We start from the raw sequence: 72,089 nt of genomic DNA, 5'->3' as shown, positions 1-72,089 counted from the left end.
CAATCAGAAATAACGTGTCCTTTCTCTCTGCTATATGTACACGTAGGATGTGATGTGATTTGGACTTTTAACGTAGCTTTAATAATTTTTCAGTCATATCGCTACGATATCTGCAATATGGGAGTTTATAGTGATGTATAGCACTGGGGCATCATGCCGCATACATGTAGCATGATGCCCCACCCAGTCACATTATCCTGACACCGGGCCGACCAGTCCTAACACTAACCTCTTAATGCTGAGCACCAAGCGAGGCAGCTGTTAGTACCATTTTTGTAAGTCTTTGGTATGACTCGGCCGGGGATCGAACCCACGACCTCCCGCATCCGAGGCGGACGCCCTAACCACTAGGCCACCGGAGCGGTCGTGTACACGTAGGAAGTGATAAGGATTTTTCATCAAGAGTATCAGAGGATTGATTTCAAAACGTTGTGCCAGTTTGAAATTTGGAAGGGCTCGTGTTAGGCTTAAGTACTTTTCTACCAGACGACGGCTGAGTGGAAGACTTACTTACAAAGGAAACTGTATGAGCTAAAGAATACTCGTCAGCAGTACGAGTGGCATTGTCCATGGTTTCGACCGAATGTTCATCAAAATAAGTCTTAATGTCACTAAGGATACAGTTATGTAACTCTTCAAATAATAAAAGTTGTCTCAGATTTTCATAATCTTTATTAACCATTTTAGAGGAGTACCGTCTATAGAATTGTCGTGCTTGATCCCATGCAAATCCGACATAGGTCTGGTTAGTTGATTTTCTAGAATTCCTGAAACCCTGTCGATAATCCTCGGGTACCAACTCATAACCCTTTACGATATAGTCCTTATCCACAGCATAATCAGTACACTGCTGAAGTGAGAGTGAAATGTAAATATCACGAGCTTATCCAGTAACTACACACTGCAATAATAGAGTCCAGAACTCTCTTGGCCACTTTAAATTTTCGGCGATTTTCTCAAAATGAACAAAATATTGATCTACTTCTTTTTCTAAAAAAGGAGGTACTAATTTGATATTTCTTAAAACATCAAAAGTGGGGGAGCGTTTTTCCTTTGTCAGCTCTATTTCTTTAAACTTAATCTAAAATTCCATTTTTTCTTATCTCTTTTTATTTGCCAGTCTTTCTCTCTCCTCCTTTTGCAATTATAACTTTGTTTATCTTCTTTCTGTAACTGCATTTGTTATTTTTGTAACTGCATTGATTATTTCTGTAATTGCATTTGCATTTGTCTCTCTCTTCTCTTTCCCCAAGATGCAACTGCGTTTGTTTCTCTCTCTCTCTCTCTCTCTCGTCTTTCTCCTTTTACATCTTCATCATTTCTACCTGTAACTGAATCTGTCGTATCTTTAATTCCAAGGTTTTTAGCTGTATTTCCATTTTCAAAACTTCTGTCCTGAGTAAAAGTAAAACAAATTACTACTTTTGATGATATTGTAAAAAGCCTGTTCATTTCACTAAAGATTTCTAAAATTTGAAATAATACTTGGGATTTAATTTCGAAACAAGGGAAATTTAAATTTGAAAACAAAGTTTTCTTAAATATTTTAGCCAATGTTTATATATTCTAAGAACGATCTGTCCAATTTTCTGTTACGAGTCTATGCTCTTGAAATAAGTAGTAGAAAAGAATGAAGACAGCAAGCTTTGTAAAATTAAACAAATAATTTATTTCCCTAAAATATATAGTGAAAAATAAGAAAAGGTAATTATGGCATTACAAATTTAGTCCAAAATAGTCCAAGAATTGAGAAAACACAAGTCCCTTCAGTGAAACGTTCTAAGTGAATCAGAGTACCCATCATGATGAAATCCAAGTTGGAAGGCGATGTCGTCTGTAATAGGCAGCGTTGTACTGATGTGTCAACAGTCTCGTGTTGAATCTCAGAAAATATTATTCGTTTTTTGAATTCTGTATAATTTCCAAGGAATGCCTTTGTCCAAGAATGATCAGAACACTTAGGTATTTCAAGGGAAAATAATCTCTATAAATTGCAATAACTCGAAGAAAATAAACATAAAAAACTCATCCCAAACTGGACACAACAGAAAACAAATTGACGTCTCAAGTGTTAAGGCACAACTAATAGAAATATAATCATAACATCAGCTATTAAACTAACTAGAACGCAAAATAGATTCCAGGATGGAGGTGAAGAGTTCAACCTTCTGGATGAAATGGAAGCTTGCTACATTATAAATATCACGTGGATCAGCTGTGTGACCTTGATTCAACTTAACGTTTCTTACTCTGAGAAAGAAAACAAAACATAACAAGTTGTTTACCAAAACTGTCACTGATTGTGAAACAAGGACACCGAGAAGATATATTGTATTATTTATTAGTTCTTTACGTCAACATTAAAACAAATTAAAAAAATCAGTCAAAACTGTATTCTAATGTGGACAATATCAAATCCAGTAAACAAAAATATATAACAGTAGCATGTAATGGAAGAAAAAATGTAAATCTAACAGACCAATAATTAAATTACAATTACATAACATACGGAACTTCAAATTTCCCTTATTAGCATTACAGAACGTAACCAGAAAACCAACGATACGTACACAAAATTGTTATTACAGATTGCTGTCAGTAAAAGCACCTTTGCGTTTCAGTCATTAACTTCATAAATTATTTGGGTGACATTTTTCAGAATAAAATCTTGGTTTGTTGCGTGATGAATGTTACGAACATACATCACTGTTAATATTTCAAATTGTTAACTCTGAAGGAATGGTATTATCTGAGAACAAATACTTTCTGTCTCAAGGTGTTTAACATCCTTGAATGCCTTATGTTGGTAAATTGGACCATGATATCCAAGAGACGAGTTAAAACATCATAATTTTCTCGAAGTTAGAAATCGATACAAAAAGAATGGTGATTCGAAAATACATTAATATATTTAATAATATTGGCTTGAGAAGATAAGACGTTCTTAAATATTAAATCCAACAATCGTTTCTGGGTAACTGTTTGGTAGCTGGCGCTGCGTGCGGATCCACTAGATTTGATAACTTCTGAGCATGTCCGCCGAGCTGTAACTAGTTATGACGGTGTTAACATGCTACAGTTGACCTCAGAGAGAAGAATAGTTTGTATATGTGACGTCATCTGTTAAATATAATCTCTGGCAATTCATAGTTGTCTCAGAAGTGGCATCATCACCATGTTCTTTTTGCAAACGAGTCCCTTGAAACCACCAGTATGTTTAACGGTACGAATGCATATTTTGGCCAAGGAGTTTGGTGTAAAAATCTATATCTAGTTTTGCGCCAAAGGTGACATTGCAAACTGTACATTTTAGTGTTTGACGAACGGTCTTAGTTCTTGTTCGTATTGCCCAGAACTGTAACAACCCTAAAGATTGTAAAGATTCCCATGAACAGATAAAGTTACGTCTGTGTCATTTCCCACCAAAGTGAGAGGAAGGCCATGTTATTGCCCATAATATACGGGAACTTATTCCAGATCATGGCAATTCACATTCGTTTCTTGACTTTGTTATTACTAAACCAGCACATAGAAGGACTTATCAGACTAATTGACAGATAACAATCTTCTTCTTTTCCGAATGGTAACGAATGTGACCTGCAAATTCATTCTGTGTGCTATTTTCGTAGTCTCTTGGAGATACCAGACTAAGTATCCTTCCGCTGTAACCTTGATGCAGCCATTATTTCATAGCTGCACCAACGTTGTTAAAATATGTCTGTGCCACAAAGCATGGCTGAGGGATATTGCCCCAGATTTAGATAAAATAGTCGTCATTGAAATTCAACTTCTCACTATGACATCAGAGATTCGTTCAAATCATAATTTCTGCTTAAAGACGGCACTACTAAACAAGGATCAATAAATACGGAATTAATCCAGTAGACACGTTTTACTGGCACGAAAAGCTGCAGCAAGACACACTAAGTTTTAATTCCACGCAAACTCTTTGCCCTTAAAATAATCCTGTATCACTCATAGTACTGTTTTGTTACAGAACTCTGTCGATTGCTGTTTGTGTTTCTTGAGGTAATCCTTATTTTCTTATTATCCAAACATTATTCTTAGAAATTTTAGTTCTATAAATTTCTACTCTCTTTCTAGTAAATGGAATCAGTTCACCTATTCTGCATTAACTATCTTCCGAGTGCAAGTTTCAGCAACCTGGTCGTGGATCGAATATACTTCACACCATTCTCTAAAATGATCAGTTAATGCTATAACGTACCAGTTCATTTTGCGGGATCTAACCACAGCTTCTAATATGTCCAGTGACAGTCTGTCAAGCGGCGAGCCGACATTCATATTCCGCTAAGACACGAGGGCTTGTTTAATGCCGCGATTGTACAAATTTTCTGCATTAACATCCCATACATATTATCTATTTCATTTCTGCACGTAAATGGAACTTGCATTGATCAAAAGATGGAGGTGGGGCCGGGCTATGTCATATACGTCCTCAATTAAACAACGTAATGCCATATGTGAACATCGTAATAAGTATACTGCAATGTGTTCAAATGTCCTGCCAACGTAATATAAACATCACCTAATTTAACAATGGAGAATATGTGTTTTGAGTCAAACTTCATTTTAAGACAACAGAATGCTGAAAATAAACAGAACATTAAAGCCTACTAGATCAAGCTGGTTTTCAAGATCTGAAGCAAAATACTATACAAGGGAAATCGAATTTGTATTTTATTCATTCGCAGTGTTTTTTCAACTTCACTCGTAGTCCATTGAAAGAAGACATAGCAGTGAGGCACAACAAACTCTATCAACTGTGAATGTATCCTGAACAAGTATTGTTACCATGAATAATTTTATATCGTTCATAAACTCTGTGATCACAATGTATTGCTACGATGTTAATTAGAATCAATCGAAGAATTGTTACGGTATGAACAGCTAGAACATGGCACACAGTGTGCGTACATAAGCTATTTAGTATCTTGGTTTTATCACGTCGAGAAGTAATTGAAAATGAGCTTCTTATATAAATTGAAAAGTTAGATGTACCAAGTGTACCAAATTGATACAATTGCCACATAGGAAAAGTAGTGGAACAAATACCAAACTTCTCCTCGAAATCAAACCAAGCACGAAATACAATGCAGCATATATAGTGCCAAACATGGGAGATTAACATGGTACTACGGTATGGCGAATTAAACAATACGACTCTTATTTTACATGTTTAGGCTCGAATAAACAGTAACACAAGATAAAGTGAAGACAACAAGCTTTGAAAGATACAATGATTTATTTCCCTGGAAAATTCTGTAAAAATTCTGTAAAAATGAAAAACTATGAACTTCCGGTTTTATAGAATCAATCCAAAATTAATCCAAGAATAACATTTTTGAAGTCCTAATAACAAAATTCTCTAATGATTTCATGTTCGAGTCCCGACAAAGAATCCAAGATGTAGGACGATGTCGTATACTGTAATACGTAGTGTGGAAGTCTACAGTTCCTTGTAGAAACAAGAAATATCACTCAGGGTTTGGAAATCTGAAAACATTTTTTATAAGAGCTGTCATTGTTCAATAATCTCACATGAGCACTCGTATTTTAGAAGAAAAAGAAAGAATTAATCATTTTGAAACCAAGGAATGTGAAATAACTCCAAACAACACAACATACAACTTGCTGTGTAAGAGCCCAACTACTACTGAGAATATCTCCCCCAAAACAAAGGTTATATATATTTCTAAAACGCAAAAAGGGTATTACGTGATCATGTCCCAGAAACAGGTCGAAATTATGTACCTGTTAAAAATCACGTACACCCAGTTTGCCCTGACAGAAACCAATCGTTTTACTCTAACAAACAAAAGATTAAAACATGTTTACATCTTAAACACATAGTCCCATCATGACCTCGACAACAACCAATCAGTTTAAAATTAAAATAGAACTTATTTACGTCGTTGCAACTAATTTTGAATCAATGTCAGGATCTAGATCAACACTTGGTGTTTACAAAACGAAGAGTGAAGGTCTATATATTTTCTGAAAAAGTATCATCTCTAGTGAACAAATTTACATTACAATAGCATGTAATGAAAAATAAATAAAACGTAAAACTGACAATTAAATTGAAATAAATATATTTATTAAATCAGTTATAATTAAATCGAATATACGCAACAACAAGATCAAAATGAATAAAAAATTATACGTAAATGGGGATAAATAGTAAATAAACGATCAATGTATTGGCACAAAAGAAGCAAATTCAACAATAATTTCTTTATTTTAAATAATTTGCTCCAGATGGTGTTTTAAACATATTGAGTATAGTGATGTGATTTTGATTTTTAACGAAGCTTTAACGATTTTTCAGTCATATCGCAACGATGTCTGCATTGTGGCAGTTTATAGTGATTTCTAGCACTGGGGCATCATGCCGCAGACATGTAGCATGATGTCCGACCCAGTCACATTATGCTGACACCGGGCCGACCAGTCCTAACACTAACCTCTTAATGCTGAGCGCCAAGCGAGGCAGCTGTTAGTACCGTTTTTGTAAGTCTTTGGTATGACTCGGCCGGGGATCGAACCCACGACCTCCCGCATCCGAGGCGGACGCTCTAACCACTAGGCCACCGGAGCAGTCATATTTAGTATAGGACCCTACCTTTGTTCTGCAGCTCAGTTTATGTCTTATTGAAGCGCGATACATATCAAATATTTTACAATACAAATTTGCTAAAATGACATTCAACTTTCACACATACGTCACTTAACAGTTGAAAAAGAAATGATCTTATAGTGATAAATAGATATCAATGTGACGTGACATTTAGGCAGGGTTATCCAAGCTGGGGAGTGTGGATGGTAAAATATGGATGAAGTATTTCATATTATTATTATAACAAAGAAACATACATGAGCTATAGAAATAAGTATTCAAGTCTCATGTTTATTTCCAGATGCGATAGCATGCGCTATAGTGTGGAATACGTCTGCTTAGTTATGGCAATTTCAAACTGAGAAGATACAACCCAGCTTTTATTTATTTTAATCAGTTTAATCTGATCTCCAAGAATTTTAAAATTCCACTACCGCGTGTCCGAGATATCACAATGTTAAAAACAAACACGTGATCAATAAGAAATGGGCCACATTAAATACTATCTAGTTTAAATAAAGTCTAACATAGTTCGTTATCTGCTACTTGGATACACCGGTTTAATATAGAACATGTATTACTCATTCACAACTACAAATCATAGGAAGGCAAGGTTACGATGAAAATATAATTATTAAATTGTGCGCAACAGATTCAGCAATTTGATTCTGTTGGATGTGACAGTATATATACGCTACCAGGTATTATGGTAATAAAATGGCTATTGTTGTTGGATGCAAAACCAAATTTAGAAAACTAGGGTTAAACCATGCCATTATTACCGTGGTAACCTAGACAGTTAGTCCAGGGATTTTTCCAGGGGTTATTCTGAAGCTGCACTACAGCTGTGTTAGATGATCAGCTCCTACGCTTTCAGGGTTTTAACCCATTCCAACTGTTATTGTTTCATATGGAAAATTTGGAACAAAAATCGAAAGTTACTATTATTCCAAATACCAATCTCACAGTGTAGAGTAGCAACTACAATGCTGCATTGATACGATTCAACGGCAAAGGCATTATAGGAGTATCTACTGAATAAAATAAAGTTTCCAATTTTAGCCTTTTGAAATCAAAATTCTATACATTTTCCTACACCAAATTAATAGTGCAATAAATTATATTATCGACGATTAATAGAGTTTACTGCAGTCTTCAAAATTTAGCAAAATGCTTCACAAAGACTTCGTTTGACAATGCTCATGATACTAAGAATCAATTACAGAGGGGTACAATTAATATACTAATTATTAGCAGAGACGATGAAGATGGAATAGTTAAGATTTAAAAGGTACGATTGTAACGTGCATTCTCCCAGCAAAATAAATCGGGTAAGGTACAAAATAGTAGGAAAAATACAACTTCCAGGTCTCAATGAAACTTTACACATTGAGACAAAAACAAACGTAAATCTAACACACTTGGTCAAACAAATAACAGTGATGTAAAACTCAGTAATAACCCAATAGTCACTTTAAATGATCCTGAAAAATTAACGGATGCAGCAAATAATAGTTTTCTTTTGTGGAGAGTTGATAACAAGTATCAAGTTCATTTAGTAACGATTGATTAACTGACATAGATGGCAATGAAGCATGACAAAAAATTGAAGATCTGCAAGAAAAACACTGTCTCATGGGAAGAGTAAAGCGATTTAAGAGGCTCAAACCTTGTTTAAACAGTAATTCATAGCATTATCAACTGTCGAACAAAATCTACCACTAGTAAAGGTAAACGTAATTTACCCAACAATAGAAAACGTTTAAGAACCAACTGAACAGAAGATAAACATATAAGATGATGTTTTGGAGTGAGATCTAGAGAAGAAAAAGATATGTAATCTTGCAGCCTAAGTTGAAGTAGTTAAATGGTGACATCAGTACCAAAGCAGATAGGACCGTCCATGACCTAAGCAATATTTTTCAACTAGACCGCATACAATGAAACGTTGTTCAGAGTTACAGAAACAGGATGATTTAACAGATATAGCCAAAATAATTCATGACTCCAAAGACAAAATGAATGTTAATGAAAGCATGATCGAGCAAAAGAAAACCTTTGAATTACCCTGGCTTGATTTTAATATAATAAAAGCCAAACAATATGATACATCCACTGAGCTGTATATCAAATTGAGGTTGTACGTACTAAAGAGGTTGCAAAAGAGTACGCAGGTGGAGAATTGTTAAATAGCATAGGCAAAGACAATCCAGTAGTTAGAAAATTGATGCAGAAGGTCTAAGAAAACTGAGATAGCTGTCCAGCAATGTGCATGTCATTATATGAATGTACTAGGTGTGTTTCTGTCCAGTAACATCAGTTCTACATCACAGACCTGGCCCAAAGTTTGTGCATGATTTGGCAAAGGTCGCAGTCAATAAATTTACTTTATCAACATAAAAAAACTGATAAATCTTTAGTGGGTATATAATGTTCCATGCATATTACTGTTGTTCATGAGTTGTGACTCTTTCTGGTGATAACATGTGTATACTATTTGTCCTACTTGTTTTGTGTGCAACTAGCAATTGGTGAATTCTCCAGAAACGTGACAGTGATTATTGAAAGCAGTTGAATATTGCAAATGTTTATTTCATGGGGCCCCGAGTGGCCGAGTGGTTTAAAGCGCTCACCGTTCCGGATCACTGCCATCTCACCTCTGTCTGCGTTGGTTCGAGTCCAAGGCTTGGCTAGCGTGGGTTCGTGGGAAAGCCTGCCAGTAGCTTCTCGTGGGTCGGTGGTTCTTCCCTGGGTTTTCCGGGGTTCTTCCTCCACCAGTTATACTGGCCGCCATGTATAGCCTATCTTGTGCTGAAAAATGGCGTTAAACCCTAGAACAACAACAACAACATGTTTATTTCATTATGCGCTTATAAGTCTTTCCAGAGTTACGTCCCTTTCTCAGTCATTGTGTATGCTTTGGACAGTTTGTACATGCATGCTAGGTGTGCTTTATGGACGCTGATCAATTTTTTAAAAAATATTTTTGTCAACATATATGGTATATCTAAAATGTTGGTGAATTATGTTTTTGCAATTGCAAATCCCCTACACCCCCCACATGAGTGTGAAACATCTACCTAGAATGTTTGCTAATGAAAGCTTTCTTTATGGGTAGATGTTTAAAGGTATGCCTTGCAAACACTTTCAATGCAATGAATCATCTTTGTAGAGGTTTGTCTCTTTTGGACCCCAACAGGAGTTCCATCTTACAGACTCCTTGCCTACCTGTGTATATTCCCCTGCCAAAGAAAACCCCCACTTAAGCCACTGGAGCAGTCAGATCAAATAGATGCTGTGTGATAAAATACAAAACTTTGTTTTGGAGTTTGGCTATCATTTGATAAATAATGTATATGAACATTGCCCCGAATAATTTTCTCTAATCTTTCCTAAAGAAAGCTTTCTTTATGGGTAGATGTTTAAAAGTATCCCCTGGAAATACTCTCAACGCATGATCTTTGTGGATATTTGTCTCCTTGTGCCCCCAATAGTGGTTTCATCCTACAGACCCTTTAATACTTGCTTATACCCTCCCTACCAAACAATATTACTAGATCTGCCCCAGAATGGTATTTTAAAGCCAGAACAGCAGTTAAATGGAGGGTTAATATAAGATATGGAACTAAATATTTTGAGATGTACCCATTGTCTAGTAAATTAAGTAGATTTTTTTCTGTTATCCATTTTACGGACTTTAATCTATATGCTAGGGTTGAGAACAAACTATTTCATTTCCTGCTGACAAAATAGCATATGGACTCCTGGTGGGAAGCTATGTTATTAGGTACATACCAGGGAGTGTCCTGTTTTAGCCCTATCTGGCTTCCCATTATGGTGGGTGTCTAAAAATCAATTTATTCATTTGCATGGCAGTGGTCACAATTGCAGAGTCTGAGCTGCTAACAAATTAATTTAATCATAATGCTTTACAGCTTGTTCAGGTTAGAGGCAGATAACCATATAGCTGTCTTTGTTATTTATGTTACAGGTAGAGAGCCATATTGCACAATCTTTATCCATTGGTACAACAGTACCTTACTGTGATGCATTTTTTGTTCATTAACATTACAGACAGATAGCCATATTGCACAATCTCTATCCATTAGAACAACAGTGCCATGCTGTGACTCAGTCTTTGTTCATTAAGGTTACAGGCAGAGCCATCTAGCATTTCTTTGTCCATTAGTATAACAGTGTATTACTGTGAACTGTACCTGAAGATCACAGCAGAGGCAGACATCACATGGCTCAGTAAATCTTTTGTCAGGTGACTTTGGTGCAAATTTAAGTCACCTTAGAATGATTGAGAGATACAATGAATGGTATGTCACATGAAAGTTCTAGTACAGAACAGACTGAAAGAGTGATTGAAAGATAAATTGAATGGCAGGTCACATGAAAGGTCTAGTACAGAACAGACTGAAAGAGTGATTGAAAGATAAATTGAATGGCAGGTCACATGCGAGTTCAAGTACTGGATAATAAAAAGGATAATATGAATATCTACTTTAAAATGACACGGAACATTATAACTGGAAATAAAAAAGTATTTATCCTGGCTCAACATCTTTTGCATTTGAAAATCGCATGATCATTGTTAATGTGAAGTGTTATAGATAATAAATATTAATAAAGTGTTACAAGAGACACTTAGATGTTGACAAATATGATGCAAAGTGGCATACAGCATATATAGTAATGGCATTAAATAAATACATATAGAATGTTCTATACTCACCATAAAAACTTATAATTATCAAAGTTATAGACATATCAAAGCAGATCGTTAGAAATGCCTTCAAGTTGATATTGTTATTACTATATATGTATACAAGTTTGGTAAAAATGTACATAAGGACAATGAGGACGTGGTATCATTATTACTATATATGCATACAAGTCGCAATGTACATATAAACATTGAGAACTTGGTATCTATTATTACTATATATGTATACAAGGCTGGTGAAAATGTACCGAAGGACAATGAGGACGTGGTATCATTATTACTATATATACATACAAGTCGCAATGTACATATAAACATTGAGAACTTGGTATCTATTATTACTATATATGTATACAAGGCTGGTGAAAATGTACCGAAGGACAATGAGGACGTGGTATCATTATTGCTATATATACATACAAGTCGCAATGTACATATAAACATTGAGAACTTGGTATCTATTATTACTATATATGTATACAAGGCTGGTGAAAATGTACCGAAGGACAATGAGGACGTGGTATCATTATTACTATATATACATACAAGTCGCAATGTACATATAAACATTGAGAACTTGGTATCTATTATTACTATATATGTATACAAGGCTGGTGAAAATGTACCGAAGGACAATGAGGACGTGGTATCATTATTACTATATATACATACAAGTCGCAATGTACATATAAACATTGAGAACTTGGTATCTATTATTGCTATATATGTATACAAGGCTGGTGAAAATGTACCGAAGGACAATTAGAACTTGGTATCAGTATTACTATAAGTGTATATTTATACAAGTTAGGTTAGAACGTATATAAGGATAATTAATACTCTGATGTTTCCTCTAAAAAGAATTCAATGAATCTGACCAACATACAATATAAATTTAAAGCATAAACTGTCAAGAACACAGATGCAAGAATATCACATTTTCACTGGTGTACTGTATAACAAGAGTCCATAGAAGGAACTGAGACTCTACTGGTTGACAATAATTTTGAGAAATAAAAAATAAAATCATTTCTTTTTTAAAACAATGAATATTAAATTATCTCTAATTCTAAGGTCAGTGGTCTGTAGGTGTTAAATTTACTGGCAGGTGCACATGATTGGCATAGGTTCCAGCCATTATGCAGGCCATGTGGTATATCAGATTGGCATAATTGCCAGTCTAATTGACATAGGTTCCAGCCATTATGTAAGCCATATTATGTCAGATTGCAATAACTTAAAGCCATCATGCTGATGATACAGTACCTCAGACTGGCATAATTTCCAGCCATCATTTAGGACATATTGTATGTCAGACTGGCATAATTTCCATTTAATATCAAGAATACATAGGGTATGTAGCTATGACAATCAATTTAAATTAAGTAGCAACAACAAAGATTTGGTTCCCAAGTTCTGATCAACACAACTTTCATTTATAGCTAACTAGATATAACAAGCTTTTTTAAAAAGTGAAAAGTCAATATAACCATCAATTCAGGAATTGTAGCAATGACATGATTTTTAAGATGGATGCCATGGTTGCCATATTGGGTGTCAGATAAATGCCATTTGAATCTAGATCTAACTAGACATCACATGAATATTAATGAAAATCACATGTTGATATGAACATCCATTCAGAAAAGGTAGTGATACCAATATTTGTAAGTTGGCCACCTTAGAGTCAAGATTAGTTGTAAGACAGACATCATTTTGAAATATTGTCCAGAAAATCTAATGTTGACATAATCACCCATTAAATAGGAATACAGATAACATTTTCATTATGGCCAATATTGCCATACTAGATGTCAGATGTAGAACCAATGTTTGCTTTGACCTACTATGTTTATGTTGATCTTATCCATTTTGTATTGGACCTACCAGTTTTATTTTGGGCCTAGCAGTCGTTTGGATGTGCCCAAACATTTTTATTGCAATCCTCCCTGTTCTTTAAGTTGGATCAGTTTCGATAATCCTTAAGAACACAAAAGATATAATTTAGTGCTGAAGCAATTTAGGTATGTTGCAATGTGAATTCAGTGTGCTAAACAATGAGCCACCACAGCTCACATCACCATCACAATATTTAACTTCTACATGACTTGTAAATAATGAATATTCAAGTTTAAATCCTCTTAAGTTTTGTCCAATGCTGCTTTCAGTCTGTGATAATGTCTACATTGATGAACCATTGGGTTGAGCTGTTATCATGGCGTTTGGAGCCAGTAATAAGGACTACATTGATTTAGAATTCTGGAGATCAGTTGTCTAATTAGTCCAATAATATTTCTGGCCAGAAATAATTTCTACATTCATTATAAAGTATGGAGGGTTCTTGTCCTGAACAGATTTTACAATCAGAAATATAATCACTAGGTTGAACGAATATATGTTGTTGTTGTTGTTGTTGTGGGGTTTAACGCCATTTTTCAGCACACGATAGGCCATATATGGCGGCCAGTATTAATGGTGGAGGAAGAACCCGGGAAAACCCCGGAAAGAACCACCGACCCACGAGAAGCTACTGGCATGCTTTCTCACATATCTACATTGGCTGAATCTGAGACTCGAACCGGCGCAGACAGAGGTGAGATGGCAGTGATCCGTAACGGCGAACGCTTTAGACCACTCGGCCACTCAGGGCCCCACGAATATATGTAGAAACACTTAAAATTCATTTCACTAAAAAGTCCATTATTATGATTCAAATGTATACCATTGTATTTTAGATGGAAATTATTGGTTACAAGTTGATGGAACAGAAAATCGCTTTATACAGCCTTCATGATGTGTTTACAAGCATAGTAATTTATGTCTAATTGGAATCTCCCACACTGCCAATTTAACTTTTCCATTTGGAGGCTAGTTTTAAACTATCATCAACATGACTAAGATTAACTTCTATTCTTCTCACACCATGTTCTCTCTCTGCATCAACATGGTGATGTTTCCTCCACTGTAAAAAAAAAGTATGTTTTAATACTCTATTTGTCTACAAGCAATTCATCCAGTGTAAAACGTCGGTACAGACATCTGCATCGGTCCACAAGTAATTCAGTTCTAACAAGTCCTTTCAGAAATGTGTATTGGTCCACAAGTAATTTTCAGTTGTATTAAGTCTGTTCAGAAATCTGCACTGGAAAGCAAGTAATTCAACTGAAAAAATACTCTCTTTAGAAATTTGTTTGTCCGCATAATATTAAGCTGTTTAGTCTCTTCAGAATCTGTTAGTCCACAAGTAATTCAGTTTTAAGTGTGTTAGTCCAGAAGTAATTCAACTGTAAGAAATATGCTTAGAAATTTGTATTAGTCCACAAGCAATTCAACTGTGAGAAGTCTTTTCAAAAATCGGCATCAATCCACAAGTAATTCAATTGTAAGACGTCTTTTCAGAAATCAGCATCAATCCACAAGTAATTCAACTCTTGGAAATCTATTAAGAAATATGCATCAATCCACAAGTAATTCAACTGTAGGAAATCTATTCAGAAATCTACATCAATCCACAAGTAATTCAACTGCAGGATATCAATTCAGAAATATGTTGTTGTTGTTGTGGGCTTAATGCCATATTTAAGCACATAATATGCTATACATGGCAACCAGTTTTCTGGTGGATGAAAAATGCATACAAATCCGAGGACGAACCACTCAGCCACTGGAATCTACTGGCAGGCTTTCTCACATACCCTTGTTGGCCAAGCCGGAGACATAAAAGCTATGCAGACAGTTGTTAAAGGCCAGTGATCTGTATAAGCGAGCACCTTTGACCAGTCAGCTACCTCGGGTGTGGATCCAGAAATTGGTTTAGTTCATAACTAATTCAACTTAAGCTTTCAGTGAAGCTGGAACAAATCTTGACTTTTGCTCAAATGGTTTTATATGCCTAAAACATGTGGTATATAATTTTTACAAATTACATTGGTATGCCCCCAATGTATTAGAAAATGGGAGCATATTATTTTGATGCAATCTGTTGAGAGGTCTGTCCTGAATTCATTTTACTACAGAAGTTCATATTTTTGTGTCTTCTAGACTTGATTCTTTCAACTTTCTTAACTGTGTTTTGTTCTAAAGTATTTTCTATAGGTATATTGGAATTGATCTGTACATTTTCTGACATTATTTAGTGCATTTTAAATGTGCTGTCAATCATCCTTCTGAAGGTTTTTCCTGCACACTGCAATTCCAACCCCAAATCACAGATTTATATTAAAAGGTTGATTAGTCTGCTCATGTCCATGTTCTGCTGACCAATACAAGTGCAGACCAAGTGCTTTAAGTTGAAGCTACTGACCACTGTCCATACGGTTTATACACCTGCTCATTTTTATGATAAAAGTCAATGATATGGGCAAAGTACATGTTATTGTCAAGGGAGTTAATACATTATGAACAAACTAAAAACAATGGCAAGATTTTTCATGAAACTGTATTCTAATTACCATACCTACATCACATTATAGTATAATACTATAGTATTCTAATTACCATATCTACAACACATATTATAATATTATATTATTCAAATTACCATATCTACATCACATTATAGTATAATACTATAGTATTCTAATTACCATACCTACATCACATTATAGTATAATACTATAGTATTCAAATTACCATACCTACATCACATTATAGTATAATACTATAGTATTCTAATTACCATACCTACATCACATTATAGTATAATACTATAGTATTCTAATTACCATACCTATATCACATTATAGTATAATACTATAGTATTCAAATTACCATACCTGCATGACATTATAGTATAATACTATAGTCAGTATGCTGGTCACAAGATCACAAGCTCCAAGTTTTATGGTGAGTATGATACTGTAGTCATTAGACTCGTCAGTATTTTAGCACTATCACAAATCACATGCTCCATGTCTTACAGTGATATATATTGTAGAAACATATCCATAGCTTTACAACTTTTCACGTTGCTAATAAATGTTCAGAGAGCTGGGTCGTAGAGAGCAATCACAAACCCTAGGGTAAGAAACACATGTGCCTCTCCTGGTCTTGTTCAAGCAATTTCTCTTTTATAAAATTAAAAAGTGTTGTTCGGTCCGGTCCCTAGCATGAATTTCTATTGATATCATGCTTCATTTTTCCCATATAATAAATAATATCGAGTCCCTTAAAGGGGCTGACACTCTATTGTCTGAATATTGTGGCAGACATGTTGGATGCAAGAGTGTTACCATTTTCGTTTTGGACCAGCTAAATACAATATGTCTTTTGGTGAAAAACCCATGATGGTATGGCCATCAATTCATGAACAGTGATTACACAATTTTCAAGTTGGCTGTCACGGTGTTCTACTAGAGTGTAAGATGGGCATTGTTTTCATTTACAGCCAACCAAATGAGATAAATCTTCTTAATAAAACTCCATGTAGATATAATCTTCCATTTCTATGCAGAAGTGAATACAAGAGTTTCAAGATGGCAGATTTAGTGGATGTCAGAGTGGACCATTTTCATTTAGAATAAACCAAAACATCTAGGCTATAAATCAACAGAGATAAAAGACAATACAATAATGTAATGGATAACCATACCATAAACTCTTCTGGCGATGAGCAACATATATACAATACTATAGAACAACTGTAATGGACAATCATATCATAACCATAAGCAATAGAGGTAAAAGACTGTAAAACTACTGTAATGGACAACAATATCATAAGCAATAGAGGTAAAAGACTATACAACAATTGTAATGGACAACAATATCATAAGCAATTGAGGTAAAAGACTATACAACAACTGTAATGGACAACAATATCATATGCAATTGAGGTAAAAGACTATACAATAATTGTAATGGACAACAATATCATAAGCAATTGAGGTAAAAGACTGTAAAACTACTGTAATGGACAACAATATCATATGCAATAGAGGTAAAAGACTATACAACAATTGTAATGGACAACAATATCATAAGCAATTGAGGTAAAAGACTATACAACAACTGTAATGGACAACTACATAATAAGCAATAGAGGTAAAAGACTATACAATAATTGTAATGGACAACTTATCATAAGCGATAGCGATAAGAGACTGTACAATAGTTATGATGGACAACTATCCCCTAAGCTATTTTGGCATATGAGCAGTAGAGACGAGATTGTACAGTAAACATTCTACAGCATTTGTCATTTTCTTAACTTCTGTAGATTAGTTTGTAATCAGCAAATACATTTTTACAATAACTGTAATGGACAACTGTCTTTTAAGCTCTTCTGCCCTATGAGCAATATATATTAGTTTGCACAATAATTGTATATATTAAAGATCTACAGTCTTTCTCCTTTCCTTAACTTCTGCAGTTTAGTTTGTAATCAGCACATATATTCTGAGCTTGTAAAACTACAGCCATCAAACGAGTCTTGGCTTTTAAACACCATAGATAACAAAATCAATCTCTTGAACAAATTCACTTTCTGTCAAAAACTTCAAGGAAATAATTCAACCCATCCAACATCTAATAAAACCTTTTACTCCATTTCTGTCAAAATATGAAACAATCATTTTACATACAAAATACTTATAGAAGTAATGTAGTTCTCTGTCAGCTATTTTAAACATGTCTCAATCTAAATACATTCCCTAACTTCAAATAAAACTGCCACTAAGCAATCTGCCATTTAATATTGAGAACAGGGAGTCTGGTCCAGGATTTTTAATAAAAAAATAATGCTTCAAAATAGTTTAAATAAGAAAATCAGAAACACGACCCATTCTCCATATTAAATGGATGTTTCTTATATCAGTACAGCTGGTTAACAATGCAAACTGGAAAATTACTCAAATCTTACAATCTCACAAAAAGTATATTTCCTACTGTAAAGGAACTACTATATGCAAATGAATTGGAAATAATTATAAAATCATAACTGTGCTAAATGGACAGAAACAAGAGGACCAAGGTAGCCTGACATCACTCACCTGGCCAACATAATGTAACCAAAGAGCAGGCATATGTAGTAGTGTAAGAACATAACAGTAACACTGTACATAGATAAAATAAGGGCACACAGAGTACTAAACAGCTCAATAAATGGGATGTAGACTGTCCCACTGGTTTATGTGGAACTTGCTCAATATCAAACCTGTGTGATAAAGACTTATATCCCACGTTGGAACAAAATCAAGCCAGAAAATTGTCCTACAGCATGGTAACAAGTTCAGTTAATCAGATTCCAAATTACCTCAATTTTGTTCTTTATCAAACTCATTCATGATCTTAGTAATGTAAGTTTATATTCTAAGTTTTATCAAATTTTAATCAGGAATATGGCCTCAATTATGAGTGTATTTTGTTCTTTATCGAACTCATCCAAGATCTTAGTGAATAAGTTTATATTCTAAGTTTTATTTGAATTCAATCAGAAATATGGCTTCCAGAATGGAACAAGCAATTATTGATGGATCAATGACTGATTCAGGGACATGATATAATCTCAACTGGCCTTATGGTTTAATGAACTAAAAATTTATAAATCAGTTATTCTGCATTGAATAAAGCTCTGAACCATTCATTAACTGACACTCTTCTACACTCAATCAAAATTTCATTCCAAACTGAAAACACCATCGTTTTTCCTATTGTTAACCATGTTTATATTAAAAAACCATATGCTTCTTATTGCTAAAATATTTAGAATATTTATGCATATCAACATCCAACAACACAAAAACAATCACTTACCAGTATATCAAAGCAAGTAAAAGAACAAATAACTGCTAGTATGGACCACTCCAGTGGCTTAGTGCTTAGACTGCCCGCCTTGGATGCAGAAGATCTCGGGTTAAAACTCAAGCCAAGTCATACCAAAGACTTATAAAAATGGTACTACCAGCTCCCTCGCTTGGTGCATAGCATTAAGAGATTAGCATTAGGGCTGGCTGGTCTGGTGTCAGGATAATGTGACAGTGGGACATGATACTACATGAATGCGGCATAATGTCCAAGTGCTAGACATCAACAGACTGACACACTGCAGACATCATAGCAATATGACCAAACAATTGTTAAAGCGATGTTAAAACTCCAAAAAACACACACATTCACATAAACACACAGACACACACACAGCAGGTATCAAGCACAGGAGCAACATACAACACTTATTAATTCTCATTACAAACAGTTATTTTTCAAACATCAATTCAATAACTGTCTTTCCTGCACAGCCAGATGACCACTCAATTTAATAAAATAAAAGATAAAATCAGAAAAGTACCTCTCTCTGCACAAGACGTGGTTCACATCAGAAATGATTTACTGGTATTACAAAGCAAATAGAATATGAATGATATCACTGGGGCAGGAATGTAACCAGTAATAATGCTCAGTACAAACTGTTGTTTATCAAGTATCAGTCCAGAACTTTCTTATTTGCATGGCTACTCAGGTCAGTGAAATATTAAAGCTAAGAATAAAAATGTGAAAAAGTTATTTGTTCTCTTTGAACCCCAAACGCGTCATGAAGGCAGTCATTTCATATTCTTGTAATGTTTTTGATCAACTGAAATGGTCAGGACAGTGTTTCAAACCCTAATGGATGACTTGTCTCTAGAATGGAGTCATCTGATTCGTCAATTTAAGCAATCTTATCCTTTGCATTAAGGTAGAAGATTAATGTTTATGTACTGTGGGTTCAAGTGCATCACACATGTTGAGATTATAAGGCTATGATTTTGATAAAAGATAACTGTTTGATAACATGCTTTTTGAATGTGATCAAATTCCTTCCTATTCAATGCTAGCAGAGTTAAATGACAAATTAATAGTTTTATTCAGGATGAAAACAAAAGACCACTGAAAACTTTGAATGGTAAACATATCAGCATGGTAAACAGTCAAGGATCGTGGGAGGGGGACTGAATACTAGGTTTGAAGTTATAGTCATGACATATCTCAACTCAGAATCCAGAGGTTCACAATCACGTCTGTAGTCGTCATCATCACATATATGAACTCATAATCCTGTGGCTGAATATTATGTTTTAACATCGCAATTATAACATACCTGAACTAATGATACTAAGATATACTAAGGAAGAATGTACAAAGATTTATTTACATTATTTACACTTATGATGTTTGTGATCATGTTTTGCAAAATCCTCCAGTTAAGGGGGTTGACAAATAGGTCTGAGGTCATACTCACGTCATATATTTGGACTCAAGATCCAGGGGCTCAAAGTTAAATCTGAAGTCTTAATCACAACATTGTATGATAACTTGTTTTTGTTAGTTACAACTAATAACAATGCAATCAGATAATCCAAAATCCTCAAATTAATCTGGTTGATTTGCTTATTATATGAATGCCACATTGATGGAACATATTTTGTGCAATCACAATGTGTACTCTCTCTCATGTTTCCATGACACTGTCCGTAGCTTTACCATACCGAATGACTCTCCTGATTCCATGACGTAATCTGTAGCTTTTCCATATAGACTCAGTCCCCTTTGATACTCTATGAAGATATTTATGAGTCACTGTCATCAGATGCTTTCTTTGATTCTTGGGAATGACTTGAAATGAAATCCTGAAAGAGTCTTTCAAGAGTTTCAATCCTTCTGGGAAATGTTTGTAGCGTATCAAGGAAAGATGTACCTTGAACTGTTGAAATCTGAATGCCTTGAATTTCTCTTAATATTTCATTTTCAAAATCTGGGTCTCCAGACTGCTTACTCAGAGCTACCAGTGTTGTGTAGATGTCATTCCAAAATGTCTGGTAATCACCTGAATTCACTGTGACTGATCTTGCATGAGCAAATATTTCATTTCTTTTGTCTCTCAAAAACTGTATCATGTTCAATTGCTGCGGACTTATAGTAGGTACAATGTTAGTAAATAAGGCAGATAAAAGTGTAATATCGTATTCACCTAGGTTGGTACTTCCACCCAGTGGGAACAAGATGTCCATTTGAGACTTATTTAGTATTTTCCTCTTCCTTAGCTTGTCAATATCTATCCTGTTGTTGGCAAGATACTGGTCCAGAGTGCAGGTTGCTGTGACAGTATGATGAATCAAGAGGCGTCTAAGGACCCTGGATCCAACATTAACCAATAGACATGCAATGTGCATGAACCTGTCAGTATCATCAACTGATGGGGGTTGCGTGACATGAGCTGTTGTGGAACTGGATGTTGGGGTTTGCATGACATTAGTTGTGGAACCAGATGCTGGGCCCTGCATGACAGCCGTTGTTGTTGATGCTGATGTTGGGGCTTGCATGACGTTAGTTGCTGTGGAAGTGGATGTTGGGCATGGTGTGGATCCAGTTGTTGTGGATGGCACAGAAGCAGATGTTGGGGCTTGCATGACAATAGCTGCTGTGGAAGTGGATGCTGGGCATCGTGTGGATCCAGTTGTTGTGGATGGTATGGAAACAGACATTGTAGCTGGCATTACATTAGTTGTTGTGGATGCAGATGATGAGGCTGGCATTACATAAGTTGTTGTTGATCCTGATGTTGGGGCATGCATAACAACAGTTGTTGTGGGAGTGGATGTTGGGCATGGTGTGGATGCAGTTGTTGTGGATGGTATGGAACCAGATGCTGGGGCTTGCAAGACATCAGTTGTTGTTGATCCTGATGTTGGGGCTTGCATAGCAACAGTTGTTGTGGGAGTGGATGTTGGGCATGGTGTGGATCCAGTTGCTGTGGATGGTATGGAACCAGATGCTGGGGCTTGCATGACAATAGCTGTTGTGGGAGTGGATGCTGGGCATGGTGAGGAACTTGTTGTTGAGGATGGTATGGAAGCAGATGTTGTGGCTGGCATTACATTACTTGTTGTGGATCCAGATGCTGAGGCTTGCATGGCATCAATTGTGGATGTTAGGGATGGTGTGGAACCAGTTGTTGAGGTTTGCATAACACTATTCATTGTGGACAGTGCAGAAGCAGATGTTGGGACTGACATAACATCAGCTGTTGTGGAAGCTGATGCTGGAATGTGCATGGCATCAGCTGTTGTGGATTCTGATATTGGAGCTTGCATGATCACTGCAATATTGGATAATGAAATTTGCACAATATCAGATGTTTTGGAACTGGATGTTGTGGATGATGTTGATACAGTTGTTGCGGATGGTGAGGCATTGGTTGTTGGGGCTTGAATGAGACCAACAGCTGTGGATGATGTGGAGCCAGATACTGGGGCTTGCATGACATCTGCTGTTGGGGCTGGAGTGGGAACATCCATTTGGGCTGGTGTAAAACGGTTTGATATGTCTGGCAGAAGAACTACAGGGGCTGAAATAGAAACAAAATGATTCTGATACTATATTTATTCTGTTTTCCAGGTATGAAAATATTTTAATACAAGAAGAGAGATGTAAATACCAAATCAAATTTTACTGATTTACCATAATAAAAGAGATATCTATCTATCTATCTATCTATCTATCTATCTATCTATCTATGTGTGTGCTACTGTAATAGGAATAAAGTCTATTAGTATATGCAGACAAGAGGCCCAAGTTGATTTTATATCACGTATCTGGCCTATGTAGTATTGTAATATGTAAATATACCTTTGATGTATGTGATAATAGCTTTAAACTCTACCATCAGCAAATGTTAAAAATAGCTAAACTTTTTTACAATAGTAAAAGATGAAGAAAACGGAAGACTATATATATATATATATATATACACACACACACACACACACACACACACACAAACACAAGTTTTGTTTCATAGCACAAAATATATGTACTTTTTAGATATGAGAAATATAAAATTAATTGCATTGCCTGACTCTAACATAGCTACAATTATTCTCTTAAGATAAGGTATACATGAAATTAGACTTATTTCAAGTCCACTGGCTTAAATCATGGGTTCATAGCAACAGCAAGGCACACAATTTAAGTTAAATTTGATGTTTCTTAATGGCATTAAGGCAATTTTCAAGGTCACCCAACCCACCCATTAATTACTAAAATGATCAAATGTACAACAGTAGAAGAAAAACTTCATGAATGAAAAGCACATATAATATGGCTCTAAATGAAGCTGCCAATGCACAAAGGCTGGTTTTGGAAATGTGTCTGACTCACATTGTCAACAGCAGTGCTAAAACGTAAGCATCCTCTATGCCGGAAGCTATCATTTAATATCAGCAACCGTACTATTCCAAATAATGCTTCTTGCCTCAAATCTCTGTATGTATGTTATGTTCGCGTAACAAAACTCTAAGATAACAACCATAAGATACTTAAAAAACAATCCCTGGGTGATTTGTAAGTCTTTTAAAGGCTAACATCAAGCAAACTTAAATGCTGAGGCTAATGTAAGTTTGTTTTAGGTTAACGGTTCAATTTTAGGCCTTTTCCTATTTTTGAGGTTGGCTTTCATCCCTGTTAAATCATTCAAAAGCTGTTGCACAATGCCCCAAAACTGAATTAATGTTCTATACAAAAAGAACATTCATTATTATTTGCTGTTTCCGATTGTTTCTAGAAGCATGTTACTCGCAAGAACTCTATGCAGTAATTTATACTCCAAATCAAATTAGATTAGAATATTTTGTAATTATGGATGTTAAGGCAAATGCCTTGTCCACTCCAATTGGTCTGATAGATTAAGTTGGTTTTCCATTTAGTGAGTTCATTTTCTGCAATCCTTTCTTGGTATCAGGAAGAAGTAAAGGGTTTTTCTTTTAGTGTTGTTTATCTGACCACCATGCATGATACTCAGGTCACATGCTTTTGTTTGCTGCTAAATATGATATACAAATATTATAGCTGGTAGCAGTTAATATCAGAATATTTACTGATGTACATTGTCCATTTAAAATGCTCTGTGTTACTCAGTTTTGTCCTTTCATAGATGGGTCAGCTATGTTATGTACAGTATGATGTATGATCTCCATGACAGACTGCATGTTTTGAGTACAGTATGATATATGATCTCCATGACAGACTGCATGTTTTGAGTACAGTATGATATATGATCTATGACATACTGCATTTTTGAGTACAGTATTATATATGATCTCTATGACAGACTGCATGTTTTGAGTACAGTATGATATATGATCTCTATGACAGACTGCATTCTTGAGTACAGTATGAGATATGATCTCTATGACAGACTGCATGTTTTGCGAGACCACTTTCTGTTGGTAGATTTAGCTGATCTTTCTTCATATGATCTCTATGATAGAAAGCATGTCTCAAGTACAGTATGATATACAATCTCTATGACACATCATTCTTGAATACAGTATGATGTATCATCTCTACGACAGACTGCATAATTTGAGTACAGTATGATATACAATCTCTATGTCAGACTGCATTCTTGAGTACAGTATGATATATGATCTCTTTGACAGAATGCATTCTTGAGTACAGTATGATAAATGATCTCTTTGACAGACTGCATCTTTTGCGAGACCACTTTCTGTTGGTATGATAGAACGCATGTCTCAAGTACAGTATGATACACAATCTCTATGACACACATCATTCTTGAGTACAGTATGATGTATCATCTCTATGACAGACTGCATAATTTGAGTACAGTATGATATACAATCTCTCTGTGTCAGACTGCATTCTTGAGTACAGTATGATAAATGATCTCTATGACAGACTGCATGTCCTCCGAGACAACTTGCTGTTGACAGATTTAGGTGGTCTTCCTTCAAGATGCCTTTGCTTGAATTTCAAAGGAATGTGACAATAAAATCATTATTATTCAAACCAAATAATAAGAAATTACCAATTTATTGCATTACTTAACTACTCTACTCCTTAACAACAGGATTTAAACAGAACTAAATATACATTCTAGTTACTTTGAATCTTACCTATGGGTTGTAATGATAGATAATGTGACTCCCAGATGTGCCCTAGGAGAATGGGCGTCCCCTGAAAACCTGTCTGTCCAACAACCCACACAATGATGTCATCAGGGCCTGATGATGGTGAGCTCGTTACAATGACAATATCCATTTGTAATTTCCTAGCCATTGCAACCACCACCACATGGTTTGCCCATTCTCCATCCCTCGCCATTCGTGTACAGTAGTCATCGTATGTTTCATTGTAAACGAAACCATCCAAATGAATGGTGCCTTCAGATGCCTGAGTAGGAGAGAAACATTCACTTAAGTACTAGGTTAGCTGATAAAAATTGGTATTAAATTCATCATAATAAGACTAGGATGATGGTGTTTTATTACACCATCTCTGATTAGTTTGTTTTCTCAGTGATCAATGTACATAAAATGCAAACATAATTCTGTCATAAAGTCATTAAATGTTTCTATATTTATTTCATCATGTACGTTATAGTAAACTACTATGAAAAGATTGTCATGGTCATTGATTGCATGATGTGTTACCTGGGATATGATTGCTGAAAGTTCATTGCTCGGTAAGTTACAAACTCACACAATAAAAGTCGAAACTCACATGCAGATCTTGTATGGAGTGATACATTTCACTAGAATCAAGTGCCTGCCTGACCAAACGAGCTTCTTAATGACTCCATATCTTTCCACAATGGATCATTAACAAACCGTATGACAAATATAACTGAATTTTCTTTAATGTTTTCGACTCTTATACTTTAAGAACATGGCAGGTACTTAACAGACATAAATATTTTCTAAGTGTGTGCATGTATACATCCCGCTCTTTATACACGCAAACATTAGGATCCAGCTCTGCAGGTAAGTGGCATCCATCATCTTTCCTTTAAGCACATGCCCCTATACAGTCTTGATCATGCACAACACCACCAAAAATGATGCGATAGAATCAATGGTACATGCACTTGTGCATAGCGGTCACACCCACATGTCGACCAAGTAATTAATTCTTATCTGTACACAGTCATTCTGGATTCCTATGACAGAAATGTGTGTGTGCGTGTTATTTGATTGTAAGCTGAGAATGGATACATTTGTGATGCAATACAGCCATAAAAGAAGTGCCTTTCCCATATTGCTTACAGCTTCTTTTCATTAAGCCTTTAACGTGTTTCTCAAGAAAGGTAAAAAAGTTCTTCAAATTCCCCATTGTGAATCAGACAGCATACAGTTTTACTTACATGCAATACTCGATTAGTCCTCATGAAGGCAACTACCTCCTGGCGTAGCTGTTGTGGGGATTTTTGTACACCACAATTTAATCGTTGAAGCTGACTGGATACAGCCTCAAAAAAGCAGTTCCCATTAGCGGGTGTTTCATCATGAAGTTCCAGCCCCACTGATTGACAATTTACTTCCAATGTAGCTTGGCTGGAAGAAGCAGCTTGCTGTGATTTGTTTAGAATCTGCCACAACAATTTAGGGTCAGAACAAGGCACTCCTGTAAACAAAATTCCATATAAGCTTACACACTAAAATCTGGCACTACAATTTAAGGTTTGAAGAAGGCACTCCTGCACACACAATTTTACATATGCATGCTCATTTGATCTTGATCAGACAGAAGCTCAAGTTCCTGTAGTTAAAATTTAAAATTAAATTCTGCTATATCATCACTCCAAACACCTATCATACTGTTGTATCCAATAGTAGTAAGAGGTTGAAAAGTTTAGTGACCATTACAAATTTAATTCACTAAGGCATAATAATTTGGTTACTGCCTTGTACAAATGACAGTTGTTGTTGTTGTAGGGTTTAACGCCATTTTTCAGCACAAGTTAGTCTATACATGGCAGCCAGTATAAATGGTGGAAGAAGAATGTGTGAAACTCCTGGAAAGAACCATCGACCCACGAGAAGCTACTGGCAAGCTTTCCCACATAACCACATTGGCCGAATCCGAGACTCGAACCCCAACAGACAGAGGTGAGATGGCAGTGATCTGTAATGGTTAGTGCTTTAGACCACTCAGCCACTTGGGCCCCAACAAATGACATAAAAATGACAGCAGACTTCAAGACAGATGTTGACAAAAGCAAAATTTTTATTTAAGGCAAATTCAAATATATTACAGAAAAGGCAGAAGTTTATTTCAGTAACATTCAGATCTTTTTACCATAACAACTTTACATATTACCTGAAGATGGCTGAGTGTATGACTTTACATATTACCTGAAGAAAGCTGAGTGTATGACTTTATATACTACCTGAAGAAAGCTGTGCGTATGACTTTAAATATCACATGTCCCTGGACTCAAACTGACTTAATAAATCACTATTTGAAGCCTGCTAGACCATGTCTTTATATATTGACTGGAATGAAATGGATTTAAAGATTTGTAGCACGCTAAACCATGTCTTTATATTTTAACTGGAATGAAACTGATTTTTAAATTTATGGTTTGTAGCAAGCTAAACCATGTCTTTATACATTTACTGGAATGAAACTGATTTTTAAATTCATGGTTTGTAGCATGCTAAACCATGTCTTTATATATTGACTTGAATCAAACTGATTTTTAGATTCATGGTTTGCAGCATGCCAAACCATGTCTTTATACATTGACTGGAACGAAACTGATTTTTAGATTCATAATTTGTAGCACGCTAAACCATGTTTTGTTTCATACTGACAGGACAAAAATTTACTTATAGATCTAGTGTCTAACACATGCTGAGCAATGTCTTTAAATTTAAAGTCAGTAACTTGTCGGATAAAGGATCTATACTGTCATTCCACTGACAGCTTTTAAATTAATAATACCTAAAACATACATGCATTTTTGATAGTTCCACTGACAGTGCTTTTACTGCAAACTAAATGTCCTATATCTGTTTGCATGTACACATTCTTCCAGTCACATACCATTAGCTGAGGTCAACTGTACATGTAATTTCTTACACTTGCTATTATAGGATGTCAGCCACACAAATCACATGTACAGGTAATATATAACACTTGTCTATTATAGTATGTCAGCTACACAGATAGCAACTTAACATAGGAACCAGCAGTCATGCAATTATAAAAGGATTATGAATTAAACTGCATGTTCCAACTATCTGGTATGTGAAAAATGGTGAACTAATGAAACATTAGAAAGTGCTGATGTCATTTTCAATTCTCAAATTACGATTTTTAAGTTGAACAGTTGAGAATTTTCAATCTGCATTCTGAGCATTTAGTTGTAAATGTGATTATTTTACTTGCAATGTGGAGTGCTCTTTATTTGTTTTACAATAAATCAGTCTCAAACTTGGTATAGTTTTAAAGTAATCACTGAACAGTAGAGGATTGAACCTGGACTGTATGAGCAGCCAATTTGTTTTCAAATGAAAACAATGACCTGCAACTTAATTAAAACATAATCAGATATACAGTTGCTATATGCTGACAAACTCAACCAACAAGATGCTTTATTCATTGTTAACAAGCTCAGTCAATCAAATGCCATCACATCAATCAGGTACTTGATATATTGTTAACAACCTCAGTCAGGTGGCGCTCACCAGATAATATGTACTTTTGAGAGAGTGACGTATGTAAGGTGAAGTAGTTCGCATTTAAAACATGCACAGTGGAGAGAACGTTTGCATACCTCTATGCTACATTAATGTAATGTGGATGATATTTCTTTTGGATATTGTACTTTTGGAAATTTTACATGATTTAAGCACACTGCTAACTAAAATGACTGCTCCCTTGTGTTAAAAAATCAGTCTGAATTAGTCTAAAGTACACTATACATAGCAGCTATTAAAATAGGGAAAATGAATTTTGCCAGACTAGACAATACCAGCTTCTGAAAGTGCAATGAATGAATTACCAAATATATAAAATGTAAAAAAAGTTATCGGCTCTTTTTTATACAATTGACCTCTGAAGTTCAGGAAGTGAAAATGACCAAGTAGAGCTAGCACTTTTTTGAAAGGTGCACATTTGAAGTAAGGCCAAGCTGTATACTCTATAACCCATAGTACACCCATCAATCATACACCAAAATAAAGGGAATTAAAGGTTCTTTGCATTATACCTAAGATATACAAGGTCTTTTTTAAATAGCCAGTATAACCAGTGAGGAAAGCCGGGGACATTCTTTTTCTTTAAATTCCTAACCCTATGCAAAATGCGAAACTGTATAGCGCCACCTTAAAGAAAATAAAAAAATGTTTGCAATTATTTTTTTTTATTTTCATATAATTATGTATGATGTTCTGAATAAAATGGTACATTCATATTGCATTTAAGCATGAAAATAAGCTAATTATGATCATTTTTCTCTTGCTTACATAATTTGCCATGAGGTATGTTTGTGTGAGTAGAGACCTTAATTATGGGGAAATTAGAAGACTTAGAATATAGGAATAGAGTCAACTTAAATTTAAAACTGTTGCAATAAGTGACAGAAATATATGATGAAAATGTTTCTTTTCATTTATTTGCAATGAAATAAAAACATAAATGAAGAGAAAGTGAATTCGCTTCTTCCATATTAAACAATAGGCAAATATTTTACACTTTGACCTTTGACCTTTATGAAGCTGATGAGTTACCTCCCTTTTCTAATTGTAAACTTCATTGTTGATATCTCAGAAATAATTCTGGCTAGTTTCATGTTCCTGTCATTCAGCATAACATTGGTTGCTATGTTTACAAAATGTAATGTGCATTCTTAAAATAGCTCACTTTTATCATGGGGGGGGGGTAGGCTGGACTTGTTAGAGACTCTGACACTCATAAATACTGTTCTGTGGGGAAAAAGGCAGGAGAATTATTCATAAGGATTGTTTTGATGCTTGCGACTTAAATGTTTCAGCCATATAAACATAATTAAATCATAAAAAAATAATACCTACATCTTCTTTATGGTGGCGCTCACCAGATAATATGTACTTTTGAGAGAGTGACGTATGTAAGGTGAAGTAGTTCGCATTTAAAACATGCACAGTGGAGAGAACGTTTGCATACCTCTATGCTACATTAATGTAATGTGGATGATATTTCTTTTGGATATTGTACTTTTGGAAATTTTACATGATTTAAGCACACTGCTAACTAAAATGACTGCTCCCTTGTGTTAAAAAATCAGTCTGAATTAGTCTAAAGTACACTATACATAGCAGCTATTAAAATAGGGAAAATGAATTTTGCCAGACTAGACAATACCAGCTTCTGAAAGTGCAATGAATGAATTACCAAATATATAAAATGTAAAAAAAGTTATCGGCTCTTTTTTATACAATTGACCTCTGAAGTTCAGGAAGTGAAAATGACCAAGTAGAGCTAGCACTTTTTTGAAAGGTGCACATTTGAAGTAAGGCCAAGCTGTATACTCTATAACCCATAGTACACCCATCAATCATACACCAAAATAAAGGGAATTAAAGGTTCTTTGCATTATACCTAAGATATACAAGGTCTTTTTTAAATAGCCAGTATAACCAGTGAGGAAAGCCGGGGACATTCTTTTTCTTTAAATTCCTAACCCTATGCAAAATGCGAAACTGTATAGCGCCACCTCAATCATATGCCATCACATCAATCAGGTACTTGATATATTGTTAACAACCTCAGTCAATCAGATGCCATCACATCAATCAGGTACTTGATATATTGTTAACAACCTCAGTCAATCATATGCCATCACATCAATCAGGTACTTGATATATTGTTAACAACCTCAGTCAATCAAATGCCATCACATCAATCAGGTACCTGATATATTGTTAACAACCTCAGTCAATCAAATGCCATCACATCAATCTGATGCTTGATATATTGTTAACAGGCACAGTCTATCAGATACAAGTTCACATCATATCAAATAATGTGCTTGAGTTTCAGTCGCAATGATTCTCAACCAATAATGTGATGGCGAAGGCCTATTTAACAAATTTGATCAACAGCAAATTAGCAACAGTCTCAAAAGTGATTTAAAATCTCTATATCCAGCACAAGACCAACTCAAAGATATATGCATGTCTCGATCATAATTAAAGTCAGCCAACAGCTTGATGAAATTAATCTATTTACTTGGTGAAATGATACAAAAGTGAGTATTGATATGATTCATGAGACACAGCCTACAATTTGACATATCATAGATACACATATCACCTTGATGGTCCTTTCATCTTTTTAAGGTCTATCAGTGGTAAGGGTTGAACACAAAGTAGCCACCATCATAATTAAATTTAACATATTTCCCAGTGGGATAAACCGAAAGTTTAATAAAAGAAAAAGAAGACAAGAAATAAAGCAACATAAAACCTTCACATAAAAGTGATTATTAAATGATCAGTATTTAATTTATACAGGAGGAACAGTTTGAGAATATCTCCTTTATATTGACATATCAGAGTCTGAACATAGTGATGGCATACAATTATTAGTATGGAATTGCCAAGGAGGGGCAGATTTCAAACTTTGTGAATTTGTGACCTGATGCTAATTTATAGACGGAAAGTGGGTATTCATAATTTTGTTTTAATCTGACAGAAATAAGTCCATGGACGCAGGACCATACCATAATGCCAGATGTATGATGAATAGTACATAACCATATATGAATACAAAGCCATACCATAAAACCAGATGCATGATGGACAACATATAACCATATATGGATACAAAACCATACCATAAAACCAGATGCATGATGGACAGCACGTAACCATATATGGATAAAGAACAATACCATAAAACCAGATGCATGATGGACAGCACATAACCATATATGGATACAAAACCATACCATAAAACCAGATGCATGATGGACAGCACATAACCATATATGGATACAGAACAATACCATAAAGCCAGATGCATGATGGACAGCACATGACCATATATGGATACAGAACCATAAAGCCATATATGCTAACTATCAGTACAGTATTTAATTCATACAGGAAGAAGACAGTTGATACTTTTTGACTGATAAGGTTTACCTGGAATTTTCAATGTTCTAGCTCTCACATCTTGGACTTGAGGCAGGATCAGGTCTTGTTTAGCTGAATAAGAAAATGGTGTCTTAAAGAAAAATAGATTTATCTAACGATACAACAAGCTAGCCATCTATTACCTGAAGAGAGCGATGTTTTAAACAATTAGATTATCTATCCATGCATGCTAGTCAACTATTGATGAATGTGCTGCATTAATACACACAAAGAGATATCTATCAATAAAACAAGCTAGTCAGCTATAACTTAAAGAAACATATCTTACACACGAAGAGATCTCACATTACAACAAGCTACTCAGTTATCTATTGAGCTTAAAAGTGCAACTTACATTGAAGATTTAACAAACAAATTTAGAGACATTTTGTAAAATGTCTACTGTGATGAGGTCATCAAAAGTATACAATGGTGAAATTGGCTTCGGCTCTTGTGATAGAAATGTAGAGTTACTACTCAGACATTAAAGAGTGGAAAGGACAGTTTGATGGAAAACTTAAAATAATGACAATTCACCAAGCTGATGAATATGAAACCCCCAATAAAGTACGCAAGTCATGTTTGAACAATAATACATAAATATACTAAGTTTCTTCACTAAAGCTGAAGGAGAGTGTTTGACACTATAGAATGGAAACAAAAGGGTGATGGAAAACAAATTACTAAAATCACTATAAAGATAGGACACTAATGTAGGGTACAACACTAAATGACAACATAGAAATATACAAACCTTAACTACATAATCTCTAACAGACTGACCAGTCCTAACAATAACCTTTTAATGCTGAGCACATAGCAAAGGCAGCTGTTAGTACCATTTCTGAAAGTTTTTGGTATGACTCGGCCGGGGTTCAGTTGGTCTAGAAATTCTCTGTCAGTAGCATGTTTTCTACTGAAATTTCATCTGCTGATTGCAATTGTTATACCAATAACTATTTCAAAGTTAGTCTCTTAGTTTAAGAACATACACTTAAAAGCCCCTTATGATATAATAAATTTAGTAAAATTTGCACAAATTGTGTTGGGTGATTATGAGAAGCTTTTTAAAGCGTTGTTCAATTTTAATAACAATGGCCATATTTGACAGCTCTGTATAAGTAATTTATGCATAAAGCTGTTGATACTAGATTACTTTCTGACAAACGTAGCCAATTTCTGTTGAACAATTTCTGAGAACAAATCCTTTTAAGTTTTTACTTCTGTTTAGCAACAGTGACTTGTGATCATTTCTAGAAATGTGAAAGCCCTTAATGTTGGGGTGCTTTCTGCAAGAGTTAGCATAATTATGTTGCTCAGTTCTTCAAATGTCATTTACATGTTTTTCTATTGAATTAAATGTGGTCATATTGTATGGTGGATAGACATCACGAGCACAAAATTCAAGCCCATTACACAAGGGTCTTATGCCAGATTTGTAAAATTCTCTTGAGAAATAATTGTGAATCAACTGATTAAAGTTTTTGGGTTGTTTTTGTTTTCAGTCATATTGTTGTTGTTGTTGTTGTGGGGTTTAATGCCATTTTTCAACACAAGATAGGCCATATATGGCAGCCAGTATTATTGGTGGAGGAAGAACCGGGGAAAACCCCGGAAACAAGAAGCTACTGGCAAGCTTTCTCACATACCCACATTGGCCGAACCCGACTCGAACCCATACAGACAGAGGTGAGATGGGAGTGATCTGTAACGGTCAGCACTTTAGACCACTTGGCCACTCGGGGCCCCATTTTTAGTCATGTGGTTTAATTTTAATGCTGTTTAATGTCAGTTGTACACACTGAAAGCTCTCTGTTCCTGGATCCCTCGAGTTATATTTAGTATGTCCAATTGTATTTGGTAGTTTTTTTGATAAAATTTTACTTAGTGGTCTTCTTAATTTTAATAAATGCCATACTGTTTGAAGGTATAAGGTCTTCCTGCCAGGATGCTTTGTATTAAGGATGAGCAAACTATGTCAAGAATTCCAATGTTACAAACTGTAATTCCAAGTCTGATATAAATTGGATCAGAAATATTACCTCTAGGGTTCTAAATGACTTTAAGCCTAATTATCTCCCAGGCACATTTTTATCACGCAGATTAAGCAATAAGGAAGGTACAATATAATATGACACAAAATAAATCTGGGGACCACAGCTCTGATAATTACCCTATTGTAAACATTTATAAATGGTCGTTACCAGTTTGAATCATAACAAAAGTGAGTTACATTTATCTATCAGAAGGCAAGGAAATAATCATTGGAGGAAACATTAATTTCTAATGACAAATTCCATTTTATTTATCTAATATGGCTATCACAAGAAATATTTTATTAGAGAGAACAATGCTACAATGAGAAAATATTATTCCCTACTAACCCCTAAAAGTCATTGTTCCTTCTGTGCTTTCATAAGTTTTCCTCTTTGATAAAAGCAAAAACTTTTCTCATGGACACTTAGGCCTAATGATTTAACATCCATAAATTTAGAGTTCTCTCTCAATTTCCTAATCTACACTGCATCGTCTTGCTTGTCTATCTAATGTGCAAGGTATGGAGAATGCTCTCTTTCAATTCCCTAATCTACACTGCATTGTCTTGCTTGTCTATCTAATGTGCAACATATGGAGAATGCTCTCTTTCAATTTCCTAATCTACATTGCATCGTCTTGCTTGTCTATCTAATGTGCAAGGTATAGAGAATGCTGTCTTTCAAAACCACCGAGAATTATATATATATATATATATATATATATATATATATATACTGAAGACCTACCAAATGAATATTAATTTATCTATTCCTGGGACAAGAAGACTTGCCGAAAGAATACTGCCTTATCCATTCCTGGGACACTAAAATAAATAGTAAGACTTCTGCTAAGGAGACTGAAGCATCTTACACTTTCTCTTGCTTACCTGTATTTCCTCCTTTTCCTCCTAGATTCCCCTGAAATGCAGATAAAGTAAATCATGAGAAAAATTTAACTAGTATAAAGATTAGATGTATCTTTCATATTTGTTGCCAATGGACTATATGCTAATTTAGTATGTAATTGCTTAATTTTGTGAATTCTATGCTTAGTATGTGATGATTATTTGTGTAGACTGTACTCTGATTTATCATGTAATGCGTATTTATGTGGACTGTATTCTGATTTATTATGTAATGCTTACTTATGTGGACTATATTCTGATTTATTATGTAATGCTTATTTATGTGGACTATATTCTGATTTATTATGTAATGCTTACTTATGTGGACTTTATTCTGATTATTATATAATTCTTATTTGTGTGGACTATATTCTGATTTATTATGTAATGCTTATTTATGTGGACTGTATTCTGATTTATTATGTAATGCTTACTTATGTGGACTATATTCTGATTTATTATGTAATGCTTACTTATGTGGACTTTATTCTGATTATTATATAATTCTTATTTGTGTGGACTATATTCTGATTTATCATGTAATGCTTATTTATGTGGACTATATTCTGATTTATTATGTAATGCTTATTTATGTGGACTGATCTGATTTACTATGTAATACTTATTTATGTGGACTATATTCTGATTTATTATGTAATGCTTATGTGGACTTTATTCTGATTTATTATGTAATACTTATGTGGACTTTATTCTGATTATTATATAATTCTTATTTGTGTGGACTATATTCTGATTTATTATGTAATGCTTATTTATGTGGACTATATTCTGATTTATTATGTAATGCTTATGTGGACTTTATTCTGATTTATTATGTAATACTTATTTATGTGGAATACAAGGCATTGATAGTTATGGGGATGAAACCACTAATTTATTTCCGTAGACATCTTTGTCTGGGAAAACAAAACTATTTTCTGAACTACCTGTCCCAGTACACATTGTTATAACCCTATGTTCTGAAACAAAGTAAAAATAAGAGCACAAACCATGAAGATGAATGAAATCCTGAATAGTCCTAAAATGTTATATCAAGTCAAAATGTACTGAGTTTTCCAAATGAGTTCCAGTGGTATTGTAAATAATGTGCACTACTGTAATGATGTACCAATACATGTACTGATGCATCACAGCGATATAATCCTAAAATGTCTTTAAATGAATTAAATTAATTCTAAAATAACCTTAATTCCAAGTGATCTGAGCACTATGTAATTCCTATAAATGATTGATTTAAAGAAACGAATCTCTCAAGCAAACACATCTAAACATTTTCTAAGACTGATATTAATACTAGGTATGCTTAATTTTTAAACACGCAACACAAATGGACAATACATATTCATCCTAGAATGGCATGAAGCTGTAAACAATGTCATATGTTTTACACTGACCAATCAGGAATTAAGTCACCTTGACATTTCAGGAACTCATGTCCTGAAGTCAGATCACATAACGTTTACTTAATAAGGGTACAAATCAACCCGGAGTCAATGAATGAATCCATATATTATGATCACAATAATAACCACTCATAAAAGTCTCTGAAAATTAAGCAAAAGTTTGTTTATATGAATGAACTTCCGAAAACATGGCAGTGGATGTTTGCAATGTCTCACGTAATGAGAGACATAATAATTGACATATTAATGTGGTTTGGTGCCAATACCTTTACCAAGGGTACATCACTCTGCCCGACCTTTGGCTAAATGTTTTTAGCCTGGGAGGGCTGGAGGTAGTAGTAGTAAGGTATTGGGTAATGTATTTAAAGAAGTGGCAGTGGTCTTGGAAACAATCATGCGTATTTGGATGCAATTTATTTTACATGGGACGCAGAAAATCACTTATACAGGAGTCCTCCGTACGCATACATTTGCCAGATGGCAAATTCAAGGGCTTGCCAGTCCTGCTTCAACCATCTGCTGAGGTTGAAAATGTGTTGATCAAATGATCATTTTATCTGTGATTATATTTACAATGAGAAAATTCAGTAACTGGAAGATCCCCAGATGTACATGTTGTCAGAGTACTAGAAGTTGCTAGAACTGATATGTCATATAGAACACTATGTGTGATGTTTAGCTTTGAGCATGGAGTAAGACGTTTCCTTTGCCTGACATAATTCACTCTAACTTTAATGGGCAAACAAGATTTATATGTCACTGGTATAAAGAAGTTAGAAAATTAAACTCAACGGCAACCACTGGTTCTACTCATCTGGAAATTTAGCCACTTCAGGTATGCCCAATACGCTTCTGGGAAGGAAATGCAACTTTTGCTGGAGGGATTCCTGCTTTTTTCCAAAGTAGGAGTCCTGCACTCCTAGTTTTAAAATCCTAGCGAGACCTCCAAGTCTATGTTTTTATATAATGTGGTTGTGATCATGTGAGCATTTGCACATAGGTGTATGTGTATGGCAGTGATGACTGACAATATTAACTCTACCAACTATTCATTTTTGTATGTGTATTAAATGTTTAAACGAGACAGAAAAAATACTTTAAGATTTGAATTTCCATTCATTTTCTGAAGGTTTAAATAATAATGGCTTTATTGTCAGTTGGATGACATCACCATTTTGGTCACTGGCACCTCATGGGACCACAGAACACATTTTGAGTATGAAAAAAAAAACCAACATATTTTGGTATGGGATTAAGGCAAGTATGTGTCAAAACAGTTATCCATTCAAGAAGATTAGTGACAACAAGCTTTTGTAAGCTCACTGTATTAACACAAGTCAAATCATAACCAGGTTCATTATCTCACCAGCCAGGATATCACAAGAAGTCTTTAGATAATACTTCATATTAATATTGTTTAAAATATGGCAATATGACGAGTTTAATGTTGCTTTTTCTCCCATTTTTAAAAATCTATTATGATATCCAGCTATGAAGTGATTAATGTCTGTAAAAGTTTGGATTTTACAAGGGTATATGTTTCTCTTTAAGCAGACATAAACTCTCTTTGTGTAATTCATATTCTTATCATTTACAATGTGGTACAGCAAAACACATCTATCCTGCATGTCTAATATCTATTTCAACATGTATCTCTGTTTCAGTTTTAACATTTTTATACTTTTGCATTGAGGAGATCTCTAAAGGACTTCACTTGTACTCACCATATCCTCAAACCAAAACTTCAACAGTTTGCATGACTCAATCATATTGTCATGGAGTTCACAACATACTTCTGCATTCTCACTGAGCAGGGACACAGGAATCAGACTGTTGATACTTTCTCCATTGTATTCAGGACACTGCATGAAGTACTCAAACTTCAGACTCTGGCCCAGATAACCAATGATCTTGATGAGAGTGTTAGTGACAAACTCTCTGACCCCAATGCACAATTTTGAAGATGGCGTTCTGTCTTTGATGCCCATTCTTGTGACCCTCATAAATATGATGTAGTCCTTAACATGAAGGGTCAGTTTGTGATAATGGTCCAGCTGAAAAACACCACACCCACAGAAGATCAGATTCTCTAGTGTCTCCTCTTTCTTCTTTGTGGCTATTGGCCAGTGTGCAACGCAGGCAGCAAGAAGTCTATGGAAAATGGGAGAGGGCAAATATTTTCCCACGAACAGGAAACATAGGACTGAGGAGCTTTCCATCTGAGGGTGTGGTAATGGGCAGATGACCTCTCTGGGAGTTTTCTGACGGAGCATGCATGGAGCAAGAAAGTAATTCTCCTCCTAAAAAGTAAAAGGATTCATTTTAATGTGAAAATTGTCAGGGAGATAAATGTTTCATTTTTAATAATAAAGCCCCATATGAGGAAACATAAATGAATCCTTTATCTCCATGAGGGCCGCAGCAGAAAACTGAAAAGCAACAACTATATAGCTACGCTAGTTCTGGTGGGTCATTCAAAATCAGCCTGTGGGCCGCATGTGGCCCACGGGTTGGACAGCACTGCTTTAGAAGGTGTGAATAGATTATTAGATCTTTTCAGTGTCTTCATAAGGTGTGTCTAGATTATTAGATCTTTTCAGTGTCTTTATAAGGGGTGTATAGATTATTTGATCTTTTCAGTGTCTTTATAAGGATTGTACATTTATTAGATCTTTTCAGTGTCTTTATATGGTGTGTATATATTATTAGATCATACCAGTGTCTTTAGAAGGTGTGTATATATTATTAGATCTTTTCAGTGTCTTTAGAAGGTGTGAATAGATTATTTGATTTTTTCAATGTCTTTATAAGGATTGTACATTTATTAGATCTTTTCTTTTGTCTTTAAAGGTGTGTATAGATTATTAGATCTTTACAGTGTCTTTATAAGATGTGTATAGATTATTAGATCTTTTCAGTGTCTTCAGAAGGTGTGTATAGATTATTAGATCCTTTCAATGTCTTTATAAGGTGTGTACATATTATTAGATCTTTTCAGTATCTTTAGAACAGTGCTGTCCAACCTTTTTGACACCATGGGCCACTGAAAAATGTTTTTTCTTGAAGTTGAGGGCTGCAGCAGAAAACTGAAAAGCAAGAACTATATAGCTACGCAAGTTCTGGTGGGTCATTCAAAATCAGCCTGCGGGCCGCATGTGGCCCACGGGTTGGACAGCACTGCTTTAGAATGTGTGTATAGATTATTAGATCTTTTCAGTGTCTTAATAAAGTGTGTATAGATTATTACATCTTTTCGGTGTCTTTAGAAGGTGTGTATAGATTATTAGCTTATTTCAATGTCTTTATAACGTGTGCACATATTATTAGATCTTACCAGTGTCTTTAGAAGGTGTTTACATGTTATTAGATCTTTTCAGTGTCTTTATAAGGTGTGTATAGATTATTAGATCTTTTCAGTGTCTTTAGAAGGCATCTATAGATTTTTTTATCTTTTCAGTGTCATTATAGGTTTGTTCATTTATTAGATCTTTGCATGTGTCTTTAAAAGGTGTGTATTGATTATTAATTCTTTTCAGTATCTTTATAAGGTGTGTACATATTATTAGATGATATCAGTATCTTTAGAAGTTGTGTATATATTATTAGATCTTTTCAGTGTCTTTAGAAGGTGTCTATAGATTATTTGATTCTATCAATGTCTTTAGAAGGTGTGTATAGATTACTGGATATATTCCAAGTATGACTGAGATTAGATCATAACTGTGGGTTCCAGATTTAGTGGTAGCAAGCAGCTGTTGACAACCAGATGACACAATGAATGACAGGTGTAGACCAATATTATGAACTGAAGGTGTACAAATGATATTCATAACAAGCAAATTTTGACAGGCAGATGACACACAATGAGTGAAAGATGTAGAGTCATAATATAAAGTCACACGGGTACAAAGTAAAAATTATAATTTAATTGATTAAATGTAGTTTAAGTAATACACAGTGCATCCTTCTCTGGCCCCTTGCTGGGACTATCTTTGTCTACTATGGTTTCTCTGCCCAGATATGATGTCATTGCAGCTAATATATGTTAACAATCTAGTAACTAAACTTAGATACGTTGTCATGTTGAACCAATCAGATGATTGTGTCAGGGCATCAGTCATACAGCCTGTAGAGATAAATTCCTTCATTAAGACAGCCGTTACAGTAGAGTCGACCCTCTTGTTCGCCATTAATGGCTAAATATGACTTGACACTAATGGAGAATTAGTCTCTGCCCAATATAAGACAAATATTTTCTAGACAAAGCATTCATTTCAGCTGGGGATAAAGGAAATGCTTAATTCATTTTTTTTGGGGGGGGGTGGGGGAATGTAGCAGCAACATTGATATAATCAGCCAATTCTCAGAACAGACAAATTCCCCCATGCGCAACCGGAACTACCTTCAATAAAGCCTAATGGATTGACAGTTATGTGGTGGTGGCATTGCAAATATCATGGCTATGTTGGCCGAAAGTATTCACTCCTTGATTGACTCTAGGAATATTGGCACGAGGGAAGCACGGATCCATCGGACATGCTATTCTTTAGACATCCAGAGTTATTGCTGACGGATGACCGTTTTGACAACAAAGCAACACTAGGGGAAGGCAACTGCCACCCCTTCTGTCACAGTTGCAACATAATCTCAGACCCATTTGGCGTTTGAGCTAACTTCAACCAAGTTTGTTAAAAGAATAAATGGATATGCAGTGGAGTCCTTGCCGTTCATGGAGATAGTGCATCTGAATCATCGCTAACAAATTAAAGAAGGTTCACTGATTCCTCCAGCTCTCATCTTCTAGGTTCAGTCAGCATGATATCACCGTCTTTTCTACTTCTTTCTGCCATATTGTACAGTCACCTAGAATAATGGAGGCTGTTTTCACCTTGGTGGTCATAACTATGCATTGATACTGCCCGGATATGAAAAAGTGCAGGGATCTGCAACCCACCTTAAGCAGAAGAAATCACAGAACAGGTTCCGGAACTACCAATATTACAAACAGAGTGTAATTTTGTTTAATTTTACCACAAAGTGCTCTTTCCATGTTCGATGGAGGTTTCAAGTGCAGTTGAATACACTACATCAATTTAACGATAAAACTCCACAGCAATTTCCATGTTTCAAGCACCAATTTGGCACTTTTCATTTTGTATCTTTTCGCAAAACACTATGCTCTGTCTACCAAACCTTCCTATGTCATGGCTATTGGCTATGTGCACAGACTGAACATTATCCCTCCCTGATCCAACCAACTCCTTTCTTATTCAAAACTTCTGCAATTGCTTCATAAACTTTTACAGCACACAGATGCCAGACTACCAACTGATAATGTATACAAAATGCCAATTCCTGTCCTGCCATGACTCTATCACAATGCCTTCCATGTGGCTCTATTTAAGTCCATGTTTCAACTTGCATTTTGGGCATTCCTGTGGGTAGGGGAAATGACAACCTGGTTGCATAAACCCAAACTTAACTTCAGTTCTCTCAGGTTCAGATCAGTGACAATTGTTTAGTTGTTGAGTTTACTACAACACTCCAAGAGTACCCTTTATTGCCGTACGTGTCATGGCCACCCTTAAAAATAATGACAGGACCAGTGCACTATCCATGCACTATGTCAATGTTTACAACTGCTGGGTTGTCATTTGGACCCATGCTTCCTTACCAAGGAAAGGGTTTCACATAACTAAGCAGCTGAACCAATCCTTGCCCACACTGCTCTTGCTATGTGATTGTAATCCTCAATTATTCAAGACTCATAGTTTTAGGATTGGAGCAAAAATGGAGGATACTAAGCTGGCTTTATCGGACAGTCTTGTTCGGATCTTAGATAGGTGGCAGTGAGATGTTGTTAATACATCTGCCTGAGCGATAGAATTTCTACTTTGTAATTCAGTGCTGACTTCGGTATTTCTACACATTTTCACAGCACTTTCTACTGCCTGGTTCTGCTTTCCAATTATTCTGCTTTCAGGTTTCATGGGTGCACAGATCGATACAGCCATCCACATCATTGAGGATGTGACCATCTTACAACACATTCTTCCACTGGTGTTCTGTGACATGGAATAAACACGTTTATGGATATAGTGCAGACAGTTCAGAAGTCTCATGGGTACACAGACCAATAGAGCCATCCATATCATATGGCACAGAACTTCATACGGGTTCATTGAAGAGCACATCATATGGGTTCATTGAAGACGTGACTATCTTACAACACTTCGGTTTCACACTGGCATTATGTGACAAGGAATTCAAATGATTTTGGATATTGTGTACCCCTTGAATTCAGAATTCATTCTATTTTGAGACAACATGTGCTGGAGTTTGAGTTTTTCTGTGTCCGATAATATTAGGTCAGTGTACAGAACTGGCTTCAAGCATTTTTTGAATTTTGGCACTTTCAGATGTTGTTTGTTCATACTCTTTACATGAACTCTCAAATGTTTAGATTTATTTTGTCACATGCTGTCACACCCTGCGATGTGATGAGAAAATTCCACCGTATTTGGATATTAGCTGGAACTCTCCTTTGTGATCAACTGTTCCTCATGGACAATGGTTGCACCTTAAGTAGAACTATCTTTATTGCTACCATTAAGGCTGTTTTGTTCAGGTTAGGTTATGATTCATATCACTATAATGGATACACCTTCCACATGGGGGCAGCTACCAGTTACCAGTGCTGCAAAGGCTGGAATTCCAGACCATCTGATCCAATCTTGGGTCGATGGTCTTCTAATATATGTTGTAGATATATTCAGGTGCACCCCAATAGTGTTAGCTTTGTGTATAGGCAGATGTCACAGCATGTGCTTCATTTGTCAGCTGTGTATGGGCAGATGTCACAGCATGTGCGTCATTTGTCAGCTCACACTTGTGTTGATCAATGTCCTATTCTGTTTCAATACTTGCTGATACCATCATTCAGTTTTGGAACACTTCAGAGATGTTGTATAGCTGTACATGCCAATCATTTATTTTCTCATCTTAAGCAACATTGTCTTTTCAGCTGTATCTTCAATGAGTGGACATGTGACTTCCTAACTGGTTATCTAATACATATATCTAATAATGATACATTTAGGCACATAAGGATGATCATGTGTTTCAAACCTAGTTTATGTGCTTTCCACGTTATTACATTCAAAATCATTATTATCTTTACTTATCCTTACATTTCCTTAAACTGTGGGTCATCATTACCATCACACTGTTTGATAATCACAGGGCTTCATTCACTTTGGGCCATTGCCAAGTTTCATGCGTTCACAACTTTGCTTCTGACCCACAATTTGCATCAGTACTTAAATGTACTCAACTATTATGACCATATACTTCATACCCTCTTCCTACGGTGCATGTATCGGCTAATGTTTGTTATCATAACAATCCTCAGGATCAAACTTATTGATTTTTCATTATCAGTGTCCCTATATACTTCGTATCAGCCCTTTGCGGCACCACATACAGGTGTCGGACAATTTTCACAAACCTACAAACACCCCCAAGTCTGTCTTCCTGAGGTATTCTTACAGAAACAATGTAGAGCAATGTGACAGGGTATGCCCCATTATGCCAAAGATTATTAATATTTACAATAACGTTTACACTGAACCTATTTAGTGTGTATTATTTAAACTTCAATATCCATCCTTATGAAAATGTGATTTAGAGAAATTCCCCTGTAAAAACAATTCCTGTAGAAATCATTGTCCCCTATGTGATATTTCATAGTAAAAGTGGCATTGTAAAATCGGCGGGGGGGGGGTGGGGTGGGGTGGGGGTGTGGCGGGGGGCAGTATTCATACCTTGAGTACAGTTTTGTCATAAAAGTAAAATGCATTTTTGAGTTTGAAACTATTAGCAAGAGTAATAAGAAATTCACACTGAATATCTACTCCATATTTCATAACCATCTGCGTAGGTACTTATACTGTAGTGTTAAAGTTGCATTAAACACATGTCCCACAAATTAATAATCCTGTTAAACACTCATACAATAGTGTGAATGTCACATTAAACACCTGTCCCATAATGCAATAATCCTGTTAGACACTCATACAGTAGTGTGAATGTCACATTAAACACATGTCCCACAAATTAATAATCCTGTTAAACACTCATACAATAGTGTGAATGTCACATTAAACACGTCCCATAAGGTAATAATCCTGTTAAACACTCATACAATAGTGTGAATGTCACATTAAACACATGTCCCATAAGGTAATAATCCTGTTAAACACTCATACAATAGTGTGAATGTCACATTAAACACATGTCCCACAAATTAATAATCCTGTTAAATACTCATACAGTAGTGTGAATGTCACATTAAACACCTGTCCCATAAAGTAATAATCCTGTTAGACACTCATACAGTAGTGTGAATGTCACATTAAACACATGTCCCACAAATTAATAATCCTGTTAAATACTCATACAATAGTGTGAATGTCACAATAAACACCTGTCCCATAAAGTAATAATCCTGTTAGACACTCATACAGTAGTGTGAATGTCACAATAAACACCTGTCCCATAAAGTAATAATCCTGTTAAACACTCATACAATAGTGTGAATGTCACATTAAACACGTCCCATAAGGTAATAATCCTGTTAGACACTCATACAGTAGTGTGAATGTCACAATAAACACCTGTCCCATAAAGTAATAATCCTGTTAGACACTCATACAGTAGTGTGAATGTCACAATAAACACCTGTCCCATAAAGTAATAATCCTGTTAGACACTCATACAGTAGTGTGAATGTCACATGGGTGGATGGAAGTATATATGTATGTAAGTATGTAGTATGTAGGTGGGTAGGTAGGTAGGTATGTGTGCCAGGCCTGAAAATTTGGTTTTTAACTCACTAGTCCAGGACCAGTTAGACCCAAGATTGTCAGGTCCACAAAAGCCAAGTACCAGTCTAGCAGCTATGTCTGACAAGTAAATATTTACTACAGTTTCTTAACATAAATGACAGGCAAAAAGAAAACATGATTACAAGCTCAAAATGCGGACAAATACTTTACAGCTCATTCAAAAACATAATTATCAATCTTGACATTTTAGAATTTTAAAATGACTTGATCATGTCTTTGTGTGACATATCACATGTGTAGCTATTTTTAGGATTAGGTAATCACTCAAAATTTGAAGTTCATGATCAGCCTTAATCTTCTGTTCTATAACCTTAAATCTGAACAAGTTTATGATATTTGTTACATTTAAATATCAACAGAAGGTATAGTGGGAACAACACTGGAGGGTCCTATCTTCAAGATCAAGTGTAGGATCATGACTAAGTATTTAACATTTGCATCACACTTTCCCATTAGCATCCTAACCCTTAAGCCATTTGAGATAAGGGATGAATCTTTATCTAATTATGCACTATCACTAGATAATGTGTTGCACTACTTATGCACTATCACTAGACAATGTGTCGCACTAATTATGCACTATCACTAGACAATGTGTCGCACACCACAATATGCTTCCTAGATATGTCACACACTTTTCAATTACGTAAAAGCAAACCAGGTTCACATCTAAGACACAAACAGCTTTAAAGTTATGAAGCAGAAACAAAAGAATGACAGATGGAAGGAGGGATACTATGTCCCCAAAGTTTCTTGAACTCAGGGAAGACAATAGTTATTGATGCCAAAAGAAACTTATTTGTCATGTAAGGACCAGAATACAGTTACAGTTCAATTTGGAAATGTGAAAACTGAACTTCAGTAAGCCTTTATTAATATTCTGTTCTTTCATACCAAATCTGATTTGACATAATAAAGTACAGACAAGTTTTCCTTTAGTCTCCATCAGTTTTATGATATATGGAGAGAGGGAATGGAACAGCCACTGTCCATAAACATGCTATATGTCTACTCAACAGAACGTGGTTTATGCAAAACCAAATGCAATACTAAAATTTCAGCTTTGTATTAACAGACCTTGAACTCCTTTCCATCTTCATTGTAGGATCTTGTCTTGGCAATTATGTTCAATTGTTCCATGATAAGCAACAGGTGATCCTTATTGTCATGGAAGTCTGGATTTTTCTCCTTCATCCAGATGGCATCTAAAATAACAATCAGGAAATATATAATATTTACAGTCAAACTTCATTAACTCAAACAACAATCACTCAATCACAAGTCATCACATCAAATACTCACTCTGACCTGTGTGAAAGAGCCACAGATTCTAGCTAACATGCTGGACTGAAATCAGAGTCTTTAAATTTCTCTGTGATTTTAAACTTATTTATGAGTGAAAAGTACACTGAGACTTTATCTACCAACCACAATGGCACAAGTGCAAGATTTCAACCCATGTGCTCACATGCTGGACATGTGCTTCATGGATAAAATAAGGAGAGGAAATATTCAACATTGTGTATTATAAACATGAACATGCATGGTTGAAGTGACTTTGTTTCACCTTTTTCCCCCGAACATCTGACCACCACTAAACTGTCCCACATTTTCAGGACATCACTAAATGAAGATGGTCCTGCCAAGGATGGAATGTGATGAGGCTTTCATTTCCAAGAATTTGATATGATGGGTTCACTTTTGTTGTGTCTACTTGGCACTGACCATCTTGAAATCTGATAGAAATTGGGCTCTCTAACCTGATGAGCATGCCTGTAGGCTTGAGACCTTTGGTTGTAAGGCTTCAAAGGAAATCCACATTGTTAACCATTCTCTATTTTGTAACAGAATTAGGACACGCCTGATTTTCATTGAGATATTACTCTGCTGATCTAATCAACAAGAAATTGGACACCCTGAGAAAAGTGCCAACTGCATGATTTGCTACCATACTGAAGAGACCAAAGGGTTTTAGGAATTCCCTCACCACAATATTGGTTAAGAAGCTCTCTCTAATGCTCAAACAATATTTTTGATTCATCTGGGAGGAAAACAGATTAGACTGATACTGGTTAGCAACTCAATACCAGATGAATGAAATGTTGTGAAGGAACAATCGCTGACTTGTCCACATTGATTATCCACCACAAATGTTGAATGGGACAGAGAATGTTGTACAATCGTGAAATGAAAATTCAACTTACAAAATGTCAAGTTCTTCAAGAAATGTAAAATACAAAACACATTACCAAATCATAAAGTTCCTTCATATGTTGAACACTGTAGTAACGATTGCATGTAGGTTGGAGATCGAAAAAACTTATCATAAAGTGCGTCATAGTGAAGGGTTAATTGTAAGAAATGTACCCTTTTAATATGCAAGAGTGGGTTATGACAAATTCTTTTTATAGCAATGACTACTTTGTCCCTGTGGGTATTTCTGTAGGAAGGTGGCTATTTGCCTAAGGAAGATTGGAAAACATAGAGCTTGTTATTAACAGCATCATTCCATTATTCGTGCCACTTTCTAAAGCAATATGCATTCTTTATATAAGGTTTTATGTCAGTGTATGATATTTTAAAATCAGAATGTTGTACAGATAGGGCTATTGTAGCCATGCGGTGTGCTTTTTCATTACCTTTACCACCATAGGTAAGCAGCTATGTCTGTTTGATGAAAATGTTGGTCAGTAGTGGGTTTCCCAACTTCTTATTACGTTGTGAATGAAGCAATGATAGTGAATTGGGAAAAATGATAGCATTTAAAATATGTCTGCATTTGATATATTTTGGGGGCAAGTTATACTTCCCTGATTTATGCTGATAATAGTGATGATCACCTGATATCCTCTAATTATGTCTGCAGCAATCTTTTCCTTCAAGCTGTTGATGAAATTTCTTGAGCAGTTCTTAAATTTGCAGAGAAGTTCCTTATGAGATTTATGACAATTGAAGGAATCTGACTTTTCGCATTCATGACGTGTAATGGAAGGCAGGGAGGTGTTACAGAAAGAAACAACTTCTGGATTTTTGAAAGGTCAAATTTTGTGCTGTTAAGACAGAAGATATTCTATTGCCAAAGATAGGTAGGACATTTGGTTTATTTTCTTTCATAAAATGTTTTGCATTTGGGTTGGAAAACATGTGCAAAAGCTGAGTTTAAATGTCTGGCATACCTTAAAATGAATGTGTCACTGAGCAAGTCATATTACTTGATTGTAAATTGAATCGAGGATCTTGAAGTATCATTTTCTGGGTGAACTGTAAACAATACAACCATAATCCAGCTTGATCTAAAAATGGTTCTATCCAGGTTAACAACAGCCTTTCTATCAGCACCACAGATAGAGTGTGCTATTACTTTGGGTTGGACAAAAACGTTCAAGCAATTATCTGTCAGTTCTCAAAGTGTGGAATGATGATGATTTTTCTATCAAGGACAATACTGAACAACTATATTTCTACAGCTACTGATACAGGTGTTGTGACCAGTATTAGTTTAGGATCATCCTACCATTTTCATAGCTGACAGAAATGCGCACATATTGATTTTCATTTTGAGAATTTTAATCGAGGATTTTGAAGTATCATTTTATGGGTGAACCATAAACAATACAACCATAATCCAGCTTGATGTAAAAACGGTTCTATTCAGGTTAAGAACAGCTTTCTATCAGCACCACAGATAGAGTGTGCTATTACATTGGTTTCGACAAAAACGTTCAAGCATTTAACTGTCAGTTCTCAAAGCGTGGAATGACGAGGAGTTTTCTGTCATGTACAATACTGAACAACTACATTTCTAAAACTACTGATACAGGTGTTGCGACTAGTATTAGTTTAGGATCATCCTACCGTCTTCATGGCTGACAAAAATGCACACATATTGTTTTTCATTTTGAGAATTTGAAGCCTTTGACAGTGGCACTATCCTAAGTCTTGTTTATAATCTGTTGAAATTGTCTTCTAATTGTATGCAAGTGATAACATATTAGGAAATCATCAAAATATTGCAAGCAATCCACACCAGGTGCCAAATACTCAGTAATGTTAATCAATTTTTATGTTAAATTGTGTAATAGATAAAATACTAACAGGGGCACATTCGTCTCTCGCTTGAATATATTAAAAGGTGTTGGTCCCACCCATACCATGAATTCCCTATTTGAAAAGATGTTTGATATAAAAGTGGGTGGATGACCTTTCATACACAGTTCATGCAAGCCATTCACTATTCTGTACTAATGGTGATCAAATCATTGGACATTCTAAAGGAGAAATTCGGGAGGGTTCCAGAAGGTGCTTCAGAAATGGTATTTCTTCAGCACCAGCTGCTGTATTACAGGTCTTTTTTTACTGCATCCATAAGTTCCAAAAGTGAAAAGGGTTGATTATATTGGTCTGAATTATTTGATGTGAATTTTAAATGTTTCTTCTCCCTTTGACCTTCCTGACTTTGACACCTGATGAATATGTATGATGAAAAGTTAGAAAAGTTATCTGCAAGAACAGCTTCTATGTCATGATTGCAGTTGAATACTGTATTGTTAAAACTTATATGTTAGAAAGATTTATTTTGTTTCCTCTACCATTTATTTTATGGATTATGTCCCATACTTTATTTTAGAGGAACAAGACATTAAAGCAGAAGATAGATTTTTTCTGATGCTCTTTTACAGTTTTAACTGTGTGGCATATGCCATGAATATTAAGTACCTACATAAATTTTCGGGCATCTGATGAGTATAAAATTTTCTCAATGCTTCTTGGCACCATCTAATGGTTTCTTTAGTCAATAGTGAACCATTACTTCTGGCTTCTTTTAACGTTAGATACAGACTTAGGAATGGATTCGGTTGCAATATCAGGTAAAAGATGTAAAATGCTGAACAGGATGAACAATTAATAAGCTATATTTTTTCAATCTAGTTATGACATGTTTTGCACACCCCCGACATGTTTGCCGTCATTAATTTCCACCATGGAATTGGTGCATTGATGGTAGAGCTAATGTTATTTAGACAGACTGGGAAGTGATCACAGCTGTGAAGGTCAACATTGACCTTCAAATTATAATCAAAATGAAGAGATGGGAAACAAATTCTCATATGCTTGTATTGAAATCCCAAGTAGAACAAAATGGCATAGGCAGCTATTGAATGAGGTGGTCAAATTCACTTGGTTGTAACTTGGTACCTGGTGGTATATAGGTGAAATAAAATTTCATCACTCCATAACGAGTATCACCTAAAATAATGGTTTGTAAATGTATAGTCAAAGGAAGGACATTAAGATAAGCAATGTTGTTCACAACAAAGAAAGCTCCTCCTGAGGCTCGGTCAGCATTTTCTGCAAAGGTGTTTCGAAAAGGGGTAATTTTAAGTCAACTTGAGAGCAGGTTGCGTTTTTATTCTGCATCCATGTCCTGAAAGTTGCAAAAAATATTATGCAGGTTTATAAGGTCATCAGACCCCTTGTGCTGCCTGTTAGGGTTCCATTTCTTTTTCTTATTTGGTAATTTGGGCATTGGGGCATCAATGAATGCTGCCTGTGCAGAGATTGTGTTTTTTTCTCAAGCCCACGATGATAAATACTTGAAGATTCGGTTTCATCTGGTAGACTTCTCTGAGTGTGTGCACCCTTTGTTATCTTTTGACTTGTCTCTGCAACAGTTGAGGAAAACGTGCCATGACACTGGGAGTTATACATTCTACCATCTTTCTAGCCTCTGGAAAATGGATATTTGAGCATATTTCACCATTTAAATATTCTCACGTTTCCAGGTGAGTAAGATGGAGTCAGTGTCCAGCAAATTTCTGACAAATTTCATAGGGTTTGGGCAAATGATAGTGACACATTGGTTCTTCAGGCCTTCACTTATTTCCGTGTCATTGACTCAATCCAGTTTACAATGAAGAATCACATCCTTGGATGAGTTAGATGAGTTCAGTGAAGTGTGTGCAAAAGATACTACTGGAAGATCATGGAAAGTCTCAATTTCCTGGATATTTTCATATTTTCAGTATGTACTCTTTGCTCACACTCTACAAGCAAACCTGATTTCACTTTTTCACTATTTTCTGTGTGCTGACTAACCTAAGTACAGTCTTTTCGACTATAAATGAAGCTAGTACAACAAGCACCCTATATGCATATTTTGACTGAATCATAATGAATCACGAACATGATTCCAAACTACTTGGTTCACTGTCTGTGTATGACAGCGGTTTGGATGTTTTTAGTCGATTTTTCTTTTGATATTTATTATGTATTTATTATGTTTTTGTTCTGCATGCTCACCTACCAGCAAGAGTACATTTATCTAGTATCAGAAAAAAACAAGTGATAGGACTTTAGAATTAGTGTGATGTGCCACCCTATTTATGACGTTGGAGATGTGACTGACCGCATCCCAATCATGATTGTACTTGGTCTTCTCTACCAACTGGTACGCCATGTGAAAGGCCAGATCCAGAGAGAGAATATAAACTAAATAATACACAAATTTTAAAGTAGTTAAAAACCTACCTGGAAACATTGTACCATTGAGTGGGTTACATATTGATGCAGTGAATCTTTGACAAGGCTAGGCACTTCCATACAATAGGTGTTACTGTGCAATTGTGCAACCTGTAGCAATAAAGCGAAAAGGTGGCCCGTGCTTCAACAAAATGACTACCAGCCATAACTCAAAGACTGGTGAAAAGCTCTGAAGGATGTACATATGTCATCTTCAACCTTATTAACTGGCTGCATTGAATATATTATGCATGGGGGCATTGGTGGACTTGTAACAAATGGGTAGCCTAGATTTGCATAATGCAACTTTGTTGTATTGGCTTGTCGATGTTCTTTTTGACAAAGCTTTATGAATCATATTCAACACCCTTTATTCTGGATCTCTATCGGTGTTACCAGCAATGTGTCTTCTGTATCATGCAGTTTAACATTTGGAGTGGGAGTCATTCCTGCTTCCTCAATAAAACTGATAAAGAGCCAAAGGAAAGGTGTACACTTTACATGTCTTGTTCACTACTTTTGGACTGACCCTATTTTCTTGCCCATTAGAAAACTTGACCATGTCTTCTGTCTATTTAGTGCAGGCAAGTCACGATTCATAATGTCTACTGTCACCAAAAAAGTTTCTGAAACACCTGCATTTCTTTGCATATAGAATCCATTTTGTCCTAGACCATGCCAGAATATTATGAGCAAAACATATCAGGCGTAAATACAATGTGATGATTGTATGTGTCCATGAGAGGTCATACATAAACGATAGTCGACTAATGGAAAGTGAAAATAGGTATCAATGAACTTAGCAAGAACAAAAGGGTAATTAAATACATACTGACAATATCTTATAAGTGTATCATAATAATGAGATAATGTGTGCGAATAGTCAAAGGTATGAACAAGAACAGCTCGATTGTGGTGCATAGCTGGTATTATGATGCTATTGATATAAAGAAATTTCAAATGAAATAGTAACAAATTTATTTGCACAAAATATCGGATTCTATCGACAAAAATACAAAAAATGAATTCTGCATTATATGCGATGATTGTTTGACTTACTGTGCCCCAAAAAGACTTTTGGAGTTAATACTAATGATACATAATATAAGGAACAGAGCCTAGTTGGGTAAGAGGAAGTAATATGCAAGAGTTACTTCCTTTTGTTTATATGAGGTAATAGCATTGTTTTCAAGTCAAATGGGAGGGCTTAATTCTGGTGAAAGCAAAAGTAATTTTTAATGTTAATATGATTGGGTACTATAATGGATGGATAAATGTTAAAATGCTAAGTTTTTGTAAATAGTAAATTTCTACACAGTTAATGTTAAATAAAATACATCTGTCACAATCAGTTTAGAATAGGCTTAGAGTGAATGTAATATTTTACAAAATAGTTTAAACAAAATAAGAAATTTACAAACCAATTAATTCCTGAGAAAGCTTTCCCTTCATCTTAAATTCAATCCACTTGTCTGAGACAGCTTTGTTGTTTCTCAGGATGAACATGTCATCAGCAGTGATGAGAGATTTAAGGGCATCAATCAACCACTTTGGGTCCAATATAATCTTATTCCTCAGTACATCCATGCTGCAGATGGAAGGTAAAGATTATGTAACAAAATAATCTATATACAGCACCTGGTTCTAAAATGTATCTACTACTGTTTCTGTTGCTGATTTATATATTTTCATCATAACTAAATCACTAGCAACTCATCAATCTGACCTTAGGAGAGAGTGATCTTGATGCTTTGTATCACATAATAATAAAGGTCAACTGCATATTCCAAGTAAATATTTACAATACAGTCCAACATAAGTATGTATATGTGTATCTGTATGTATGCAAATAAATCCCAACTTTACAGAGCTAAATTAAAGGCAGAAAACTGATAAAGTCAGAAATACTCAAAATCCTCAGGAAAATTAACCTTTAGAGCAGATAATAAAGAGGTTTTCATGCAAGATGAGCAACAAAGAAATAATTATTTACAATGCAAATAAACAAATTGTTAAGAGTGAGAATTCATAAATCACATTGATAGAATGCATTTTATATAAACAACATTTTGTTCCATGATTTCCTCTAGTAGCATATTTATCAAAATATTTAAGCTGAAAAACAGTAGTCCAATGACACGGCATGCACTGTGGTCAATGTTCACCAATTTTGGTGTGTGTGTGTGATTTGGATTTTTAATGTAGCTTTAACAAGTTTTTAGTCATATCGTTACAATGTCTGCACTGTGACAGTTTACACTGATGTCTAGCACTGGGGCATCATGCTGCAGACATGTAGCATGATGTTCCACCCAGTCACATTATCCTGACACCAAGCTGACCAGTCCTAACACTAGGATCTTAATGCTAAATACCAAGCAAGGCAGCTGTTAGTACTATTTTTGTAAGTCTCTGGTATGAGTTGGCCAGGGATCGAACCCATGACCTCCTGCATCTGAGGTGGATGCTATAACCACAAGGCCACTGAACGGTCCCTTTCTGATGTAAGCAAGTGCAAGATATGTGTGTCTCATACTCAAGCAACATTAGGTCCAAGTGTGTGCTGAATCTGCAAAACAGGCTGCATTGGGAATATTCCTATTTTCACATGTCAATAACTTGCAAAGTATTCCAGTAATACATTTCATCACAATTTAGACGTGTTATTGTATTTAATAATATCAATCTTCCAGTAATAGATTTCAAGCCGATATAGAAAGTGAACTGTTGTATTTAATAGTCTGCAGTGTTCCACTAATACATTTTATGTCAGTGCAGACTTGGCTTTGTATTTAATAGTATGCAGTGTTCCACTAATATATTTCATGTCAATGTGTAAGTGCTGTGTTGTATTTAATAGTCTGCAGTGTTCCAATAAGACATATGATGTCAATGTTTACATACTATTTTGTATTTAATAGGATGCAGTGTCCCATAATACTAAACGTGTAAGTGACGTTTTGTATTTAATAGTCTGCAGTGTATTAACAGGGAATCCTTATAAAAATGTTTATTGGAGAGCTTCTTTAAAATCTGAACCAACTGGAATAATTTGTTGAAGTATTTAAGAAAAAGTCTAAGATGCTCAGACAATAGAATCAGCCAGAATAAACAGCTACATCTTTGGAAAACTGAATCAAAACATTATTTACAGAAAACCTAGATGCAAATGTAAACTCTGATGTCATGTATCAATGAAATTTATGTAATAGCTTGAAATCACCAAGCTTTCATGTCAAAGAAGCTCTATTTATATTTGGTGACAAAAAGACATTGCCAGAATGTCAGAGGCAATTAGCATGCTCATGACCAAAAATAGTGAGACCGATTACCTTTCCAAGGAACTGATCTAAAACACATCCCCCAAAAGCAATCTGACTGATTAATTTTTCATGGAATTTTGATAAATGTCAAACATGCACCAAAATAAAGTTCTTCCTAAATGAAAACAAGGAAGAATAAAACAGACCAGTCCTGAATTGTCAGAGACATAAATAATTACATGCATCCAGCCTTTCACTCATAGTAGAAATTGATATGTCTTGTCTGCATAAAGCTAAATCACTATCATCTCCATTCTCACACAGTTATCTCCCTTTAATACGAAAATAATACTTTTATTTCTTCAGAGAGGAAAACAATTCCATTCTCACCTGAAATAAAGGACTGTCCCAATATCATGCTGGAACCTAAGAAATAAATCCAGCTCATCTATGGATATTGGAATACCACCTGTCTGGTTCAATTCTGTCAGTAAGCTTAGAGGAATCACCTGCAGACACAAAGAAAGACAATCATGTATAGGATCGTATTCTACATTAATTTGATGCTGTTTTCGTTGTAGAAATATATGTTTCTGTCATGATCTTCATATTTGTATGTGAATGATATCGCAAGATCTACACTCATATAACATTATTTTCTTTTACAATTAACTGAACAGTAACTCAAATATATAGTATTACCAATACATAAATTTAATGTAACACAATTCAGTTACATGGAAGCTGTACAAATGCATCATCGTATATGCATATTTTAAATATAAGTCAGTTACATGTGATTATGATGTAGAATCATTTTCAGATTTCTCACATATTACATGCATGTGGAAAAACAAGCATTCCCAGCTAGAAAAAAAAAAACACTCTACATTGTCACTGACTTGAAATTTGCTTTCAGTGATGCTCACATGATACCAACTCAACATGCATTTGTGCCTCATGATAACTGCAATTTAAGCTGTCAATTTTCATCATATTAAATACTCTCTCTCTCTCTCTCTCTCTCTCTCTCTGTATGGCTACCATAGGTACTGTTGATACATTTCAAAATCATTGTGTAAATCAGTGAATCATTAAAATTAAGTCATAATGATATAATTGTAAGAAAGACCACAAGCTAGACATGTTGAGGAAAATAACCATTGTATGAAGGAAAACTTTACAAAACACAATGTGCATAAAACCAATTTTAAAACCTGAGCTGAACATATACTAATCTGGAATGACTTTATTGAAACCCTGCAAAACCTACATTTTGGAAGAAAAGGGTTTATGGTCATGTGTCATGTCAGATGCTTCAAGATGAGATACGACGCTTTTCCAGACAAAACGTTTTTAGCAATGTTACTATCTGGGAACATGCTAGCAAAGACTTTTAAAGGAATAACTTGTATGCTTTGAAACATTTTGCAAAGTACAAATAACTTCAAACCAAGCTATGTCATGAACTAATAGGATGACTTAATGGTCGTTGTCAAGTTCACAGAGATTGTTATGTTGATAGCCTGTTGAGAATCCAAGTTGGCTTTGGGATGTGGAACACGAAAAAACAAATACAGCATCTACTACTTCGAATCACTTTTTGCATTAGTTTTCAGTTGCATGGGGTTCCTGAAAGAATTCTAGAATAATATTAAAATTTAAGCCTTTTTCTAGTTTTCATGGAATTAAAGAGTTCTGATGGTTCTGAAGGATCACTATGGACCTGAATAGATGATATAACCTATTTTCGTTTCCTACTTTAATAACGATATATTTCAAAGTGATAATTTGACAAATGGCAAAGCCACTAGTGAAAGTTTATCCTTTTTAGTAAATTTGCAAACTCACTTCACTTTCATCATACAATGTGACATAAAAAAGTAGCAGGATTAAGTTGTCTTAATCTGACACAGTAAATTACACTTTTGTCTTTTTGTAAACTATCTGACTCGGTCTGAAATAAATGCAAGTCCTATTCAGCAAATTCTCACAGTGGTTTTATCGTTGATGTCAAAGGAAGTAATGGGGCATAACTTCAGAGACTGGAAGGGTGTCTCATCAAATTTCTTTCTAGAATATTAATTTCCATACCTGAAATGCATGACATGTTCTATTTAGTTCGTCTAGCTTAATGACTACTAGTCTTCCTGCAAGTAAAACTTTTGTAGGCACACAATCAATTGTTGCATGGCATGATCAGGTATGTTACATTTTCAGATGTGAAAATATAAGGATATATTTTTCACATGTGAAAATATATGAATGAAAAATATTAAAATTGTTTTGCCAATAAGTCTCTCTATTTCACACATGAAGTATGTAAAAACTGTTGATAAATCTCTTTATGTTAAAAACCCATGAAAAGTTGTTTTGAATAAAGAGTGGGCTTCTTTACCCTTGTAAATCTATCACAGATGACTGAATATGAATTATTCCTCTAACACAAAACAAAGTATTTTCAAATAATGTTTTAAATCATGTATGTAAAATGTGTACCTTCACTCCAGCTGCTCTCAGCTTCATCAACTCCTGTTCCAGAGGAATCCACCTTGCAGGTATTTTCTCACCCCAGTATGGCTGTTGTGATGCCACCTCTACAATTTTCCTCTTCAAATTCTCCAATTTGCTGTCTGCAACAGTGTTGTCAATGGCAAAGTCCTCATCAACCAAGTGAAACCTGGTCGGTTTGTCACCAAGATAAATGCGGATGGCTTTGAAGTATCTCTCACAGATCGCATGTACCTCAGCCTGGTTGCTCTGGAATTATAGGGAGTAAATTGGCACAAAGTGTGAAATGGCAAAATCACATAGTTTATGAATAAAAGCAATATTTATAAAGCTTCCATGTTCATTCATCCGAATTTCTGTATTTTCAATCATTGGCACAATGAACTGATATTAGTTTTAGTAATACAGTTGATAACATGATCTGTACCATAAATTATATTTTTGTCATAATCTACTTTAAAATTTCTCTTCAATACAAAACATTATTAAATAACATACTCCTATGATTCTATCCAACATATAATTTATATTAAGCCATCAGGTCTTTGTGATAGTAGGAACATTTTATTCAATGATTTTAATACATATCTTTAAAGTTCTTTTTTTTTTCTTTTACTTCCTGTATCATCTACCCAGTCATTTTATGAACCTCAAGTTAGATTACTGTAAGCTAATTAAAATAGTTTTAAATTTGTATATGGTAAAACTTCCCTGATTGATACATCTGTAAATCCTGAAGACTGGCTATATCTTTTGTATACAGTGAAACGACCCAAGACAAACTCTTCTGTAACCCCTGCAGAGTGGCTGTTTGGTTCTGCTACTTTGATAGTAATCAAATATATGTAACTATGCAAAATTATGATAAGGACGAAATGTTGGAGAATGGAGTGACCTGTCTTTAAATATGAAGATCTAATATCAACCTCTTTGTCTGTTTGTCTGGACTAACTGTTAAATGCAATATGTTTTCCTCTACTTTATCCCTTGCTCTTTACAGTTGCATCACGCAGAAATAAATGTCACTGTCCCTTTCAAAACATGACTACACAAACCTCGCAACCTTCATGCCCATGACATAAGAGATCGCAATAGTTACATTATATCAACAATAAACCCTTTCTAATGTTGTTATACATGAATTCAAAAATATTAAATGAATGTTACATACTGTTTGTTGAAACCTAAAAGGACACGATTCTCATCATATTTATTCCAAGAACAATTACCCAAAATTTGTCACTATTGAATCAATCTGGACATAGCCAGACATCATATGTAAATGCAGTAGTGATGTAAGACATTAAAGATATCAAAATATTGTTTCAAAATGCCACATTCTTGGTAAAGCTGACATTCTCCAAGTTGTTCACTCAATAGATATATTGAAAATTATGCATCCTTTGTTTCTGTTACAGACTGTGACTGGCATGTCATATTTTTGACTTCATGCAGGTGTGACTTGATGTAACATTGTTTAAGTTTGCTTGGCCCAATGGTTAAGTGGCTACCCCATCTGGCTACTGGGCAGTGGCAGCAAATTCCAACTTTTTGCAGTCAATAGACTCTGACCTCACACCCTAACACAAATATAGTGTGCATAATGTTACAAGTCTATGCTCTTAAAATAAGTAACAGAAAAGATTGAAGACAACAAGCTTTGTAAAATTTAACAAATAATTTATTACTCTAGAATACAAAGTGAAAAAATGGGAAGAATGACATTATGGTACTGCAGATTAAATCCAAAAATAATCCAAGAATTATAGTCACAAGTAATAAAAAGTCCTGAATAAAACTCAGTTCAAGTCCCGAAGAGATCCGAAATTGAAGGAGATGATGTCTGTAATAACCTATGAAGTGCAGATGTGTCAAAAGTCTCTTGTTGAATCACAGAAAATATTATTCCAGTTTTGAATTCAGAATAAATTCCAGTGAATGTCTTTGTCCAAGAATTCTATCAGTTATGTGATGTGATGTGATTTTGATTTTCAACATAGCTTTAACAATTTTTCAGTCATATCGCTACGATGTCTGCAATGTGGCAGTTTATAGTGATGTCTAGCACTGGGGCATCATGCCAAAGACATGTAGCATGATGTCCCACCCAGTCACATTATCTTGACACCGGGCCGACCAGTCCTAACACTAACCTCTTAATGCTGAGCGCCATGCGAGGCAGCTGTTAGTACCTTTTTTGTAAGTCTTTGGTATGACTCGGTCGGGGATCGAACCCATGACCTCCTGCATCCGAGGCAGATGCTCTAACCACTAGGCCACCGGAGCGGTAGAATTTTATCAGAGCTCTTTTGTATTTCACACTGGGATTTACTGTTTACTACTCCTACAAATAGGGCTTCATCATCTCAAAATAGTGGTTTTGTTATGCATTAATTTTAGCACATCGGCATGAACCAGCATCTGCCTCTATGTTAACACAGAAAATCTGCTGATCCTACAATGCTTTGCAAAGACCAAACTGAACAAACTGAAGTTTGCTTTTGTTGCTTATTTGACCAGTGGGGTGGATCTAACTTTAACTATGTAATAAGTTAACGCATACCTGACATCATTGCATTGCATTATATCTTTCCACGGTCCTAGTCCCAGTCGAAAAACATCATTCCCTTCACCAATTAGTAATTACAGGCCTTGAAATATAAAGTAACACAATCCTAGCCTGATGCCTTGGCCTATTCCAACATCTGGAATATAACCCTTCTCTTACTTGGGTTGAAACTGAAGACATGAATAAGGTTGAAGTCATGAATGTCTCATCATTAGCTGGTAAGTATTGCCAAATTAGTGTTATTCCCCATATATGTACACTTGTATCAGAATAACAAAAGTCTCTAATTTTCCAATCTGGTGAGAGGATAGTGGGTGAAGATAAACTGTAAGGTGTAACATTAATCAAAGATATATATGGGTCTGATAAAAATGGAATATCAACTTACATAGAAATTTGTACTCTGTGGACCTGGGTTTGAATCTCAGTAGAGTACGAATTAAAAATTCTCTAACCTGTATGATAGTGTTATTTGTATTAAAATATTAATTCTGCCTGCTATTATGAAGCACTCTTCTATAGAATCCAGGGATAGCACTTTCCGTTAATCTTGTGTATATTTATAATTTTCAATAAATAATTCTATATACTTTTATTTCTTTCATAGGAACCTGGAATGACTGTGTAGATACATGAGAATCAATTACTAAGCCATCATGAGAATGTGTCTGCTACACACGAGTGCATATAACACTGACTGAGTAACATCATTTTTTTGGTGATGTGTGCTTCGTCGTGAAGGAATATGGGCTTATGTGTGCAGGCAAGGTGATGGGTGCTGTTTACCCATAGACGTGGGTTCATATCTCCATAGAGTACAAATTAAAAACTCTCTAACCTGTATGATAGTATATATATATATATATATATATATATATATATATACACACACACACACACACAGGAGTACAGATATATACTGTCCGTGTTGTCTAGTCATTAATTTGTTCTTACAGACACGCGACTATAGCAAAGCAGGCAAATAAATTTAAGTCTATAACTTGAAACGGCAGCAGTTATTTTGTCTGAGTACCTTACAGGCACATAGTATATTTAGATACATGTAATGCATGCTGAAATTTTTCAATTAAGACTGAAACCAGCAGCATCTTTTATGGATACAATCAATGGAAGCAATCAATACTAGTTTAACTGACATTTTTTTATCGTTACATAAGAATGATTTTCATTGGTTGGATGTAGGGCTTCCCCAAAATATCTTTTTTTTTTTAAATGCGTTATGTGCAACCTGTACAATTCAGGTAGCAACGTTTAATACATTCTGCATGTTGCCTTTAAACTGGTCCTGGCTGAACCTTTAATGTGCCAAACATAATTACAATGTATTGGCAAGTTCTATCTCAGCAGCAAAATATAATTTAAATGTGTCATGGTTCAACAGAACCCAAAATCAGTGAATTTTAAAATGGCCCTTGTAAAAATACTGGAAAGATATATTTTCAATATAGTCACTTTATTCATTCTTTCTTATAAGATAACTCTAAAATAAGCATTGTGAAGAAAACCATTTTCACTTAGGCCCTATTGGATGCAAGTCTTTTTCTGATAACTCAATGTGTATGTGACCGTACACACAGAAGGAGTAGTGATACTATTTTCAAGATGGTCACAGTTATGGCCATATTGGACTTCAGATCAATATCTTTTTTATTTATGTCCAACTACTCCAATCCCTTGATAACTCACACCCTGTTAACTCCGGAACCCGCTTATAGCATGGGATCAGGCGTACATCCCATTTTTTAAACCAGAAAATACCAAAACATCTATTCCTATTTGTTGAACTTGAACAAAATCATGATCAAAATTGGTAATGGAAACTGATATATTGCTCGTTTTATCATTGAATATGGTAGAGAGGACCTGGAAATTTTCATCAACAATATGAAATATCAGCTTTAAAAAGAAGTCACACAATTTGTCACACTTTTTTCTAAATGACATTCTTTCTACACTGTAATTATCGATACTCAAGGAAATTTTTATGAATGAAAATGTCACTTATGCCTAGTGGAGACAGTCCTTTGATAAATAAATGCAAATTAAATAATTGTTTGCATCAATTGAAATTTGTGTTCTAGTTCATCATAAATTAAATGTGTCCTGCTGTAATTAAATATAAAATGTTTCAATCTAAGCATTTCTATGAGAACCTAGTTAAGTGCCAACCGTGTTTTTATATCAGAATAGCGAAAACATTTGTTGCATTTTTGCAATAAATAAAAAGCTGCCCTCCTTTTCTATTATCATTTGATTACGTCTTTGGAATCTAATAAAGGATGTGGAATAAACAACAAATTTAAAAGGCATACAAATCCTACATGCTTAAGAACCAGCGCCTTCGGTCGTATGACAAGAAACTTAATTCAGTTGATCATTTGAACACTGTTATAAACGTTATTGTGTACATAATCTAATTAAACTACCTTACATTAACCTACTCAATTATAACTGTGATCAAAGATAGCAAGGCAACCAAGCGAAATGAGTACTTAGTAAAAAAGTGCATTGTTTTAATGATATGGACCATTGTGGAGAAAACAAGCTTCAGAGAATTCCTGAACTCACACATAGAGATATGCAAAAGGATGATAAGAAGTTTCGCTGTTACTTGTAATAAATTCACAGCATCAATATTAAACTAACTGAACAATTAAAAAGTTCAGTTTCAACCTCGACAGTTGTCTCACAAAATATTGCATTTATTTTATAAAAAAAAGGATTTTTTTTATTAGTGTATTAACTGATTCACCAATTAGTCTGGTTCCTGGCTTCGAAAACTACTTGTTTCAAAAAAGGTATCATAAACCACTCCGTGAACCAGACTAAAAATAAAATCAAAAAGTCATGACGTAACTCATGAATGTTTTCACATACCATGTTGGTTGTTGAAACCAGTTGGAAATGTTATCAATCTTTAAGATGTTGGACATTTTGAAAATAAATGTGATTTATAAAGAATAACAAAGAACATCAGAAAAAAGCGATTTATCGACAATTATTCTCGACAAGATTTTAAAATGAGAATTCAAACAGCAAACAGTCCAGTTCCCCCCTCAACCCCGTGGTTCTCCAGATGTCTTTGTCTAGCTGAATTCTGGGAGGTCTCTCAGTAACTTGCACCCTTGCTTCTAGTGCGGTCTATGTTTTTGGACCCCGTTGTGCGTGAGTTATCGAGGGAGAGGTGTATACACCAAGTCTTCTAGTGAAAACCCCATACTGAAAAGACTTCCCAATTAAACAGATTTGTAACAACATTTGAGTCAGATTGGATACATGTGCGCTAAAAAGAAATATAAACAACCCCATGTCAATATGACCTTCGTTTCAAAGTGGGGGCACCAAGTGGCCTGAAGTGCTCAGTGTTACGGATCACTGCCATCTCACCTTTGTCTGCATATGCTCGAGTCTCAGGTTCTGCAAATGTGGGTATGTGAGAAGGCTTGCTAGCAGCTTCTCGTGGGTCAGTGGTTCTTTCCAGGGTCTTCCCAGGTTCTTCCTCAACCATTTATACTGGCATCCATGTATAGCCTATGTTGTGTTGAAAAATGGCATTAAACCCTACAACAACAACAACAAGCTACTACTTTTCAAGGGGAGTAGAGAGAACAAGATTTTAAAGATAGCTCCCAAAACAGTCACAGTGGATATCAGATGGGCACCAGTTTTACATGAGATCGACTAGACACGATAATAAATCTTAAAATGAAAACCTTATGTCTGGATACTATCCATTCTGAACGAATAGTGAAAGCAAGATCTTGCAGATGGCCACCATGGCAGCAATACTGACTTTCAGACTGGCATCATTTCCATTAAGTGCCATTTTTCATTAATATTCCATGTTGATCATGACTTTCCATTTAGAATGGTGACAGCAATTTTCAAGCTGATTGCTATTGCTGCCATAATGGCCATAAGATCGGCACTATTTTTAATTTTTTACCAACATGATAAGAAACTGATTATTGAAAAGCCCATTATGATATTAACATCCATTCAGTAGAAATAGTAATAGCTAGATTTTCAAACGGCCATGCTGTATGTCCAACAGGCATCATTTCCATTTAGGATCAACCAGACCATGAGATAAATGCATGTGTAAAATTTTATAGCAATCCTCCAAGCAGTTTAAATGAGTCATGATAACAACTGTATGCTAATGGACAGACGAACTTTTGACAACAGGCCATACCAGTTGATCTTCTGGTCTATGACCAATAGAGCTAAACAGGCAGAGGAGGAAAAATCTAACACATCTGACATTAATGTCCATAACCATAATTTGTACCTGTGAAACTTTATCCACATGTGTTCCCACCAAAATCACAGGGGGGATGCTGACTTCTGATGCTGTTGCACAGGAGTGTATAGAGTTTAGCCAAACTTCATTCAGTTCTGAAAATACATTCAGTTCTGAAAATAAATTATAAACAAGAGTAGTGTCAATGGAACATATGCACCCACCCCAAGTCATTTAACTGCTGATATATATATATATATATATATATATATATATATATATATATATATGTGTGATTTCCATGATTTTCTAAAGCTATATTTCCAGGGTTTTTACAGGATGAAATACATTTTTTCAAGGTTTGCATATGACCATAAGTGATTGGAATTAAATAAATTTTAGATTATAAAACATGCATTTTCTAAATCTAAAGATGTTTCTCTTTCAAGACTCTTCAAAGCATCTAAGTCGGAACAGACGATCATGTACAAAACCACAAAAGGTATCGTATGAAACAAGTTTGATTATATTCCTATAAATTGTCATATAAAGCCAATTCAATCTACAGAATAAAAATTCTAACTTTATCTCGCTCACCTGCATCATGCTGCTATGTGGGAACAACATAATGAACATAAAATTAGTTTTGTTTCCTATCAAACCTTAAATTCTAAAGAATTCTATAGCAATATATATATTTGCATTTTATAGCAAGTAAACATTTCCTACTATAGTATAAAAAACAATACATGCAAATAATTAGAATCTTGTCTTGCAACGAAAACAGTTTAACCATGAATTTATCTGTGCCAATAAAACCCCAAACAAGATTTTTCAAACAACCTAATCTCTTTAAGACGATCTGGTTAACAATCCATCATGATTGATTTAAATTTTGACAAAAGACCTTAAAAATTATGCACTTTTGAATAAACAAGGACTGAATTTTCTGTCAAATCAATTTGTCTTGTAATTCATTAAAGCAGTCCCCAAACCTGTGTTGATACAGGGGCCAATAAAATATTGTTTCTGATATATAATACAAGGGATGACAATTCCTCATTTCAGCTCTGAGAGTCAACAATCTGGACAAAAAATTTCACTTAAAACAAATGGCAGTCCATTTTCTAATCCGGGTTTTCTCCAAATATTACCATCCAATTTTCATATTTGGGCATTTAGGTTGGGGCATTGGATCATTGCAATTGCATATAGAAATTTTGAATTTGCTGCCACCGTGCCATAGTGACATATGGTAGTAGCTTACCAGAGAGCCTAGAACATTTAAACTTATGTTACATCAACTTATACCTGCACGAAATGAATGGGAAAATAATGTATTTTCTCAGAAATAGCAAGTATTATAATCGTTATGTCTTTAATCCGCTGAAAGACAAGACTATGGCATAAATAAAACCTGACCCAGTACTCACCATTTACGTTACTAGTCATAAAACTTGACAAATCTCAAATGACAACATCGGAAGTCCAATAATCATGTGATATCAACAACAAACTCCTTTCTAATGTTGCTGTACAGAAATTCAATTACATTAAATGAAAGTCAGATACCTTTTGTAAAAACCAGCAATACAGCCAGTCTGATTTATCAAGCAGAAAGCAGATGTCAACGTGGTAGTCACGTGATACAACAAAACTCCAGAAGTTGTTCTTGGTATACATAAACATGGAAAATTTTGTGTTCTTTCATTTTTGTATTTTTATTACAACCAGTATACAACTTTCTTTTAATATTTTCCAACAAGATTTAAATATTGCTAGGCCATCTGGTAAGCGGCTATGCTTTGCCACCACCACGTTGGCCTCTTGTGATGCTAGACTGGTATTCATACCTTCCATGTAAGGGAAGATATGGAAATCAAGCTGACTTTGAAAATAAAAGTCTAATCCACTCAGCATTAGGACTGACTGAGCATATATGTTTATTGCAAGCAACCAAACGATCCATACCGCACACTCCGAATATTCAGGCTAGAACTCGATAAATTAACTCGCGATCAGTTTAGTTGCAACTCAAATACATGATTGTTTCAGGCATCAAGCGATGGCAGAAAATTCCCATGTTTTCCCCAAACTTTCGTTAATATTTGTGCAATTCAAAAACTTTTCATGCTGAGGAAAAAAATTATAATTTCTCCCGACTTTTTCCCGATTTCCTGGTAGCGTGGGAACCCTGTGCGTGTGTGTGTATGTATACTTTAGTGCAAAATCTATTCACTTTTTTCAGTAACAATAGCTCTGACCTTTGATCTTTAGATCCCAGTATCAATTAACTTTTTCCTTACCCTAATGAGTTTGGTCCATGTTATTACTTGACACCCAGTGCATGCCATCTACAGCTGTTGTTTGAAGGATGTGATGTAAAGTTTATGCCAAAGTGCAAAATAACATTTTTATTCTTTCAGTCTCAGTGATTTTGACCTTTGATCTATTGGGTTCAAATCAGTAGCAGGGTTTTCCCACTCCAAGTATAAACCATCTACATAACGTGGTCACAGAAAATCAGAAAGAACACAAATTATTGAGAGGAAACTATTATTTTCTAGTTTTTTCTTGAAGCACTTGGGCTTAAAATTGATGCCGTATATGGTAGCAAACTCAAGTTATTGCGTGGAAACCATTATTGTACTTTAATAACACTGACCTTTTAATTTCAATATTAATAAAAGTCCTTTTTTATCCTTCATGCAAGCTATCCACAATATTTTATAACTATATATTTCAGAAAACCTGAGTTATTTTAAGGAGACAGCTGTCTTCCCTGAATCAGTGACCTTGACCTTTAAGCCAAAATTCAAGATGCAGAAGGTGATGGACTCGATATTTAATGTGATATATGTGAACTTGGAACAAAAAGATGCTCTGACAGATGGACAGTGTGATAATAAATTGCTCTCCACTTTACAGTGGGCATACAAAGGGCCATGTTTTAAGTTTCAAATTTCCGTAATAGTCAAATATAATACTGCTCTTTCAACAAAATATATCCCCTTTAAATATTTCAATTCTATATTTCAGAGGCTATATTGCAATAAGTTCAAATATTGTAGTGTAAAAATTAGTTATACAAAGAGACTGTATATAAGGTTTACACAATACTTGAAATAAAAATTTACTGGTGTTTTCCTGGATGCAATTCATTTCTTCTAATGTTAAAATCATTTTGGTTGATAAAGCATGCCTTGGGGGCAAATGAGTCTCCATAGATACTTGTCGAAGTCAGTTTATCACTTTACTCAACACAGTAGATTTGTCACAATACTAATTACACTGTTACTAAAATAAACACTGGCACTCAATACAAGCTTGATACTAGAAGAGATCTTCATATACTGTCATCACTCTGAATACAATACGTTCATGACCAGAAACCAATATTGGTGACAAGTCTGCAACACATGCATGTGTAAAATGCAACTTTCTTTGTGACCTGTTCTGGACTGACAAATTGGCATAATTTATATATGCCATATGTTAAGTAACACTAAGCTTCAAAGCTTGCTTAAGGTTTAAAATTCACAGCTATTCTCAACATTCCTACTTGCATCTACTTGATTCAGGGATAAGTAGTCAAATTTCCTTGGCACTGGACAATGAGTAGGAGAAGTGGTTTTGATGAAGCCTGCCTGTGTCTGGTTGGTGTCCAAACATCGACTTTCAATATAATCTGATTATGGACAGGTATGTTTGATACATTTTCAAACCCACTTATAAGATGGGATTCTACGTTGAAAATTCATAGATTTCTAAATATTTAGCAAGGACTGACAGTAACAATCACTTCAAAGATGGGGTGGGCAAGGGTTGCTATTGATAATAATGCTTAACAACATGTTCCTAGTGTCAACTACCTTATAATAGCAGTGACTTTTTGCAATAAATTTTCATTAAATTTACAGACTAGTTGGAAGCTCGGAGAGATTGGATTTATTACCTTCCTCCAATATTTACAAAGATCTTCTTATCTTCCACATAGGAAAGTACACTGATATAGAGTTGGACCAAGATGTAACTACTACTTTACTATTCAAATTGCCTGAGCACATGAATTGACTGTACAAATATATTTAGGGCTATCAAACAAATGATTCATGCTGTATCTGAACTGAATGGAGAGTCCTACAACCCTGAAAATTCCAGTAAAAATTCACTAAATTATAATCAGCTTCCTATGGGTCAGTGTTTCTTACTGGGACTTTACTGGGTTCTTCTGCCACCATTTATACTGGCCACCATGTTTATCTCATGCACTAAACAATGGTATTAAACCTGAAACAAGATATTCAATTAGGACCCAATTATGTATTTTTTTTTTCTTTCATCAAGTGTTGGCTTAAAATGTCCAGCAGTGCCCCTCATCCCACCACAACCTTTTCTCAGAATTTCATGGCTTTTCCTAGATAGGAACAAATCTAATTTGTCTCCCAAATTGTTTCCAATAGCTCAATTAATACTTGTTATGTATAATTTACATTTTTTATCTAGATAAAGATAAATGCAAAATGAAGTTAAATTCCATATGCAAAGAAGGTGGAACAATTTCATGGAATTAAAAGGAAAGCACATGGATGCCAAAGCAACTGCCATGCCAAGGTTCAACTAAGCCTGGATTGACAAGTTTTTCTTTACTTTCTATTGTCTCTTCTTTCCTCTTGGGAAATAAAACTGTGCTGACTTTGCATTATTGTATAAAATAACTAAGAACATAAAAGTTTTATTATTTAAGTCAGGCAGAGTAGTAGTAGAACTCACCATGAACTTTGCACTTCATTATTCCAACACTATCAAAGTAACACTCATCAGCTACAAAATCAGCGAGCTCTTTGCTTATATCTGAAACCAAGAGGTAGATGGCTCGTCTTGTCAGGAATGTCTGGTGTGTCGTGTAAAAGGCGAACTGGCCTGCAAAGTCCCACATTGTCAGTGGTGAAGTTGTGTCTGTATCTTGTTTCAGTTTATAAACATTTTCCTGCAACAATTTTAGCATGGCTATCATGTTTGTTTCTGGCTGAATGGGTGCCATCTGAGCTAATGCTGGGGGGGATTCTTCTTGCTGACTAGCAGTAGATGAAAGATCTAGGCCAACATCATGCTGAGGAGAACGGATGTATAGTACTTCTGATTCCTCGCCTTCAACAGCAATATGAGCCACTTCATGGCTCATATGAGTTGTCTCTCCTTGAGGAGGAATTGTCACCTGTTCCTCACGAGTGGCCTTGTCCTTCATTGATTGCTGCTCATTCAAGACTCTCGCAAGGCGCAGTAATCGATAATCCTGTTCAGAATCTGAATAAATAAGCAAATAAAGCTGAATTTTAAGTTGCATCAAGCAATGAAGTTATCAATGAAATTTAAACAGCAAACTGGGCACATGTACCATCCCAGTAGGATTTTTTAATGATCTTTTATTCAAATGAAAGACACCAATGCTGCATATTTCTAGAAAATAACAATAAAATCTAAGACAAAACAATGGCCCACAGAATGCATATATCCCTGGATTTCATTATTACTTTGTAACAGTTAAAAAAAAAAATATTTCTCCACCTTTTCAATGAAATAGTTTTGATGATTTCTCCATTGTTTTTCCTGTGCTTTAAGGTATCACAACACAAACTGAGTCATTAAGCTGTTATTGCAGCTCACTGTCCCTAAGTAAATAGTATCTTTTTTTCCGAAAGTTACTTGTAATAAACAGAAAGCAGCATCGTTACAATCTAAGCAGAAAATAATGTTATTATTTATTCCCTGACTTTTACTGTAGATTTTCTAACCAGTGAAGAAAGTTACTCGCATTCCACAGAGATCAAGAATAAAGTTTACAAAGAAAAACAAGGTCATTATTAGGTTCGTCATGTTGACTTTAACCTTCGAATGCCTAAATTCCATGAAGATGGTGCAGCCACTGTCTCCAATAATTTAGTACAAATTTTAGGATACACAAATTACACTATGAGACCTCTGTGTTACATCAATATTCACTTTAATAACAGAACAGGATATTAAAATGTCAAAAGTATATGAAAAGTCCAGTATTGTTAAAATTCTGGACACATTCAAATCTTACCCAAGCAAAATTCCATCCAAAACATGACCAAATCTATCAAAAAGAAGGACGATTGCAAGAATGATGCTTGCTACATGTTAACATGTGATGCACATACGTTTTATCATAAGATACTCAACATAAATAAAAATTAATTCTTCTGTCATAATTAAAACTTCTTTAATCTGGAATAAAAAAAAAATATTGCTTTACTCTTCCTGTATATAAAATAATACTGCTTTACAGAAATAATGTTTTATGCATAATTCTGGGGTATATTTAGCACATAATCTTCATGTAATCATTCACAGAGGCAGGAGGAAAACGTTTTGTACCATATCAAATTCTTGATGGCCTTGTTTAAAATGTATGACCATTACAGATCACCATGGTAGCGTAGTCCTCCAATGTAAGACACATCACGCAATATTTTTCTTCGGGGGGTGGGTGGGTATGGGTCTTACAGACTAACTAACGGCACTGTTTAGCATGTTTTGATGTCGACTAAGAGTGTAACAAAAGTCAAATGCTTAGGAATATTACACACAACTGGCAACCAATAATGATTATTCACAGAGTCAGGAGGACCATATCAAATTCTTGTTGGCTTTGTTCAAAAATTATGATTAATATAATAATGATTATTCACAGAGTCAGGAGGACCATATCAAATTCTTGTTGGCTTTGTTTAAAAATTATGATCATTACAAATCACCAGGGTAGGGTAAAATGCTTTTTAATACTGCAACATGAAGTACCTAGTGATTTGAGCCTTCCCTCACATTGTACATAGTTCACCACAGTGCGACAATGTCTGTATAGAAGCCAAGCACTTAATTGGAAGAAGAGTGCTTGTGTATAAACACACGCACACACACACATTAGAAATTGTCAAACCTAGTCTCGATCTTATTTAATGAAACCATTCATAATGAATTTCTCATAGGATTCAAAATTAAGATTCTCCTCTTTTTATGTTCTTATTTGCTTCAAATTTTACCTTCAGCTGATATAGTCTACAGGTGGCAGGGTCCAGTTTTGTAAATTGGCCCCTGGCAAATTTCTGAACTTAAGGCTATGGTGTGACTTTTCAGCTATTATTGTTTAGTATTTACAGATATGGATATATTTGTGAACTAGGTGTTTTGGGCTTGTGTTGTTCTTGAAATTGATGTCAGGCATGTACACCTTCCATAGTTGCTCTGCAGTATGTTGATAGTGAAATACCAATAGTTGGCCAGGAAGAAGAGCTAGCCTCCCATAGCAGTAAACACGTGGGTTCAAGGCAACTAGAGTATCTAAAAAACGGCTTGGATAACAACTATTCTGAATTGCATCAAACTATTTAGTAGA

At 35.1% G+C, this 72,089-nt stretch overlaps 1 protein-coding gene and 1 non-coding gene across 4 annotated transcripts; both read right to left on the bottom strand.

The window, feature by feature from the left end:
- Positions 1-289: 289 nt before the first annotated feature.
- Positions 290-366, bottom strand: Trnap-cgg (transfer RNA proline (anticodon CGG)). Its single transcript has one exon. It is a non-coding gene; the product is annotated as a tRNA-Pro (tRNA).
- Positions 367-15,792: 15,426 nt separating this feature from the next.
- LOC149774755 (uncharacterized) lies at positions 15,793-71,280 on the bottom strand. 3 transcript variants are annotated; one of them, XM_089944877.1, is made up of 14 exons: positions 71,072-71,280; positions 69,443-69,976; positions 64,718-64,824; positions 57,825-58,085; positions 55,716-55,834; positions 53,484-53,650; positions 46,621-46,748; positions 38,362-38,937; positions 35,196-35,226; positions 32,282-32,344; positions 26,512-26,771; positions 25,265-25,541; positions 21,644-22,695; positions 15,793-21,607 (listed from the first exon to the last, which is right to left on the bottom strand). In XM_089944877.1, the coding sequence occupies exons 2-14, from the start codon at positions 69,915-69,917 to the stop codon at positions 20,918-20,920; spliced, it is 4,206 nt and encodes a 1,401-aa protein (XP_089801003.1). In that variant the 5' UTR covers positions 69,918-69,976; positions 71,072-71,280; the 3' UTR covers positions 15,793-20,917. The 3 variants fall into 3 exon arrangements, with proteins under 3 accessions (XP_089801003.1, XP_089801002.1, XP_089801001.1); XM_089944876.1 differs by having other exon boundaries at positions 15,793-22,686; XM_089944875.1 differs by having other exon boundaries at positions 15,793-22,695; positions 71,072-71,276.
- Positions 71,281-72,089: the final 809 nt, after the last annotated feature.

This window comes from Sinohyriopsis cumingii, unplaced genomic scaffold (genome assembly GCF_028554795.1).
Source record: "Sinohyriopsis cumingii isolate HCF-2022 unplaced genomic scaffold, ASM2855479v2 utg000160l, whole genome shotgun sequence".
In the NCBI taxonomy this organism is placed as follows: domain Eukaryota; kingdom Metazoa; phylum Mollusca; class Bivalvia; order Unionida; family Unionidae; genus Sinohyriopsis; species Sinohyriopsis cumingii.
This window is presented reverse-complemented; position numbering and strand designations above follow the sequence as displayed.

What these genes read in the sequence shown, in the direction of transcription:
- LOC149774755 (XM_089944875.1), bottom strand. Translation starts at nt 69,917, where the DNA reads ATGAAGGACAAGGCCACTCGTGAGGAACAGGTGACAATTCCTCCTCAA. An exon ending in GGGACAGTCCTTTATTTCAG is followed by an intron (nt 53,651 to 55,715) that starts GTGAGAATGGAA and finishes TTCCATCTGCAG; the next exon opens with CATGGATGTACTGAGGAATA. An exon ending in AGTTTTGGTTTGAGGATATG is followed by an intron (nt 35,227 to 38,361) that starts GTGAGTACAAGT and finishes TCTGCATTTCAG; the next exon opens with GGGAATCTAGGAGGAAAAGG.